This window comes from Hyperoodon ampullatus, assembly GCF_949752795.1.
Source record: "Hyperoodon ampullatus genome assembly, chromosome: 17".
Lineage (NCBI taxonomy): Eukaryota > Metazoa > Chordata > Mammalia > Artiodactyla > Ziphiidae > Hyperoodon > Hyperoodon ampullatus.
The window spans coordinates 60,459,056-60,531,144 of NC_136930.1; positions in this window are offsets into that span (position 1 = coordinate 60,459,056).

Here is a 72,089-nt window from a genome sequence, read left to right on the forward strand (position 1 = left end):
GGTTAAAAAATCTTTTTTTTTTTTTTCCATTTAGTTGAATGAAGGGAGGGACTCCTTCCTTCTGGGCCAATTTCATAGCATCATGCAACTCCAGGCTACAGTTCTCATATTGTCTTTGACCCTTGAGGAAGGGCGATGATCAATTCTAGTGGTGTGCAGGAAAGCCCCAGGGCCTGGTGGATTTCCTTCTTCTCGATGATGCATTGGCAGCTAAGATGGCAGTTGACAGATGGTCCATACCCTACTACCATGAAGCCACTCTAATTTAGCTTCTTCTTTAGGATGACATATGGTACTTCCTTGAGTGACCCAAAATATTCACATATCACCTTGGTCCTGGCCATTCAGGCTGGGTAGCAATCCCAAGATGCTGGCTCTGCTGATATCTCCATGTGGTCCACCCATAGTTTCCCTTGAGTACAGATGCAGGAATTAAGAAGTGGATTATCTGATTCTTTTTCATTCTATTTTCAATTTTATTTCTTATAGCCTATATTTTATTTGGTACTTTCTTTAGATTCAAAAGCCTATTTTGAAGTATACAAATGTGGACAAACATTGTCTTTCTTAAATTCTTCATTCTTGCTCTAGAATCCTACTTTCACTTAAGGTAAGATTGAGGCCTCTGAATGACCAGGATAAAATTATTGGGACAAAAATGAAAGAAAAGAAAGTTCGAAGTTTAATATGATAAGAATTTGGTTTTGCTATATAAAAGTACAGGAAGGCGCCCCAGAGAAAGTCCTCTATGGGCTGGAGGGAGAAGAGCAGGCTTCTCAGATGAGGAAGGACTTCCGTTTGCTCTTTTCTGGTGGTAAGATTTTGGATAGATAGAAAGTCATGAGGAGGGAGCTAAGGGGCATTCTAGGCAGGAGGATCTGTGTGAGAAAAGGTCCAGGGGTGACCTGTGTCTGGGAAGAGGCCAGCCCAATTCTAATCTGACAAAAGATCCAGGAGAGTTTTTCCAAAGAGGCCTGATAGGCTTCTGATCTCAAGTCCAAAGACACAGATGTGAGTCTTTGCCACTCACTAGCTATGAGATATTGAGCAAGTCATTTAGTCATCTGCTCAGTATCGGAGTCTTCAGAAACAAGTTATAATATATTCTGTTCTTCCCATCCCACAGAATCAAATGAGCTTCTGGCAAGAAAGAGCTCTGTGATTTCTCAAGCCCACTAGATGGGGAAGGCATCACTTTGCTGTGGGAATACCATACTGTTAAAGGTGTTGAAACTGTAGAACTTTTACGATGTCTCCATCTGGGAAATGAAATGAAGAATGAATTTTCTTTCTCAATGGCAACAAATGAAATTTGTAGCGAAGTTTCATTTCAAGTATTCTTCACCCTATGTTCATTTTTTATTTGGGAGACCAAATTCTATGTCATGCCATCAAGGTCCATCAAAGGCCCTTCCTGATCTGGGTCTGCTTTACAACTCCAGCTGTGTGTGCCATCACTTTTGCATGCATGCCTTGCAGTCTAACTTTGGCAAACTATTTTAGATTCCTAGAAAACAACATACTAGTGTGTCTTTGTGTCTGTTGTTCCCTTTGCTTCAAATTCAGTTCCATTCCTTATCTTCTTGAATAGTAAATCTTCAAGAGTCAGCTTAAGTATTATCTCTAGTGTAAAACTTTATGTTAAGGGTGAGATAGTTAAGTCCTTTCTTCACATTTAAGTACTATCCTATTCTTAATTCAGTAACACTAATGGCAGTAAGATCTACCATTTATAAGATACCTGTTATGGGCTGGACAATGAGTAAGGTACTTTATAAATGCTCTTGACAACATCTCCTGAGGCACTGCTTATATTTCTTTTGTATTTATATTAATATTTTTTACATTTTAGTATTTTAGTAATTATGGAGTTTTACAATCATGTGTACATTTAATATAGTAGTTTTTTCCTTTCCTTATAATGAATTATTAAACAACGTGTTTTAAAACCAATGATGCTTTAAAATCAAGGTACTCTAGCCTTATCCTTATTTCCCAGATTTGGAAACCGAGACACACAGAGGATACAGAGATGAACAAAGTAAAGCATGGGCTTGGGAGTGTTACTGGGTTTAAGTTCTTGGTTTGTCACTTTTAAAAATATGGGACTTGGGCAAATTACTTAACCTCTATACTCAAGTCCCATATATTTCTTTTAAGCAGTTAATCTCATTGTTTTGAAAATACTTGCTTATTTTTCTGTTACTGCAACAAAATCATGAACTTGTCAAGTGAAGGAAGTAGCCTTGCTCATCTCTATTCCCTCTGTGCTAGCCTATAGACTCATGATAGGCATTGGACAAGCATCTTTTGAATGAAAGAAGTGATTGTTTTCTGTCACTGCCTATGTCACATTATTATAGTAAAAGCTTGAATATAACAGAAAATATTCCTTAGCACTTATTCCCCTCAGGAGATATGAATAGCCAAAAAATTGGTTGCTGAGTGTTTAAACTGCTTAGACAGAGAAAAAAGATGGAGGAAAGAACTTTCTTAAGGACAAAACTACTTATTTTGTTTTGCCTGTTCCAGGAACAGAAAAGGCAGGAAACAGTGGAAGACAGAACTTTCTCATACTCTGCCCACCTTCTCCTGGGGGTGGGAGACTGCAGATCCTTCCTGGAGCACCAACATATGAAAAACAGCTGCAGTTTAAATATGGAAAAGCTAAGTTCAGTCTCGTTGGGAAGTAGTTTTGATTAACTGCAGAAAGAAACACCCAACTTAACTACTATTATTAAAACCTGCAGCAGGGAACAGAGTGGGTCCAAAGCTGCTTATTCAAAGAGGGGGAAGTATAGTTACATTTAAGCTCTGGTTCTCAGATTATTACTGATTTTTGGTTTTCATAATCCTTAGCTCTATTTTAACTTTATGATGAAAATAATGAATAAGGTGAGCAGGGAATAAAAATTAAAAATAAGTGAGTCTCAGTGAACTAAGGTTTAGCTATTTTTATTAAAGAATAACAAGGCATTTAAGGGAACTAGCAGTTGCTTTGAATTATCCACTAGTTGGAACAAACTCATATCAGAATAATGAGATGTTGGTCTATTACACAAGGCTCATAAGCTATTTGTAGCTTCTTTCCCAACATAAGATTTTTTTCATAATTCACTTTAAATAGAATTCAAACACCAAAAGTCTGCCAGCAAAATCAAGGACTTCCTGTTTTGTCTTTAAAGTAAAATACAACTACTTTAAATAAAATTGTTAATGTCTTCATCATCCTTGTTCACACACTGCAGTCCAAACTGCAAAGGCTGGAGGACACATGCCAACTAAAATCGTTTCCTGAAAAAAATTAGGAATCATTGGCAAAAGTGACTTGAAAGAGTCTACAAATAGTATTACATCTGTCATACATTTTTTCTTTTCTATATTTACAAATGAGGATGCGGTGGTTCTGTGACATTCGTGTCAAAAACATGAGGTCTACAAATTTAGAAACAGGTGAATATCTTATGTGTTCCATGATTCTTGCCACACAGTGTATATGTACAAAATTGGTTCTCTAACCCAGAGCTTTCCATAAAGTGTATCAGTTATATATGTGCTATAGATAGATATTGATGTCCTTGGGCCCTGGGGAAGAAGGCAGGACCTAAGGTGGCCTAATCAGGGTGGCTTGTTTCAAACAGCAAGCATCCTCCTCCAATGTGTATACCTGTGACAAGAATTTGTGAATAAGTTATTTTTTGTGTGTAAGGAGAAACCTGCAAAAGAGTGGGGGAAGCAGGGTATAGAAGAGACAGAAGCTGAGCAGGTGGACATTTCTCAGTGAAGTGCCAGACTCAGCTTGATTTTTCTGGGAACTCTGGAGCATAAAATAGAGCTCAGATTTTGTCCCACCTTTAAGTAAGAAAGCTGAGCTTTCCTACTCCTGCAAAAGTCAGTCATTGGCTGTAGGCTGCCCCCGAGGGACACAAGTTACCAAGCACCACTGGCTCTTGGTAAGTGAGGGCAGTATGGGTAAAACAGCACAGTAGCTCAGGGGTAATCCTCTGAATAAATGTGCAGGGTGTGAGCCCTAAGAAGCAAAGCCCATAGACGTAGGAAGATGGGAACAGAACTAGAAAAGAGATCTAAGGGTTTCAAGGTAGGGCAACTAAAGTCTCTATTATATCCTCTGGCTGTAGCCTTGAGGAGTGGGGTCTGGCGGTACTCCCTCACTGTTCCCAGTGGCAGCAAAAAATATGATGAGCAATATGTGGTCTCTAGTATTCAACTTTGTTGTATAGAGACATGCTACCCACCAGCATCAGATCACCTCGGAACTTGGATGGAAATGTAGAATCTCAGGCCTCAGGCTGTATTTACTTAGTCAGAATCTGGGTTTCAACAAGATGCCTGGGTGATTTGTATCAACAATAAAGTTAGAGAAACACTAGTGTAGAACATGCTCAAATAAGTGCTTTGCCTCTTGGCCATATTCCAGCAGCAAGCTTCAGAGTTGCCACCATAAATGAGAGATCCTGGAGCTGCTGGAGAATTTCAAGTCCCAAGTGCCCAGGGAATATGGTGCACAGATAATATGTGCTGCATGACTGGCTGAAGTGCGATGTGAATTCAGGCAGGAGCTCCGGGTGGGTGACACTCCATGAGGCAGCCACAAATATTTGCCTTCTCGTATATTGGCCCCTGTTGTGTATTTCCAGCTAGTGTGCCCATCTAGTAGCACCCATTCTCATTTTCAAAATTCATGCATGTTTTGCAAGTTCAAGATATTTCATTGTTTAAAAAAATGTGAGGGAAAAGTTTGGAGCCAAAGTTCTTTTGAAGTATCCCCCAATTTTTCAACATGGCATTTATCAAAACAACTATTAGCATCTTGAAATTTAATTTCAACTGTTATACACTTTTGAACAGTTATAAAATTGGTTTAAAATGTTTTATTTACTACTTGGGTGAATGTGTTTTTTTTGTCGGTGATGACTCAAGAAGATTATAATCAGTGAGCCTTAGATTATGACTGGTGTAGAGTCATTGTGCTAGGCAGCCTCTAAGATGGCCCCCAGTGATCCTCACTTCCTGGTATTCACACCTTTATCTACTACTCCCCTTTTGTAGAGTGTGGGCTGGACTCATTGATTCACTACTAAAAAATAGAATGTGGCAAACAGGATGAGATGTCATTTTTGAGATTACATTGCAAAAAGACTGGTTTGCATCTTTGCCATCCTCTCTTGCTTTCTTGTTTGCTTGCTCAGAGGGAAGTTGGCTGCCTTACTGTGAGCTGCTCAGTGTAGAGGCCCACCTGGGAAATAGCTTAGGGAAGCTTCTCACCAGTAGCCATAGAAGAATTGAGGCTCTCAATCCAACAACCTGGGAGGGACTATATCCTACCAACAACCACATAGGTGAGCTTATAAATGGACCTTCCCCCAGCTGATGCTTTAGATGAGACCACAGCCCTGGTTGACAGCTTGACTGCAACCTCATGAGAGGCATTAATCCAGAAATGTGCAACTTCGCCCATCCTGGATTTCTGACTATAGAAATTGTGAGATAGTAAATGTTTGTTGTTTTAAGTAGTTACATTTTGGGGTAATTTGCTATGCTGCAATAGGTTAAAAAAAACAAATAAAAAACAGAGTGCCATATCAGACATAAACCTACTATAAATATATGTTAATGAAGTGAACTCATTTTGTATTTCATAATTTAAAAATATTTTATTTGAAGATTTTGTATGACTTCAATATGTAATATTTTCCTTAATATTTTGTATATTATTTTTCTTATAATGATAAAATATGAAATTTTTTCACCAAGTTTGATGTTCCTAAATCATCTCTAGTTCACTTAATTATGAGCTTCCAAAGGTATTATAAAATATGCACTTAATCAAAATGTATGGTAATTTAGAAAGGAGACTGAGAATAGTAAAAACCATAGAGTGACCTTTCATTTGGGAGAGGAGTATGATTTTAAGAGCATGGGCTTTGGGGTCACACAGACCCTGGTTCTATTCCCAACTTTGCTGGTTTCTAGCTCAGTGACTTTGGGAAGAAACTCAACTAGTTGAGCCTTATATCCTTATCTGTAAAATGATAATAATAGTAAAACATATATCATAGGCTTGTTTTAAGGCTTCTATGAAGTGCTTAGTATGTATTTGCTGGCATGCAGAAAGTGTTCAGTAAATTTTAGTGGTTCTTGTTATTGCAATTTAAAATAATCTACTTTCCAAACACTTTAACCTTCACTTATAAATTAGTTTGATATTTTAACTGAAAACTATTCCTGTGTATTCATTAAAACATGTCTTCAAGCAATCTCTACTTGCTAAACTTTGCTGTCCTATTTCAAGATACTACAGGGACTTGAAAGGAAAAGAGCTATCTTCTTTTGTGAATACACCACAATTAGAATGTCACCATTTCATTTCATTTTCATCCATTAATCTGAATCAATAGTTTATTGTATTTTTACTAAATCTTTCTTAAATTTTTATATTTTAACCCAATATGTCTATTACAAATAAATGGAAAAGCTGTAGAGTTATGTAGAATATTGCTAAACCTGAAAAATTAATGCTGATGTTTTCTAAAATGCTATTATACATATAATTCTAGAGGTTCTAAATTCTGAACATTGGTGTTCTTTACTGCTGCCTTCCTTTTTTCCCTCCCTCCCTCCTTTCCTCCCTTCCTTCCTTCCTTCCTTTCTTCCTTCCTTCCTTTCCTCTCTTCTCATATTGAAATGATTTGAGTTCTTTAAATGATAATAGGGTAAAAATAGATAAGGACATCAAGATAAAGATAAAAAAGTTGAAGCAAGGATAGTGCTATGTACAGAAATATAGAAAAGATTTTGTAGCAAAAGAGACATGGAATCAGTTATAACGTTCATAATGTCAGCAAGATAAGTTGCTGAGGAAACATAAGTTTATACTGGCATTAAAAAATAAAATAGTTTTTTCTTGAGAGACATCGTAAGAGAAAATACTAACAATATACACCCAGGAAATAAACGCCAATTTCCTATGACTGCTTGTTATAGCACTTATTATGGATTGAATTATGTCCCCCTCCAAAATTTATATATTGAAATCCTAACCCCCAGCACCCCAGAATGTGACCTTATATGGAAACAGGGTAGTTGCAGATGTAATTAGTTAAGATGAGGTCGTAGGGGTGGGCCCTTAATCCAATATGATTAGTGTCCTTATTAAAGGGGAAAATCTGGATGTAGGCACACACACGGGGGAATGCCATTTGACATGAAGACAACCAGAGAGAGAGGCCTGGAACAGACCATTCATTCACAGTCTTCAGAAGGAACCAAGCCTGCTGGTACCTTGCTTTCAGACAATTTTTGTTGTTCAAGCTGCCCAGTTTGTAGTACTTTGTTATGACAGCCATAGCAAACTAATACAGAACGCTCTTAATTATACACTGATAACATAACATCAAAAAACAAAAATTATAAAGAGGATTACAGAAAGCAGTCCAAAATGAAATGTTTGATTGTTATCTAGTCACTTATTTATACATGATTTTAACAAGCATTTATGAAGGCCTGGTATGTTCCAAAGGTTATGACAGGCATTGGGAATTCAAAGGGTGATATATTCCCCAACATCCATTTATCGTCAGATGATTAGTCTAAGCCAATCAGAGCAATCTCATTCTGCTTGACAAGGATTAGATCAGGAACAACTGTTAAGACCCAGTGGAACTTGAGGGAAAATCTGGGGCTTCACATATTTCCTCACTTTGAAGGAGATATAGGAAGAGATCATGTTATCTTCTTCATTTTCACATGTTCTTGCCTCAAAATGTAACCTGGGAAGAACTGAACCTATATTGAGACCAAGAGAGGAGTCAGCTTGAGGGCAAAGCCAATTTGCAGAAGATAATAGATCAGAGAGATGAAAATAATCTGGGTCCTGGATGACGTTTGTTGAGCCATTAAATCAATCCACATTGGAGTCTGCGCTGATATTAAACTTCTTATGTGGGAAAATGGATATCCTTATTATTTCGACAGCTTTAGTTTGGTTTTCTGTTACTTATCGTCAAAGCATTCCAACAGACAGTTTGAGATACAGTCCCTTCTTGTGGTATTCGTTAGAGATCTTCATAAGCTTTCCATTTCTTCTCCTTGTGGCCTGTGATAGGATTGCATTTCCTTTACTAACCCTGCAGCACCTCACCTTGTAGTTTGGCATGGCCTCATGACTTTCCTTGACCAGTGAAATATGCGCAGAAGGGATGTGAGTCAGTTTTAGGGGAAACATTTTAGAACCAGAATACCATTCACTATTTTCTTTTTCCTCTGCTGCAGAGACAAGAAACATCCATCATGATGGCTGCTGTACTAGCCTAAGTCCCCAAAGAGAGAATGTAGAAGAGCAGATCTCTAGCCAATCCACTCCAGACCCATAATGAGGGTGACAAATAAGTCTTTGTTGCTTTAACCCCTAATATATTGTTGTTGTTCTTGTTCTTGTTTCTTCTTCCTGCAACAGAATCTAGCCTATCCTATAAGGGACTAATATATTTCATTTATTTGCTTATTTGGTTATCATCAGTCTCTGACACTGGATTATAAGTACTATCAGGAGAAGGACTATGTCTGTTTTGCTCCGCCTGCAACAGCATGTGCCCAGCGCGGTGCAGGAATGTAGCAGATTTTCAATAAATGTTTGCTGATGAAATAAATCAAATAGGAGCCAGAAGGATAAAAATAACTGTAATCTAACCTAATATAAGCACATTACCTGTTTCTGCTAAACCAACTCACACACTACCCCAAATTTCCCCAAATATGTTAAATAGATTTCAGTTATATAGAGTCTTAGAAATCACTATGGAGTCTTAGAGATCTACATGCATATATTTGCATTAGGAGAAAAGCCTTCATCATAAGGAAGGGTGGAGCCAGTGCTGGCTACACTGCAAATACATTGACAAAGGAAGTGAACTGGATTATACTTTAAAAACAACTAATGTAAAACAGCTTTTGAGATTTATGAATGAGAAGATGAAAGGAAATAAAGTGTAAGCTGAAGAGACTATTTTGAAGTCAATGATTGACAAAAGGAAACCTATTGAAAACAGAAGGCCTTACACTACACAAAGCAAAAATGGAATTCATTTAAAAAGAAAAAAGACCCTAAATGTCAAAATAAAAGATGGTCCAATGCAACAGGTGCGGCATTTAGAAGCAGGGGGATATGTGGCTGGATGGGGCTTCGATGTGAGTTCTGGGGAGCGACCTAGCTCCAGCTGGGTTTGGTGCGTTCTGGAAGATGGGCTGAGCTGGGATGAAGTTGGCTGGGCTAAAATGCTCTGAGGTAGATAAGGGGTACTTTTTGTCATGTTACCCATTATCAGCATCGTTGTGAGAATTAACAGTCACCGCAATTGTAAGTGGAGATAATTTAGTAAAAGGCAAAAGTACTGAATATCAGTGGGGAAATTAAGAGCAAATGGTGCCAAGGGCAGAACCACAGGCATTTGTCAAAGCAAGCTGCCAAATGCTCATCCTATTTCTCCAAGCTGAGCTTTATCTTCGGGGTCTCGTGTGACGGATCAGTAAGAGTTATTGCCACTTCGGTGAACACAATACAGGGAGGAGGTGCCTTGAAATTTTCGGTTACTGGGATGATTGGAGGAAGATACCTTAAATATATGTTTACAAAAAAGATAAGGAAAGGAAAAGAAATTCTCTGGCAATCTTGTGAGAGGGAAGAAGGATAAACTGAGGTCCTAGGGCAGATACTAGAAGATGACTCTGACAACAAGGGCTTGGGGTCCTAGAAGGCAATGAAAAGAATGCCAGGAATTACTGAATGAGAAAGGGTATTAAAGTAAGATTAAGGAAAAGGACGGGAAGTGTGGGAATGGGTCACTGAGAACCAGGGTAGAAATGGCAATACGTTGATAGCATCGTTCCCATTTATAAGTCATGAAAACTAGGATTATAGAAATTTAACAACTTGCCCGTGATGACATAGCATGTAAGTAGATTTGTTGGGCTGTGCCCCACAGTCCTGAAATCCTTGCAACTGGCCAGCAATGAGACCAAAGAAAAAACCTGGAGTCAATGACAGAGACATCGATGGTTTATTGGACAGGGAATCTTACAAGTGGGAGGCAAAGCTTCTGGAGTGACACCCACGGTGTGGCTGATCGCAGGCAGGACACGGCAGCAGTCTTCATTATTAGGGGAGGAGGAGGCTACCAGTTGTAGGGGGAATGACATCAGAAGGGCTCCCTGGTTACCATGAGGTTGAAGGAATGTGTCCCCTACAACTTTCTGGGTTAGCGACCGTCATGAGGGCTGACATTTCTCATTGATAATGGAACATAATGGAGTCCTTCCGGTCCAAGAGATAGAACTATCATTAACTGGGGGTTGGGCTGATCACACCAGTAGTTACTGATTGAATGCTAAGGTTAGGAGGGTATGCCAGTAAGGTGAAGGTGAAACAGAGCCTGGTTGGGTAGGGGATGTACGAAGAGCAAGAGAACAGCTATCTCGTGGGTCCTGCTCATACAAGACCTCTCTCTGCTTTCTTCTAGTTTTTGTCGATTTAAAATTCAGTCATCCCTCAGTATCTGCAGGGGATTTATTCTAGGACACCCACAAATACTAAAATCCACAGACGCTCAAGTCCCTTATATAAAATGGTGTCGTATTTGCAGATAACCCCAAATCCTCCTGAGTACTTTAAACCATCTCTAGATTACTTATAATACCTAATACAATGTAAGTGCTATGTAAATAGTTATAAATATAGTGTAAATGTTATGAAATTAGTTGCCAGTGTTCTTCAAATTCAAGTTTTGATTTTGGGAACATTCTGGAATTTTTTTTCAAATATTTTTGATGTCTGGTTGGTTGAATCTATGGATTGCAAAACTCAGGGATAAGGGCTGACTGTATGTATCCAGTATTTACTGATTAATTTGCATTATCAATTTCTTCTTTTATTATTAATATTACTACAACTGATAATAATAATAGTTAATATTTGTTGAGTCTTTGCTATATTAAAGATGCCTTTCTTAATCCTTTACATATGTTATTTCAGTTACTTTTTATAACAATCTTATGAAATATGTATGATCACGGTTACATGGCTGGAAAGGGGGCTATGTAAAGTTCTCAATCTGAATGTGAGACTGTGAAACTTTGTCAGCTGCCTTCAGTGTTTGGTCTTGGTCTAGCTGTGTAACTTTGGCAAGTCATTCTGACTTTCAAAATTGCAGTTTCCTCATCTGTCAAACAAAGATAGTTCAAAATTACATGGGGATTGGGAGATTGGGATTGACATATATACACTATTGATACTATGTATAAAATAGATAACTAATGAGAACCTACTGTGTAGCACAGGGAACTCAGTGCTCTGTGGTGACCTACATGGGAAGGAAATCCAAAAAAGAGGGAATATATGTATAGGTATAGCTGATTCACTTTGCTGTACAGTAGAAACTAACACAGCATTGTAAAGTAACTATACTCCAGTAAAAGTTTTTTTTTTTTTTTTTTTTTTTTTTTTTTTTTTATTATTATTTTTTTTATTAGTTTCTGCTTTATAACAAAGTGAATCAGTCATACATATACATCTGTTCCCACATCCCCTCCCTCATGCATCTCCCTCCCTCCCACCCTCCCCATCCCACCCCTCCAGGCAGTCACAAAGCACCGAGCTGATCTCCCTGTGCTCTGCGGCTGCTTCCCACTATCTATCTACCTTACGTTTGGTAGTGTATATATGTCCATGCCTCTCTTTCCCTTTGTCACAGCTTACCCTTCCCCTTCCCCATATCCTCAAGTCCATTCTCAAGTAGGTCTGTGTCTTTATTCCCGTTTTACCCCTAGGTTCTTCATGACATTTTTTTTTTTAAATTCCATATATATGTGTTAGCATACGGTATTTGTCTTTCTCTTTCTGACTTACTTCACTCTGTATGACAGACTCTAGGTCTATCCACCTCATTACAAATAGCTCAGTTTCGTTTCTTTTTATGGCTGAGTAATATTCCATTGTATATATGTGCCACATCTTCTTTATCCATTCATCCGATGATGGACACTTAGGTTGTTTCCAGCTCCGGGCTATTGTGAATAGAGCTGCAATGAACATTTTGGTACATGTCTCTTTTTGAATTATGGTTTTCTCAGGGTATATGCCTAGTAGTGGGATTGCTGGGTCATATGGTAGTTCTATTTTTAGTTTTTTAAGGAACCTCCATACTGTTCTCCATAGTGGCTGTACCAATTCACATTCCCACCAGCAGTGCAAGAGTGTTCCCTTTTCTCCACACCCTCTCCAGCATTTATTGTTTCTAGATTTCTTGATGATGGCCATTCTGACTGGTGTGAGATGATATCTCATTGTAGTTTTGATTTGCATTTCTCTAATGATTAATGATGTTGAGCATTCTTTCATGTGTTTGTTGGCAGTCTGTATATCTTCTTTGGAGAAATGCCTATTTAAGTCTTCTGCCCATTTTTGGATTGGGTTGTTTGTTTTTTTGCTATTGAGCTGCATGAGCTGTTTATAAATTTTGGAGATTAATCCTTTGTCAGTTGCTTCATTTGCAAATATTTTCTCCCATTCTGAGGGTTGTCTTTTGGTCTTGTTTATGGTTTCCTTTGCTGTGCAAAAGCTTTGAAGTTTCATTAGGTCCCATTTGTTTATCTTTGTTTTTATTTCCATTTCTCTAGGAGGTGGGTCCAAAAGGATCTTGCTGTGATTTATGTCATAGAGTGTTCTACCTATGTTTTCCTCTAAGAGTTTGATAGTTTCTGGCCTTACATTTAGGTCTTTAATCCATTTTGAGCTTATTTTTGTGTATGGTGTTAGGGAATGATCTAATCTCATACTTTTACATGTCCCTGTCCAGTTTTCCCAGCACCACTTATTGAAGAGGCTGTCCTTTCTCCACTGTACATTCCTGCCTCCTTTATCAAAGATAAGTTGGCCATATGTGCGTGGGTTTATCTCTGGGCTTTCTATCCTGATCCACTGATCTATCTTTCTGTTTTTATGCCAGTACCACACTGTCTTAATTACTGTAGCTTTGTAGTATAGTCTGAAGTCAGGCAGCCTGATTCCTCCAGCTCCGTTTTTCGTTCTCAAGATTGCTTTGGCTATTCGGGGTCTTTTGTTTTTCCAAACAAATTTTGAAATTTTTTGTTCTACTTCTGTGAAAAATGCCAGTGGTAGTTTGATAGGGATTGCATTGAATCTGTAGATTGCTTTGGGTAGTAGAGTCATTTTCACAATATTGATTCTTCCAATCCAGGAGCATGGTATATCTCTCCATCTGTTTATATCATCTTTAATTTCTTTCATCAGTGTCTTATAATTTTCTGCATACAGGTCTTGTGTCTCCTTAGGTAGGTTTATTCCTAGATATTTTATTCTTTTTGTTGCAATGGTAAATGGGAGTGTTTTCTTGATTTCATTTTCAGATTTTTCATCATTAGTGTACAGGAATGCCAGAGATTTCTGTGCATTAATTTTGTATCCTGCTACTTTACCAAATTCATTGATTAGCTCTAGTAGTTTTTCGGTAGCATCTTTAGGATTCTCTATGTATAGTATCATGTCATCTGCAAACAGTGACAGCTTTACTTCTTCTTTTCCAATTTGGATTCCTTTTATTTCCTTTTCTTCTCTGATTGCTGTGGCTAAAACTTCCAAAACTAGGTTGAATAAGAGTGGTGAGAGTGGGCAGCCTTGTCTTGTTCCTGATCTTAGTGGAAATGGTTTCAGTTTTTCACCATTGAGGACAATGTTGGCTGTGGGTTTGTCATATATGGCCTTTATTATGTTGAGGAAAGTTCCCTCTATGCCTACTTTCTGCAGGGTTTTTATCATAAATGGGTGTTGAATTTTGTCGAAAGCTTTCTCTGCATCTATTGAGATGATCATATGGTTTTTCTCCTTCAACTTGTTAATATGGTGTATCACATTGATTGATTTGCGTATATTGAAGAATCCTTGCATTCCTGGAATAAACCCCACTTGATCATGGTGTATGATCCTTTTAATGTGCTGTTGGATTCTGTTTGCTAGTATTTTGTTGAGGATTTTTGCATCTATGTTCATCAGTGATATTGGCCTGTAGTTTTCTTTCTTTGTGACATCCTTGCCTGGTTTTGGTATCAAGGTGATGGTGGCCTCGTAGAATGAGTTTGGGAGTGTTCCTTCCTCTGATATTGTTTGGAAGAGTTTGAGAAGGATGGGTGTTAGCTCTTCTCTAAATGTTTGATAGAATTCGCCTGTGAAGCCATCTGGTCCTGGGCTTTTGTTTGATGGAAGATTTTTAATCACAGTTTCAATTTCAGTGCTTGTGATTGGTCTATTCATATTTTCTATTTCTTCCTGAGTCAGTCTTGGTAGGTTGTGCATTTCTAAGAATTTGTCCATTTCTTCCAGGTTGTCCATTTTATTGGCATAGAGTTGCTTATAGTAATCTCTCATGATCTTTTGTATTTCTGCAGTGTCAGTTGTTACTTCTCCTTTTTCATTTCTAATTCTACTGATTTGAGTCTTCTCCCTTCTTTTCTTGATGAGTCTGGCTAATGGTTTGTCAATTTTGTTTATCTTCTCAAAGAACCAGCTTTTAGTTTGGTTGATCTTTGCTATCGTTTCCTTCATTTCTTTTTCATTTATTTCTGATCTGATCTTTATGATTTCTTTCCTTCTGCTAACTTTGGGGGTTTTTTGTTCTTCTTTCTCTAATTGCTTTAGGTGCAGGGTCAGGTTGTTTACTCGAAATGTTTCCTGTTTCTTAAGGTGGGATTGTATTGCTATAAACTTCCCCCTTAGAACTGCTTTTGCTGCGTCCCATAGGTTTTGGGTCGTCGTGTCTCCATTGTCATTTGTTTCTAAGTATTTCTTAATTTCCTCTTTGATTTCTTCAGTGATCACTTCATTATTGAGCAGTGTATTGTTTAGCCTCCATGTGTTTGTATTTTTTACAGATCTTTTCCTGTAATTGATGTCTAGTCTCATAGCATTGTGGTCGGAAAAGATACTTGATACAATTTCAATTTTCTTAAATTTACCAAGGCTTGATTTGTGACCCAAGATATGATCTATCCTGGAGAATGTTCCATGAGCACTTGAGAAAAATGTGTATTCTGTTGTTTTTGGGTGGAATGTCCTATAAATATCAATTAAGTCCATCTTGTTTAATGTATCATTTAAAGCTTGTGTTTCCTTATTTATTTTCATTTTGGATGATCTGTCCATTGGTGAAAGTGGGGTGTTAAAGTCCCCTACTATGATTGTGTTACTGTCGATTTCCCCTTTTATGGCTGTTAGTATTTGCCTTATGTATTGAGGTGCTCCTATGTTGGGTGCATAAATATTTACAATTCTTATATCTTCTTCTTGGATCGATCCCTTTATCGTTATGTAGTGTCCTTCTTTGTCTCTTCTAATAGTCTTTATTTTAAAGTCTATTTTGTCTGATATGAGAATTGCTACTCCAGCTTTCCTTTGATTTCCATTTGCGTGGAATATCTTTTTCCATCCCCTTACTTTCAATCTGTATGTGTCTCTAGGTCTGAAGTGGGTCTCTTGTAGACAGCATATATATGGGTCTTGTTTTTGTATCCATTCAGCCACTCTGTGTCTTTTGGTGGGAGCATTTAGTCCATTTACATTTAAGGTAATTATTGATATGTATGTTCCTATTCCCATTTCCTTAATGGCTTTGGGTTCGTTATTGTAGGTATAGTCCTTCTGTTGTGTTTCTTGCCTAGAGAAGTTCCTTTAGCATTTGTTGTAAAGCTGGTTTGGTGGTGCTGAACTCTCTCAGCTTTTGCTTGTCTGTAAAGGTTTTCATTTCTCCATCAAATCTGAATGAGATCCTTGCTGGGTAGAGTAATCTTGGTTGCAGGTTTCTCTCCTTCAGCACTTTAATTATGTCCTGCCACTCCCTTCTGGCTTGTAGAGTTTCTGCTGAGAGATCAGCTGTTAACCTGATGGGGATTCCCTTGTGTGTTATTTGTTGTTTTTCCCTTGCTGCTTTTAATATGATTTCTTTGTGTTTAATTTTTGACAGTTTGATTAATATGTGTCTTGGCGTATTTCTTCTTGGATTTATTCTGTATGGGACTCTCTGTGCCTCCTGGACTTGATTAACTATTTCCTTTCCCATATTAGGGAAGTTTTCAACTATAATCTCTTCAAATATTTTCTCAGTCCCTTTCTTTTTCTCTTCTTTTTCTGGAACCCCTATAATTCGAATGTTGGTGCGTTTAATGTTGTCCCAGAGGTCTCTGAGACTGTCCTCTGTTCTTTTCATTCTTTTTTCTTTATTTTTCTCTGCATCAGTTATTTCCACTATTTTATCTTCCACCTCACTTATCCGTTCTTCTGCCTCAGTTATTCTGCTATTGATCCCATCTAGGGTATTTTTCATTTCATTTATTGTGTTTTTAATCGATGCTTGATTCATCTTTAGTTCTTCTAGGTCCTTGTTAACTGTTTCTTGCATATTGTCTATTCTATTTCCAAGATTTTGGATCTGGGAAATAGAATCTTGGATCAGCTTTACTATCATTATTCTGAATTCTTTTTCAGGTAGACTGCCTATTACCTCTTCATTTGTTAGGTCTGGTAGGTTTTTATCTTGCTCCTTCACCTGCTGTGTGTTTTTCTGCTTTCTCATTTTGCTTATGTTACTGTGTTTGGGGTCTCCTTTTTGCAGGCTGCAGATTCGTAGTTCCCGTTGTTTTTGGTGTCTGTCCCCCGTGGCTAAGGTTGTTTCAGTAGGTTGTGTAGGCTTCCTGGTGGGGGGCACTAATGCTTGTGTTCTGGTGGTTGAAGCTCGATCTTGTCTTTCTGGTGGACAGGTCCACGTCTGGTGGTGTGTTTTGGGGTGGCTGTGGCCTTATTATGTTTTTAGGTATCCTCTCTGCTAATGGGTGGGGTTGTGTTCCTGCCTTGCTAGTTGCTTGGCATAGGGTGACCAGCACTGTAGCTTGCTGGTCGTTGACTGAAGCTGGGTGCTGGTGTTGAGATGGAGATCCCTGGGAGATTTTCGCTGCTTGATATTATGTGGAGCTGGGAGGTCTCTTGTGGACCCGTGTCCTGAAGTTGGCTCTCCCACTTCAGAGGCACAGCACTAACTCCTGGCTGCAGCACCAAGAGCCTTTCATCCACCCGGCTCAGAATAACAGTGAGAAAAAGTAGAAAGAAATAATTAGTAGAAGAAAGAAAGAGAGATTGAAAGAAAGGAAGAAGGGAAGTAAGGAAGGAAGGAAGAAAGAAAGAAAGGAGGGAGGGAGGAAGGATGGAAAGAAAGGAAAGAAAGGAGGGAGGGAGGGAGGAATGAAAGCAAAAGGAAGAGTGAATGGAAGAAGAGAGGGAGGGAGGGAGGAAGGAAAGAAAGAAAGAAAGAGGAGGGAGGGAGGGAGGAAGGAAAGAAAAAGAAAGTGGAAAGAAGAAGGGAGGGAGGGATGGAGGAAAGAAAAAGAAAGAAGGAAAGGAGGAGCGGAGGGAGGGAGGGAGGAAGGGAAGGGAGGAAAAAAAGAAAGAGCAGGTAAAGTAAAATAGAATAAAGTATGAAATATAGTAGCGTTATTAAAATTAAAAAGTAATTATTGAAAAAAAACACGGACCGAAAGAACCCTGGGACATATGGTGGAAGCAAAGCTATACAGAGAGAATCTTACACAGAAGATTACACATACACATTCACAAAAAGAGAGCAGGGGGAAAAAATCAAAAATCTTGCTCTCCAAGTCCACCTCCTCGATTTGGGATAATTCGTTGTAAAAAGAGGAAAAGGGCGAAAAGTCTGAAATCTTGCTAAGTCCACCTCCTTAATTTGAGATAATTCGTTGTAAAAAGAGGGAAAAAAAAAAAAGGGGGGGGAAAGTCTTAAATCTTGTCCTCAAGGTCCACTTCCTCAATTTGGGATGATTCGCTGTCCATTCATGCACTCCACAGACGCAGGGCACATCAAATGGACCGTGGAGCTTTAATCCGCTGCCTCGGAGGCTGCACAGAGAGATTTCCCTGTCTCTGCTCTCACAGCTCCCGGGTCTCAGCCTTGGACTTGGCCCCGCCTCTGCGCGTAGGTCGCCGGAGGGCGTCCGTTCTTCGCTCAGACAGGACGGGTTTAAAGGAGCCGCTGATTCGGGGGCTCTGGCTCACTCAGGCAGAGGGGAGGGAGGGGAATGCCCTCTCCTCGCGCACCAGGCAACAAAAGGGAAAAAAGTCTCTTGCCTCTCCGGTAGCTCCAGACCCTTTCCCCGGACTCCCTCCGGGCTAGCACTAACCCCTTCAGGCTCTCTTCCTGCCGCCAGCCCCAGTCCTCTCCCTGCGCTCCGACTGAAAGCCGATACCCGAGCCTCAGCTCCCAGCCCCGCCCGCCCTGGCGGCCGAGCAGACAAGTCTCTCGGGCTGGCGTGTGCCTGAGGGCACCGATCCTCTGTGCCAAAATCTCTCTGCTTTGCCCTCCACACCCCTGTTGCTGTGCTCTCCTCCGCTACTCCGAAGCTTTCCCCCTCCGCCACCTGCAGTCTCCGCCCTCGAAGGGGCTTGTAGTGTGTAGAAACCTTCCCTCGTTCACGGCTCCCTCCCACTGGTGCAGGTCCCGTCCATATCCTATTGTCTCTGTTTATTCTTTTTTTCTTTTGACCTACCCAGGTATGTGGGGAGTTTCTTGCCTTTTGGGGGGTCTGAGGTCTTCTGTCAGCGTTCAGTAGGTGTTCTGTTGGAGTTGTTCCACGTGTAGATGAATTTCTGATGTATCTGTGGGGAGGAAGGTGATCTCCGCGTCTTACTCTTCCGCCATCTTCCTCCGGCTCTCCAGTAAAAGTTTTTAAAAAAATACGTGGGGGATTGTTTTGAACATTAAATGAGATAGTAAATGTGAAACTTCTTTGTAAATAATAATATGATATATAAATGTTTATTGTTCCTACTATTACCATGATTATTCTATGGTTGAATTAGGAAGAGGGAAACCTTTTTGATAAATCTGTAGTCAGAGAAGGCCTCTGACTATCATGATCAATGATGCTGATTTACAATCATGAGAGACATATCAGCCAGGCCTCTATTAGAGAAGCAGAACCCTTGTGATTTATTATAGGGGTCTGACCTTATGCAATCATGGGACCTTGTTAAATAGGTTATGTAGGGTCTTCCCTGGTGGTCCAGTGGTTAAGACTCTGAGCTTCCACTGTAGGGGGCGTGGGTTCAATCCCTAGTCAGGGAACTAAGATCCCTCATACCGCAAGGCCAAAAGAAGAAAGAAAAGCTAAAATCCATTGTTGTGCAGGGAAAAACGTAAAATGAGATGGGATGGAGAGAAGGAAAAAAAACATTAAAAAAAACTGTCTTAAAAAAATAGCTTATTAATAAGTATGTCTCTTAGCTCAGTTTCAGGGGCTGCAGCCAGAAGTCACTGGGGTTGGTGATCAGGGAGAGTCTGGGAGAGCTAACTGAAGCCTGAGAAGATGAGATGCAACCCATGAGGACAGACTGGAACCTACATTGGTCACTCACTAACAATTTCAAGAGGTAGTATGAGTCGCCACAGAGCCGTACATGAACCTCGTACAGGATTTGGAGAAGCTGCAGGAGATGTAGTAGGATCTGGGAGAGCTGCAGTTCTGGCTGCTGTCCTGTCCAACAAAGTGAGCCAACAGACCAGCTAGTGAGCTGCAACAGTGCTTGATCCAACACCTTTCAAATGTAGACATAGATGCTGGGTATTTCAGCCTTCTAAATCTCAGGCAGATTTCTCTATTGCCAAACCCTGACTCTAAAACATGCAGAAAAAGGAATTCTGGGAATTGTAGTTCCGATTTAGCTAAACTGACATAATACAAAGCTCCCACAATAGACTTATAGCAAAGGTAGAAAAATCAAATGCCTACAAGGGTGAAGTCATTAAAACTAATGAATGAAACAGGCTGGATTTAGGAAAGAAAGCACATGCTCCATCTAAAGGAAGCAGACTCTTTTTGGGGGGCAGGGCTCAGTGATTGATGTTTTTCTTGTTGGAAAACCTATGTGTTTTGGGGAAATTAACCTCTTGCAAATGCATATGCTTCTTTTTCTCCTTTCGGAATTTGTGATATTTGCTTTTGAGTTTTTGTTTTTGCTAATTTTTATATATAGGATTTTTGGTCAACTTTATCAATATTTTCTTATGTCTTATGTTTTTGTGTCATGCTGAGAATAACTCCTTTACTCCAAGATAAACTTACTGAGTTTACTCTAGCTTATTGAGCACAATGTTTCCAGACTTATTTTTAAAGAAAAATTGAGAATATAGACTTTCACATGAAGTACCCAGTTGTTCAATATTGACAACTAATTCAAATCCATTTTCAAAACTAAGACAGGCAAAACTTTGTGCTTACTTCCCACACACATCCTTTTATCATCCTCCTAATGTTTATTAAGTGTTATGAGTGAGGCTTCAGCAAGTAAACAGGCACTCAGAGATAAAAAAAAAAAGTCTGATTCCTGTCCTTCAGAACCTCACAAATGAATGGACAGGTACTTCCAATAATTACAAGGTCGTAAATGTGTACAAAGCACTACAGGAGCGGAGAAAGTAAACAGGCTTCAGTGGGGGTCAGGGAAGGATTCATATATGAGTCAATGTACGAGGTTCATCTGTGGGGGAAGCAGAAGGGAAAAAGAATAAGGAAATTTCAAGCACTGAGTACAATACAGATATTTTGAAGTGTTTTATATGTTCAGGTCTTCCTTTATTCTTTTTTTTAACATCTTTATTGGAGTATAATTGCTTTACAATGATGTGTTAGTTTCTGCTTTATAACAAAGTGAATCAGTTATACAAATACATATGTTCCCATATCTCCTCCCTCTTGCGTCTCCCTCTCACCCTCCCTATCCCACCCCTCTAGGTGGTCACAAACCACCGAGCTGATCTCCATGTGCTATGCAGCTGCTTCCCACTAGCTATCTATTTTACGTTTGGTAGTGTATATATGTCCATGTCACTCTCTCACTTTGTCACAGCTTACCCTTCCCCCTCCCCATATCCTCAAGTCCATTCTCTAGTAGGTCTGTGTCTTTATTCCCGTCTTACGCCTAGGTTCTTCATGAGCTGTTTTTTTTCTTAGATTCCATATATATGTGTTAGCATACGGTATTTGTTTTTCTCTTTCTGACTTACTTCACTCTGTATGACAGACTCTAGGTCCATCCACCTCACTACAAATAACTCAATTTCGTTTCTTTTTATGGCTGAGTAATATTCCATTGTATATATGTGCCACATCTTCTTTATCCATTCATCTGTTGATGGACACTTAGGTTGCTTCCATGTCCTGGCTATTGTAAATAGAGCTGCAGTGAACATTGTGGTACATGACTCTTATTGAATTATGGTTTTCTCAGGGTATATGCCCAGCAGTGGGATTGCTGGGTTGTATGGTAGTTCTATTTGTAGTTTTTTAAGGAACCTCCCTACTGTTCTCCATAGTGGCTGTATCAATTTACATTCCCACCAGAAGTGCAAGAGTGTTCCCTTTTCTCCACACCCTCTCCAGCATTTATTGTTTCTAGATTTTTTGATGATGGCCATTCTGACTGGTGTGAGATGATATCTCATTGTAGTTTTGATTTGCATTTCTCTAATGATTAATGATGTTGAGCATTCTTTCATGTGTTTGTTGGCAACTTCCTTTATTCTTTATTGTGTCAGCTTGATATTTACTTTCAGAAACCCTCAGTGAGGTGGCAGGGAGTAAAATAGTTCGGGGCTCCGTAACATAAGTGTGATTTCAAATCCATTCGTCAGAAATCCATAACCCTACTATTCACACTACTTACTTCTTTAGCTGATGATTCTATAGTAGCAGCTGTTTTTCTCATTAACACGTAAATCTCTCTACGAGGGAGAGAGAGTACCATGAAACTTATTTAAATAATTTTCCTCCCAGGGAATCAGTTTTTGGAATCCTTTCTTTAGAATAGGTCTAGATAGAAGTAGAGGAAAGACTATGAGGATCCTGTGTGCCCATCTGTAGGGGAAGAAGACTGGGGTGGAATGAATCACGGAGTGGGGACAAGTACAGAACTTAAGGGCAGATTCTATTACATTCTTAAAGTGGTCATCATGGTGAGACTTCTTCCCAGAGATAGATTACTGACTAAGCTAGACTTGGCCAAAATTCTCTTTGCCGTTGTTCCTGGTTTGTTTCAATATGGTTGTCTGAAATCTGTGGTCAGCGTGGGTTTATTGCCTCCCATCCTTTTCAGTGTCTGAGATTTTCCATGCCCTCAATCTATTTCCAGATGGGGAGCCAAGCTAGTGGACTAAACATATGGGCTCAATGCTTAAAGCTGCTTTGCTTCCCATTAAGCCCATAGATGTTGCCAGATGAGGTATACTTCTTTCAGTACACCTTGACCAGAGAGACTCTTACCAAGTCCTGGAAAATGGCTGTAATGTGTTTTGTCATCAGAGGAATACAGAAATTGGAAAATTTGATCAAAAACATGTGTGTGTCCTGGTCTTGTCCTGCTATCACATGTGTTTTAGGAGGCTGACATAAGGCATATAGTCCACGGACCATGAAACTGTTTTTTTTTTTTTTTTTTAATTTTGAAACTTTTTTGAGTGGGTCAGGATCAGATTTTTATTTTAAATTTTTTTTTTAATTTTTAAATTTGTTGGAGTATAGGTGATTTACAATGTTGTGTTAGCTTCAGGTGTATAGCAATGTGAATCAGTTATACATCTATATATGTCCACTCTTTTTTTTTTTTTTAGATTCTTTTCCATATAGGCCATTGCAGAGTATTGAGTGGAGTTCCCTGTGCTATACAGCAGGTTCTTATTAAATAGTTATCTATTTTATATATAGATCAGATTTTTTAAAAGATATTGCTACCTGGCAATTAAAGTCATAACCATGATTACCTTTGCCCAAATGCTTGTGTTAGTTCTTGAAAGTAAAATTGTAGGAACATCTTGCTCTTCTTAATATCTCTTCTAATGTTCTGGTAACTAGCTGAATCCTAGAGTCAGAGGGATCTTGGATTTAGCGCTAGCTCTACCAAACCCCATTTATATGACCTTAGGAAAAGTGCTCTTTCATCATCTCTGTTTCTTTACCTGTAAAGTAGGAATGTTAATAGTTTCTCCCAAATAGCACTGTGGGAGGAAAAAATCAAGCAAGAATGTAAAATGCTTTGTAGAATTTCTGGTGCATAAAAAACCTCATACATCGTATTTATTATTATGTTTGACATAAAAGGTTCTCATACAGCCTTACTTCATTGTCATTTCAGTCCTATGAGACAAGCAGAGGAATTGTTGCCACTTTTAATTTTTTTAAGTAAAGAAAAAGAAGTAGAAGTTAGGGGCTTGCCAAGTATTGCATCCCAACTCAGTGGTAGAGCTAGGGCTTAAACATAGATGATCTCACTACGCCACTGCTCCAACTTGACCGAGAACGCCAAGGCTTCAACCCGAGGTATAAATTTCAAAATGTTTATCAGCAGGGAAGAGGTTCAGGGTATGGCTTTTCACTAACAGATATGAAAGTATTTCACAGTAGTAGTGAATTTAACTACAGTGAATATTTTCACTGTAGTTAAAATATCAGTGTAGCCATCTTAATACCACTTCCATCAATACTTGTACCATTTCCTGTGATTTAGAACTTCAGGGATTTTAGATTAGTTACATTGTCAGTCTCTGAGTCTCTGGTTCTGTCTAGCAAAGGGTTAATCTCAAGAAAGTCATCTTTAGTTGGAAAGTGGAGAATAAGACAAAACCAGAAGATTCTATTTTTTCGCATCAAGTTTGTCTCATAGTATAAGATTCATATCCAATACTATTATCCTGTGGGGCCCTAAGACACCAACCTATAAGTAGGTGTCCACTCATCTCGACATCTTAATGCAAAATATATTTGTGGAGGGTTATTAACAGCCTTTAAACTTCTCTGAATTATGTGTGTTTGTGTATTTGCTGCTTTCATCATTTCCAGTTTTATAGTAAATTTTATAATATTTAGCCCTTAGCTCATTTGAGATGGCTAATGAGCACCTTATGGTCAAAATAGGGCTCTGCTATTAATGGGGGTACTGGGTAGGGACTCTGGAAGGAAGCAGAAGGAGAGAAATGGAGAAGGCTACACATGTTGGTGTTAAAATGGTTCAAATTTAACCATATGTTCTATGTAATCACCAAGACAAAGGATAGGATTCCTTTTCTTTCCTCTATGCATGTACTGCAAGCAGACCTTCCTTGTCTTAGTCCCTCCTTTTGGTGATATTGTGACTTATAATAAAAAAATATATATTTGGTCTTTGACCCCATTCCAGGCACAGCACTCCTATAACACTTAGAAATTCCTAAACAGTAAGAGTGATAAAGGTGTCTTGATGTTCATAACAAACCCCTTTCCACTACACCTGAGTTTATGTAAATGAGGTGACTTTTGGAAGGCATATTAGGAAGACGGTTGGTTGCCAGGGGAACCAGCCATGTGATTAGTGGGTTGGAACTTTCAGTCCCATCCCCTTGTCCTCTGGGGAGGAGAGGGGGGCTGGAGTTGAATTAATCGGCAATGGCCAAAGATTTAATCAGTCATGCCTACAGAATGAAACCTCCATAAAAACCCAAAAGAATGAGGTTGGGTGAGCTTCTGGGTGGGTGAACACATGGGGATGGGGGGAATAGAGAAAGCATGGAAACTCTGAGCCCATACCCACATACCTTGACCTCTTCCTCTCGATGTTCATCTGTATCCTTTATAATACTCTTTATAATAAACTGGTAAACGTAAGTAAATGTTCCTCTGAGATCTATGAGCTGCTTTAGCAAATTAGTCCAACCCAAGGAGGAGGTCATGGGAACCTCTAGTTTATAGCCAGTGGGTCAGAAGCACAGGTAACACCTGGATTTGTAATTGGCAACTGAAGTGGGGGCAGTTTTATGGGACTGAGCTCCTGACTTGTGAGATCTGATGCTATCTCCAGGTAGATAGTATCAGAATGAATTAACTGTTTGGTGGGTTGAAATAAACACATATATAAGCCTTTCACATACGAGATTTTGAGGTTAAGGGTAGAAGAATATAGGTTTCAGAGCAAAGAGGAAATAGATATAGAACCCTGGATACAGCAACATCAATAATTGTTTGTTGAATAAATATATGGATCAAATTTAAAGAAACTCCTCTCAAAATTCTGATAATAAACACTTCATAAATTTTGCTATTTCAATAACCATTAAATTATCCTAAATTCAAATGAGAATGTCTTTGTTTAGTGCATTTGACAGATCATACTATTGATCTTTGTATTTGCTGTACCTCCCTGGGAGAAGACTACACATCCCATCAATTTCTACCTCATTGATGTTGAACTTGGCTATAAAATTTGTTTTGGCCAAACTACTTTTTGTTGTATGACTGGAAGTGATATGACACTCTTTTTTGCAGAACATTTAGGAACCGCTGCATAGTTCTGCTCTCACTTAGCCTAGACCAAGGGATAAACAGAGTTGCAAACAAATCATCACCAAAATGTAGGGCAAGCAAGAAATCAAATTTTGTTTTGATAAACAGTGTAACTTTAGAGTGATTTGTTATTTCATCATAACCTAGTGAACTCTGGCTAATACACTATGGAAACATAAAATAAAATAAAAATTAGAAATATCTCAAATTTTCCTGGACAGCTTTTTAAAGGAGACCTGGGCTTTCATATCATCCGCTATCCAGCCTGACATATAGATGACAAGACTGATTTATATTATGGCCCTCTGAGACTGGGAAGCTACTGAGCTAATCTCATGAGCAAATGGCTGGTCATTTGCCTTCCCTTCCCTTCCATGAGGGATCCATAACATGGTGTGGTATAATGATGACAGTCATATAAAGTAGGAATTTAGGTGATGATCTTGACTTTGCTGAGGCTTAACATTTAACAATGGGCAAATCGCTTAACCTCACTTAGCCTCGATTTCAGTCCCTGTGAGGCTATAATCATACATTTCCTACCTCAGATCTTTGCAGAGGCTTTTTCAGTTGCCTGGAATGCTCTTATTTCTGTGCATCCCCAGCTGGCTTCTCACCCTTCAGGATGTCAACTTCATCCTTTTCTGATTCTGGCCACGGTATTTAAACCAGCTCCCTGTCCCCAGCTCTGATAGCCCTGTTTGGCTCCTTTTCAGCATATATTTCAATTTGTAACTATTTATTTATCTGTTTGTTTCTTTGCATATTGTCTGTTTTTCCAAGGCTCTGTGCTCCTTGAGAATAGATGTATATTTTATCTTGTGTATCACTGTAATCTCAGCTCAGACTGCAGTGTGTGCCATACAGCAGGCACTCAAGAATTTTGAGTGTGTAAATAAATAACAGTAGCCATATTTTATAATAACTTTAAATGGAGTATAATCTATAAAAATATTGAATCACTATGTTGTATACCTGAAACTGATATAATATTGTAAATCAAGTATACTTCAATTTTTTAAAATGGTCCATACTTATACTTAACACGATCAGGCACTGGTCTAAGCATCTCACATTTATTTACCTCATGAACACATTTATTCTCAAAACACCCCTGTGAGGCAGAAACTATTATTACTCTAATTTTATTAATGGGAAATAGAAGCTCAAAGATGTTATGAAACTTTCCCAAGATCACACAGCAAGTAAGTGGCAGAATCAGGGATCAAAACTAGTGAGTTGGGTTTTGAAGTTTATGTGTGCCTTTAACATATACACACATTGTCTCACAGGGTGGGAGTGACTGAACATAAAAGAAATAGTATGTGAAAGTGGTTTGCATAAAAGGGAATGCAAGTACCATAAAATAAATACTATTTGTAGCCAACTTGATTTTGCCTCCTTTGTTGTACCTCAGTTAAAATCAGAGAAAAGGTGCTGTCTAGAGCATTTCTTTTCCAGAGGTTCTGAATCAAAAATGAAAAAGCCAAGGTTTACTTTGAATGAAGTTTTGCAATTGTATTGATGTCAACACAGAAGCTAGTTTCTGGTAGCTCTGTTCAACATTTAAAAAAGTTAATACTAGGTAACAACACAGGGTGAATTCATTTAAAATGTTTTGCATGTTCACATGTGTGTTGGATTCTAGAGATTCAAAGATGAGCAAATCACAGGCTCTAGTGTCAAGGAGTTCACAGTTGAGAAAGGAAATATACAGGGAATTATATATTTTTTTAGTCAAAGTGTGGTCCACAACTGGCAAAATCAACATGACTTGGGAACTTGGAGAAAATGCATATTTTCAGATCTCACCATCCCAGCCCAGGTGAATCAGAATCTGCATTTTACCCAGACTCCTAGGTGACCTGTATAAACATTAGAGTTTGACAAACTCTGAGTTTTAATTGGTGTCGGAAGTGGCATATTAGCATATATATAAATTATCATAAAAGCGTAGAAATTGGAACACCAGCCTGGGGTGGGGGAGTGTGGGTGTGGGTTTTTCCAGAGGAGCTACAGTGTGGCTGAGGCTTGAAGGATGAATAGTAATTATCAAGGGGGATCTAGTAGAAAAGTACTATCCTAGAAGGAAGAGCAGAGCTCGGCAGACAGGCAGCGGTTGTATACTGAGTTCTGAGAACTTCTGAATAGTTTAATACATTTGGAGATAAGGGAGTGTAGGTGTCAGGAGTTGAAGAAGAAACAAATAAGGGGCAAACTGTTAAAGCCCTTGAGTTCCGTGCTAGGCTATTTGTCATGATGGGGAGCCATATTTAAGTTGTGGATGGATAGAGAATAACAAGACCAGATTTTCTTTAAGATCACTTTGGTTGCCATGTGGTAGATGGATTGAATTGAAGCAAATAGAAAGAGGAGATATTTGTGAAATTTTCAGATGACATAAAGCTGGGTGGAATAGTTACAATAATGGATGACAAAAGCAAAATTCACAATGATTTCACCAGATTTGGAGATTGAATCCAACCAACGGGATGAAATTAAATAGGAAAAAATGACAAAGTTCAGCATTTGTGCTTTAAAACAAACAAACAAAAAACAAACAGTTGAGCAAGTATAAGAGAGAGGCAAATGGTTCTGACAGTTTGTAAAAATATCCCCTAAAACTTATGGTGGTTGATATGGACATGATTTAGTTTGACCACAAGCTAAGTCTGTGCCAACAGTGTACTAAAGAGCGGAGTCTTTGGGTTTATGTGTAGGAACAAAATGGCCCCTGGAAGTAACACCTTCTCTTGTCTAACAGCCTTCTTTCAACTATGCCTTTTCCCACCCTCTACTCCACCACTTTATCAAAAGGCAAATCTGTAAGTCTCTGATAGTCTAAGGACCAGCACATGTTACCCTTGGACTGGGTGTTAGGAAGAATGGAAATTTTCCCATGATGATTTTTTTTTTTTTTGGCTTCACCACGCAGCATGCGGGCTCTTAGTCCTCCGACCAGGGATCAACCGCCGCCCCCTGCAGTGGAAGCACAGAGACTTAACCACTGGACTGCCAGGGAAGTCCCCATAGTGACTTTTTGTGTATTGAACCTCTATACAATCTTTTGACAATACATTCTAGTGATATGCTTGCTCTTGCCTGCCTCCACTGGACAGATAACAGAGAACCCTTTGAAGAAATAGTTTCCATTTCTTTTTGTGTTCCCTGAAACAGTCCAGGCACTTAGTATCAATGAGGGAATGAATGAATGAGGAGAATTAATCAGAGCGTTAATGTGAAAGAGCTAGTACATGGGGATACGCATTCCACATAAGGTATGGGGAGCAGTTGTAACAGGTCTTAAAATACACAACCCTGTTATTGTCTTCTCTGAGAAGTGGTCCATTAGCAACACTTTAGTTCTTTCTACAACACCAAAGCGTACGTGCACACCCAGCAGAACTTTTCCTCCTGAGCTCCCTAGTAGCCTTGACTGCCTTTCCCTGGAGCCTCCCTCCCCTGTGATCTGGGAGGGATTTGTGTCCCTCCCTAGGGACTATTCCCTGGGAGAAGTCACTGGAGCAATGCCTCTGGAGTCCATTCTTCTGGCATCATCACAGCTGGGCATCAGATGTCAGAGCCCCAGGATGGATAAACATACGGTCTCTGCCTGTTCAGGTTAAAAAGCTGTGAGTGCCCTGTCTGGCAGCCAGAATAAGGGATTGTAAACCAAGAACACATGATGAAAGCTCTGGTTAAGGGATGAGCCCTGAGCTCCATCCTGAAAGTCAGTGGTGTTGGGCTCTGAAAGCCCTTCTCTGCACAGCTTTGTGTGGACAACCAAAGAGGCCTGGAATAGCTGTCTGCTCTCCAGGGTCAGAGCAGCCATTTCTATTCCACCATCCTGCTGTATAAAGAGTGCTTTATTACCAGTCAGTCTAATTGTCCTGTGTTTACTCAAGAACACAAAACGAAAGCATGGATGCTAAATACATTTATGTGACATTTTAAAAGCCATGCAAGCAAAATCAAGCAAGGGTTATACAGCCAGTGGACATGCCATGAATTCCTATTGGTACCAAAGACTGGTATGAAATTCTCTAATGTTTAAAATGATACTCAGCCTTCGCTCTATTGAGTGTTTTGACAGTAGAGTTTTCCTTGTCTTATTTGCATAGCACAGCTTTGGGGCAGGAATAAGAGTGGGCAGTTCTTTGCTTCTAGAATAAGCCAAGCCCATAGCCCCAGTTGTACCAGGAAGATGTGTTTGCTTTCCTCTCCTAGAGGGGCTCGCAATGTCTTCTAGATCTACATTCTGCGAGGATGAATGGGAATAGTCACAAAATATATTCTCTATCCTATGAAACTGGAGAAGTCAACTTGTGAATTAGTTTTTATTATTCCTTTTCCACTTGGCCTCAATTTCATTTTTTTTTTACAGCTTGCTTTTGCTCATCAGAAAAAGACACATGGCCTCAGTTACTATCATTGTTATTGGTACTGGTAGTACTAGTCATTTATTCTGTTGGATAGGTATTAGTGTAGGCAGTGTGCTATGGACATTATATAATAATAATCTAACCTAATCTCACAAAAATCCTATACTCAGAGTCAGGTTTATTAATGGTCAGATTTTCATCATCATAATAACTCAGTTTGAATCAATAAATCGTTGCTATCAGCATGTTCAATTGTAGCATAGCAACAGGAGCTCCAAATAGTGGGTTATGCTCACATTTAAGTAGAAGTGACATTTTGGTTCTGAGTCATCTGTAATTTTCTTTAAGGGACTATGTCAGACAACTTTACTTTCTACTGGTACTCAGCCTCATAGCAACTTTTCTCTTTTAGTACCGCATGAGCTAGATGCCTGAAAACTACATTTCTCAGACTCCCAGCCAATTGAGTATCGACAGGTCCAGTTTGCCTGGGACTGAACGTTTCCAGGGACATGGGACTTTCACTGCTAAAACCTGGAAAGTTGTTGGCAAACAAGGTTGAATCGTCACTTTATTTGACGGCTATATTTCTGTTAGCTTAGCGACAAACACTCACATGGGATTAGAAGACCTGAGGAAGGTAGATTCATTTCTAACACTGTTAGCAGCATTGATATGTGTGTGGACTCATGGTCTCCCGATTAGCAGTGGGAAGGTAGCCTCTTACTGTGTCATTGGGAGTGCCGGCTCCTGCGATCTCTAGTGAAGGCAGAGGCTCCCTGTAGTTGCAGATGTCTTGGCAACACAAACTTTCCTCTCTTGTTTCTTAGTTCTTCTAATATTTTGTAAACAAATCCCTGTATTATTAATCTCTCTCTGCCTAAAGCACCTACAGTGGTTTCTACTTCTCTGGTTGAACACTGACTGATAGCCCGAGACAAGAGTTAGTAGGAAAGTGAAGTGCTAATCAGAGAAACTGTAGAAAATGCCTAATGAAATAGATTTTTTCTAAAATGGCAGCGGTCAAGAAATAGGAATGATGTGACTTGGAGAACACATGAAAAACCATGTTGCTAGCAATGTACCAGCAATATAATCTAAATCTTCCTAGGTCTCCATGAAATAAGCTTTGGATACCCTTCTGAGAGTGACAGTAGAATTACAAGGGCCCTAGTCTGATTGTTAGGGCCCATTAACAATTAGAACTGTGAGGAAAAATGAAAGATGAGATTGATTCCACATCTTTGCTGCTTCCTCAGTTTAGATAAATCTTCCTCTGATGGGGTAGGTGGCCTTCTGTATTGCTCCCTGGAAATAGCCTTTTCATAGTCCTTCATCATATACAATAATATTTTGACCATATGCCTGTCTTCAAAATTGGATTGTCAACTCCTTAAGAATGTAATGTTACATCTTCATGTCTAAATAGTGCTTGACATGTGGTATGGTGTTCAGTGGTGTCCCATTTCATTCAAGTAAAATTCCAAACCCTTACCAAAAGCCCATATAATAATGAAATCTGGCCACTGCTCTAAACTCATCCACTATTTTTTCCCTTAATCACTTTTTTTTTTTTTTTTTTTTACCACTGGTCTCTTTGGTATTCTTCAACCATACCAAGCTTGCTTTTATTTCATAATCTTCGCACTTGCTTTAAAAAAAATGTTTAATCTGCCTGAAATACTTTTAAACCATTATCTACATTGCTTGCTCCTTACTTCCTTCTGAGTTATGCACAAATGATATCTTTGCAGTGAGGCCTTCCCCTGACCACACAGTATAAAAACTAATTAACTAACTAACTCAACAACAACAAAACTTGCTCTCTAGTACTCTTGTTCCCCTTGTGTTGTTTCATTCTCTCCCATAGCACTTTTCAGCATTAGACAGTATATATATATTTAACATTCTGTTATTATTTTTTATTCCTTTTAGTAGCATGTATTATGCCTCTTAAAGAGAGGTAGGCAGTAATTACATAAGTATAGCATTTGGGGTAACAATAAAAGTTAGAGACAGCTAATTTCCAACACAGAATCTAGTTACAGATAAAAAAAATTACAACTAATTTCTTCTAAGTCATTTAGCACTCAAATACAGACTCTTAGAGAGCACAATTAACTTAAATTCTAAAGAAATAGTATGTACTCTTGATTGCCACACAGCTTTCCTTGGCATGCTAATAATCCTGGTGCCTAGATTTTACAGAAATGAGGTATCATATTTATGTGTACATTCTTTCACTCATTCCATAGATATACAATGAATGACTATCATGTTGCAGGCACTGTACTTGCTGAACAAAAATAGGTGTAGTTTCTGCCCTTAAGTCTAATCTGATAGACAACCAATCAAATTATCTCACAGATAAACAAGAAATTAATGTTCTTAATGGTGCAATGATGAAGTAGGCAATGATGCAGAAGTTAGGAAAAGCATCCCTACAAGAGTGATAATCCAAGAGATGAGCCAGAGATAACAAATTGAAACCAATCTGACAGCCGTTCATTAGGATAGCAAATGCTACAAGACCAACCTATGTGGAATAATCATAAGTTTGGTATATTTTAGACATGTGAGGCAGGTTCTGCACTACACTAGTGTGGGGTGGAAATTAACACTCAGATGTATTTAAAAATATAAATATATCATAAAAAAGAACATGATGGGGGACTTCCCTGGTAGGCCAGTGGTTAAGGCTTCACCTTCCAATGCAGGGGGTGCTGGTTCCATCCCTGGTCGGGGAGCTAAGATCCCACATGCCTTGGGGCCAAAAAACCAAAACACTAAACAGAAGCAATATTGTAACAAATTCAATAAAGACTTCAGAAATGGTCCACAACAAAAAATCTTAAAAAAAAAAAGAATATGATGCTATGACAAAGAAACCACTAGAACAACAACAAAAAATCTTAATGAATTAGACTATGATGGTTGAAAAAACTTAATCAGGGTAATGTAAAATAAAATCAATGAAATTTTCAAGCATATGGAGCAAAAAAAGTAGATAAGAACTATATACAAAATATTAGAATGAATAAGAATAATTCTATGAATCAATATCCTATAAATAGGATGTACAAAAAGAAAGAATGGAAAAAATGGAAACATGGAAAAAATTATTAAATTATGGAAGAATTTCCCAAAGTTAATATAGGATACTAGGACACACTTCCATTTCCAAGCACCTACCTCAGGTCTATTAAGAGGGAACACTTAATCCCCATTTATGATACTTATTTCTAGGCAAAGAAAAATTCTTAATGTTCAAGCCTCTTTCCACCTCTTCCTCTGCCGCAGAGGACATGGAGCGATTCATACCATTGGTAACTTTGTAATGATAAAACTTGCACTGCTCAGCTCTGTTGTTTTACTTAGGAACAAAATCTCTAGATAAAGCAGCCTTTCTTCTGGCTCCTCCGGGAAGAGATGCTGACATTGTGGTACTAGGGTAGGGTAGGCAGTCCCCAGACAGTAGCAGTGACGAGGTCCTCCTGATTTCCGCTACTGTATTAGAAAGCCATTTGATTCTGATATTCAAGTGTATTCTCTAATGAAGCCATAATATTGTGGCCTCTACACAGACTTTAAAAAGTTTCTGTTAACTGAGAATCTGCGTAAGGAGATGTGTTATTAATTGGCTTCCTAAGAGACTGCAACAGTGCCTGACAAAATAAATTGATAAAAGACACACACGCCTAGGCATATTCTGATTATTTATGAGAACACCAAAAATTAAGAGAAGCTCCAAAAATTTTCCAAACTAAAATAATGAATCACTTCCAAAAGAGCATTAATTACGCTAATATTATGGTCCTTATCAACAATACTGGATGTGGAAGTCAGTGGAGCAATTTATTAAAATTTATGAGAAAAAATATTTTCAATCTTGGAATTCTATGTCCATAAACTATTAATTAATTGTGAGAGTGTAATAAAGGCATTTGTGTTTTACATAATTTGCTTTTCATGCATCCTTGTCTTGGAAGTTACTTGAGTATGGACTAAAAAAATCAAGGTTATTAAAAATAATTATTAAAATATAGCAGATCTAAGCTACAGCAAGTCTAGTTTAGGGGAACATTGAAGGGACATACGTATCAGGATGATTTTTGTCAGATCAAATAGTTTGGATAGGAGCAAGATGATGGTTTTCTGGGAAAAGGAGAAATTTTTTTTTTTTTTTTTTTTTTTTTTTTTTTTTTTTTTTGCGGTACGCGGGCCTCTCACTGCTGTGGCCTCTCCCGTTGCGCAGCACAGGCTCTGGACGCACAGGCTCAGCGGCCATGGCTCACGGGCCGAGCCGCTCCGCGGCATGTGGGACCTTCCTGGACCAGGTCACGAACTCGTGTCCCCCGCATCGGCAGGCGGACTCTCAACCACTGCACCACCAGGGAAGCCCCAAGAAAAATATTTTAGGAAAATATGTGATTCAACAAATTAGAAAGTGCATTTAAAGTTTTGGAAAAGCTGAAGATATGGTAAAGACAAACAATGGTTTTAAAAAACAATGGGAAGCTCCAGGATGAAGAAAAAGGCATTCAAAAAAGTCACTGTCCAAATACAAACATGAATTTTAAGCAACAGTTGGGTATAAGGAGAAAAAATGATATTGATGATAAATTATCTTTTAAGTGGTTCAAGAATTATAACATGGAATATGCAAGGAAGGAAATAATATCCTAACATATAATTCCCTTTAGCTATAAGTAGGACTCACATACTCTCTTTATTGATATTTTAATATTTAGGGTGAATTTCTGAATAAAGCTGAAAACTTGGTTGTAGTTGCAGGGTAAAGAGTTAATGTCAATCAAGTATAAGTGTAGCTGTCAGAAAGTAGAATAGAATTAGTGTGTGTGTGTGTGTGTGTGTGTGTTTGTGTGTGTGTCGGGGAGGGAGTAGAAGGGTGAGGGGAAGTGTGGAGGGTAGTACAAGCAATCTAACATCTTCACCTTAGGAGGCTGGCTCTGGCTGAAAACCCAAGTTTCACACCAACTAGCCTCTCTGAGCTTCAGTTTCTTCATCTACCAATTGGCCATGCTCCAGGTTTGTTGTGAGATTGTATTAAGAAAATAATTGCAAAAATCACCACATGAGTTGCTATAGAATTGTAGTTGTTATTTACCTAAAGGCAATGTGTCATTTTTATATTATGTAATTGTTATACCTCTGCTTCTGTAAAGGCATTGTTGTAAGCTCGATAGGAGATACAGAGATGAAAAAGTCCCCATGTTCAAGAATCTTTTTTTTCCTAGCAGACATATGCTCACAAACATGAGAGGGGAAAAAAATATGAGATAAATGCATAAAATCAAAATTCTGTGAAAAAGGGAGACAGATTGCATTTAGTAGAGGGCCTCAGGGAAAGTATCATGGACAAGTCAGGAACATTGGCACTATACCTTGAAAAATGAGCAGACATTTTAAAGATTTGGATTGTGGCCAGACATTCCGAGTATGGAGAACAGTGTGGCAAAGAGGATACATAGGATACTTGAAAGGGAATGGGTAGAGTTAACAATAAAGTGAAAAACAGAGGCTGCACTCATGGATGAACTTAAGTTATAGGTAAAGTTGGTGCTATTGAAGTTTCTAACATGCTTAGGGACTGATTTTAGAAAAATAAATTCACCTAGATGTGCAAGAAAGATTTTAGTAGGAAAACTAATAGTAGGGGAAAGAAATTACCAGGTAGGCTGTTGCTGTAGCATGGTCAAAGTATAGATAAATCGGACAGAAAGGATTTTCCAGAAATATTTAATTATTAATGTAGGAAAATACTGATAAATATTAAACTCTGTTGAGAGACAGAGTACAGAAAATTACCTTGAAAATCATTGAAAGTAGTCATTCTAGAGAACTAATTGGTGAACTTATAATTCTTTGGGTCATCAACCTTGGTAAGTGGTAAATCACCTTGGAACTACCAAGAATAGTATCATCAGAAAGATTGATGGGAGCATAACTAGGGCACAGAGTAACATCACTCGCTAGTTTGTATTTCTTTGTGTGTGTGTGTTTGTGTGTGCCGCATGCACGTGCACGCCTGTGAGTATCTAAAAGGAAAAGTGGCCATATTCCAGAAATACAAGGGAGGATTAAGGGCAACTGAGGGTAGAGAGTAGAGATATAATAGTTTGAGCCTATATATAAATTATTCTAATGAAGAGACCCCAAAATATGATTGTCTGGATGTCAGCAGGTATCCCTCTGAGTCAGGTAAGCATCTCTGCTCCATGGGATCACTCAGGAGCTCAGATTTCTTCACACATGCTACTATACCATCTCCTATGATGCTGGCCTCTTTTGCACGATTGAAACTGGCCTAACATTATTTGTATTGTCTAACCGAAGTGAAACAAGAAGGAGAGAAATAAGTAAACAAAATATTTCCTTTTCAGGCAGTGATGCACGAGTTGCCCGTATCACTTGTGCTCACATTCCATTCGTGAGAACGAAGTCATATGGTCATACAAAACTGTAAAAAAAGACAAGGCAATAGGCTGTCTGGCTGGGAGACATGTACATTTAGAAATCCCATTCTCTGACACTGTAGGGAAGGTGGTCAGGGCTTTGGGTTCTTCAAGTGAGAGGCTCTCTTGACACCATGTTCCAGGTTCAATGCTGTTTGAGAGAGCCAGGACCTATGGATTAAGGAGATTACAGCTGTGAGCAGGTGCTGTGCTAGAGTGTGGAATGAGGAAAGGGATAAAGAACAAGCCAGCACTGTGTTTCGACACCCAGCTTTCTCTGGTTAGCTGCTTTCTGCAGTTTCATCCTTGCTCTTTCTGTGTTTGGAGACATTGCTTGCTAACATTCCAGTGGTTAGTTGTTGAAACATTACACACCTCAGCAAGACATAGATGCCCGTTGCACATTCAAGGTCTATGCATTTGAGGAACTTGGTGGGGGGTAAACATAGGCTGGAGATGAATGGAACTAAGTTGACATACTCTAGGTAGGAACAGCAAGAATTATGACTCCCTTTTACATAGGAAATATTTGTATCTGAAAGAACAGTAACCAAAAACAATGGGGAATAGGGGAGTAATGTAATATATTGATGAAGTAAGAAATTACAAACCACAAGTCTGGGGGAAAAATGAGCCAATCCTTATTTTATGCTCTATTTATTATTTATTTACTGTTTTGCAAGTTGCAACTTTCCTAAATTGGGTAATGCATAATAATAAATAATGATTGTATTTATTATATTTATATATTTGTATATTATAATCACAAAAAATAATATATTAATTATATATATATATATATATATATATATATATATATATATATATATATATATATATATATTTGTTTTTGATCTCAGACCTACTAAATGTAGATCTCTGGTTCTGCCCATGTTTGTTCAAAAAAGAAAAAAAACTCGGGCTTCCCTGGTGGCGCAGTGGTTGAGAGTCCGCCTGCCGATGCAGGGGACACGGGTTCGTGCCCCGGTCCAGGAAGATCCCACATGCCACGGAGCGGCTGGGCCCGTGAGCCATGGCCGCTGAGCCTGCGCATCCGGAGCCTGTGCTCCGCAATGGGAGAGGCCGCAGCAGTGAGGGGCCCGCGTACCGCAAAAAAAACCCAAAACAAACAAACAAAAAGAAACCCAAAACAAAACAAAACAAAAAAACCCTCCACATATGATTCTCTGAACTTGTGAACCACAAGTATGACCACAGAACATACCCCAAGGAAGCTCCAAATGGATTAAAGAGTTAAGTATAAAGTAAAATGAAACCATGGAATAACTAGCAGAAAGTAGATTGGAGTAGTTATCAGATCCCTAGTGGGACACCATTTTAAATGATGAAGTAAAATTTTTTAAAAAATCAATTGATTCAGTCATAAAACTTTTAAACTTGGAAAGAATAAGATTAAGATAATACTATATAAAATTTATATAAACTTATGAAGGTTTTGATTCTACATTACATAACAGTCATGCAAATTGATTACAATAAAAAATAAGACCTCGATGGTTAAATTAAAAAAAATTTATGAACAATTTGCAAAAAGTATATGCAACTTAAAAATGGCATTGAAAATATTTTATCTTATTAATTTTTAGCTCATGTACTCTCACATTACTTGAAATGCACGTTATGCAACAAGTCTAACGCACAATGTAATGAATCTTGTCCTTTGACGTAGTACTGAAAAGAGACATAAAGAATGATGAATTATCATTTTAAGAAACAAAAATTGAAAACAACGTAATTATCCAATAATAAGAAGGTGATTAAGAAAGGATAAATTGACCTCATGGTTATCATGCAACCATTAAAAATAAAAAATTATAAACACTCTATATTCATATATGGCAATGCTTAATATAATTTTTATATTACATATCATTTTATATAAAAATCTTTTGTTAAAAGGTAGAATATAAATTTATGTGTGTGAACTGATTATATGAAAACACAATCAGTTATGTATATAGACTGAATTGGTAGAGGACTTGAAAAAGGAAAATTGCTGAGATGTTTGGATCGTAAGGGCTTTCCTCCTTAAGATATTTCCTTTATACTTGTTATAATGCTGTTACAAAGCTGGAAAAATAGTAAGAAAATAACGAGAGATGTTTTGTTCAGTGGTGAACATTAGGATCTCTAATCCAACCTTCTTTAAAAAAAAAACTGCAAAAAAAAAGTCTGTTGAAAAATATAATGAAGTCTTAATTCTGGAGCAGGAAGAAGGAACAAGACCAACAAAAGAAAATTGAATAAGGCTTATTATGGTAAATGTGTGTGGAGAAATAGAAGCGTTCAAAGGCGATTGAAGATTTGAGCATGAATGACTGGAGAAGAGAGATGCCATTTACCAGGAATAGGATTTCTTACGACAAGTCTTGGTAGCGAGGTAGTTGCAGTCTGTGTTGTGGTTCGATGGGACTTTTCACTTTCAGCACATAAGCAAGTAACTAGAGGTACGATTGCTGCCCAAGCTCCTCAGTATTCACAGGACAGAACAAAATGTCTCTGCTTTGAAATCTTGACTAGAACTCATATGATACATCTGCCAGCAATTACTATGGGTGTTACTGAAGTGCACACAGCCCACTGGCCCTCAGTAACATTATTCTCAAACGATAATGTTAGAAAGAAGCAAAAGTTTCAAGTGATCTGCAGTCTCCCAGACTACTTTCATAATTGACTTTTTTTCTCTTTTTTTGGCTAAATATGTTATTTCATTTTTGGCCACTGACCAAAAGGCAGGACACTGTTGCTGAATTTGTAGCTCTTCGACTTTACATAAAGCAACATCTGAGCAGTGAGTTCACTTTTGTGTTTCTGTCTTTGACACTGAGCTGCAAAATGTCATCTTTAGTGACCCAGAAAAGCAGCCAGCTTGGGAAAAGAGTGTGGTTTTGCAATGTCTGAGTGTTTTGATTTCTTCTGCTGATGCATTAGAAGAGGCAAGAGCAACCTCCCGCACAACTAAGGGAGAAAATGCTCCTCATTAGCATGGTGGCCCAAACGACCTTATTCGTACCTTAATATACTGTTTTACTCAGGAGAAAATTTTAAAAACAGGAAAACCTAAAATCTGAAATCAGGTGCTCTGCACAACATCTCAGGTATTGCTTTCCAAAGCATATCTGGAAACACTACCTACAGATTAGAAACTGTATAGGCCATAGACTGGATGTTAAATAGCATTTATCTCAGCCAGTGATGCTACCAGAACTATACTAGTTGGATGTCACAGACAGATTCATCATTTAGTTGTTCTTACAAACCCATTTCCCTTGGTTCATTGTGCTCCAGCTGGCCTGTCACAAAATGTGCAGTCCAAGCCTGCTTAGCATCATCCTCTGGCCAGCCCACTAAAATCACGGAGAAAACAAGACTACATTAAGTGGGAGAGCCTCAAATTTCAGTCTAACAATAAAGCTTATGTTTTTCCCTCAGAAGAGAGGAAGTATTTTATTATGGAAATAGCAAAAATTTTAGAGGCAGACCTCTGCAAAGCCCAATTTCCTGTGACTTTATGTAATAATTCCTACCTCATGACATTGCTTTAGTAATCAAATGAAATGAAATGAAACACCTTGCTGATACCAGAATTCAGTAAAAGTTTGTCAGCCCTGTGACTTTGGCTAAGTTACTTAAACACTCTATGCCTTAGCGTTCTCATCTACAAAATGGTTATCATGCTTTTTACCTCAGAGGCTTGAGTGAGGATTAAATGACTTAATAAATGACAAGCTCTTAGAATAGCACCTGCTAATAGTAAGTGCTCAATAAATGTAGTTGTTGTTGCTCTCATTATTATTCAGTGTCTGTGTGCTAATAAGATATTTCACATAAAGAGAATGACATGAGCTCAGAAGGATCTAAGGTATTATGCACATATTTTGTTCAGAGGGTGGTGGGTAAACAGAGGAATGAAGCTGATGTGGGAGCTGCAAAATAGTGCAAGATTAATAAAGAGCACCAACAAAAGTACTAATGAGAAGTACTAATAAAGCAATTAAGTTTCAACTGTGAAGGATGGCGAAGACTTACCAAGTACTTGGGCTTTTTTATTTGAGAAGATGGAAAGCCAGAAAATGTGACATCAGCAGGTCATAGGACCGTGTCTGTAGTTTTGAACGATGATTAGAACAGGATGATAAATAAAGGGAGGGTGATGAGAAGCAGGGAATACAGGAAGTTACTGCAGAAGGTGGGGTACTATAAACAAGACAGCAGTGACAGAAAAGAGGAAATAGCTGCAGGAAACAATGCAGGGGTAAAAACAATTGGATTTGTTGGCTAATTGCATGTGGGTGTTAAAGGAACGGAAATAGCTAAAGCTGTTTGGAGGTTTCTAATTTGTGAAAATGGTTAGATGATGAAACCAAGATGGAGAGTGTGAGCACATGTTGGGACATGATGAGTTTGTCTTTATGGATCATTCAATGATTGGAACCATTGGTGTGAAACACTACCTAGAAATCTTGCTTAGGAAGGAAGAGAAAAATGTAGAGCACGGAAATTTGAAGAGTGCTTACATTTCATGAGAGGACAGAAAATAGATGTCAAAGAACAAGCACTGAGGAAGCAGAGTAGGAAGTGGGCAGGAGAGTGTAGCAGCATGGAAATCCAGAGAGATGTACATTTCACAAGAAACAAAAGGTGAACATTTAGAGTTTTAGGAATACTTAATCATTATTAAGAAAAAGGTAGTCTATTTAAAATGTTTATTTAATGCTAAAAATGTCTCTCCCCTTTCATTTTTTAATGTTCTTTCTCTGTATTCCTCAAACACCACAAAGACTTTATAAACTCCCTTTGCTTCCTTAGTTCTCTTCTAAGCCCTGCAGTTCTTGGATGGTAGGCAGATGATCTAAATATTATCAAAGGGAAGACTAAAATAAGATGTGGGTGATATATGTGTATCTGGGTCTAGTGATCCCTGCCCACAATGATTCAGAACAGATCTCTGCTGTTCTGCATTGCATATTTGGACAAAAACTGAAAAATGCAGCCCTGTGTCTAGAAATGTTTTTCCATGTTTTAAAATACTTGAATCAATTAATTTTTTCTATTTGAAGATTGGAGTCATATAAATGTAACCCTTAGGATAAGCTCCAGTTGGGCAAAAGAAACAAGTCTCGCATGGTCAGTTCAGTGTACGAAAGGACTGGTACTGTTTTATGCCCAGGGTTGATAGTTTAATAATTTATCTTTTATTCAACTGGCTTAAAAATCTGCCTGTTTTTTTAGTTACTTCAAATTATATAATAAGTCCATTATAATGTAATATACTCTGTACCCCAGATGTCCCTACCCTTTCCAGTTTTTGAACATAAAGTCATATTGACATCAATAGTCCAAAGTTTCTTAACTTGGCTTGTGCCTCTAAGCTTCCTGCTTTTGCCTATAGGCATTTACTTATTCTTTAGCATGTAGTCAACAGGCAGGATCTACTTAATCTTCCTCTTTTATTCTGATTTGATGTGGGCTGCTTGTGTCATTGCCGCTGTTTCTGGTGCCCATGTGGGGATAACAATGCCCATGTCTGAAGTGCTATCTCCCATTTATGACAGCACCTGTTCTTGGAATGCCAGGGTGGTCCCAGGTTCTAAGCAGAGATGAGAAATGTATCTTTTTTTTCCACTCTGTACCAATGTTGTCAACTTGGCCCCAGATGAACATTATTTGTGACCAGGGTCTCCAACAAAATATCTCCTCCATTTGTTGGTCAACACCCTTCTAAATAGTAGGGAAGAAGGATAGTAGAACAAGGGATTAGAAATGGCAGAGAAAATATTCCATACTTTTCCTCTTTATTATCCTTATTTCTCCTACTTTTCTCTCAGTGTTCTATTGACCCATACTCAAATCCTTCCTCTTTCCTTGGCTTTAAAACAAAAGGTTTGTATATTTCAGTGGACTCAAAAAAGATCCTTGGGGTGGGCCTCTCTACACTAGAAGTGTCTGTGTCCAAGCAATTTATTTAAATGCCCTATTATACTTGCATACATATAAATAATTTTATTATAAGATATAGATATAGATATATGTCAATTTCCATTGAGACACCAAAGGCCAAGAGCAATTCAATAGGTACCAAGAGCCATCCCATAAAACTGAGGGCTTGACTGCCTGTTCATGACATACTAAGGTATTGGGAAAGAAGTTCTCCTTGGTCTTACCCACTCACTATCCAGTTCTAGGCTGACTATGAAGAAGCAAGCAAAAAGGATTATTTTTAAGTGTTACTTCTATCCTTTATTTCTTGTCCCTCCATATCCCTCAGAGGAGAGAGTGTTCTTTTGCCTTGACTTAAGCCAATGAAAAAAAAATCTAAGGAGATTTCTTGGAGTGATTCACACAACTTCTTGGAGTTTGATGAACTTAAGTGTTATGAATCAGGCTTGTATAGTCTAAACGTCCTAAGTTATGACTAGATTGCCCTAAGGGCAGCATGGGGAGAAAGCTATATTTCCACCATGGAGGGGAGCTAGCCTGGAGTCACTGTCCAATTCGACTGCCTGGAGGACCCTGGTGACGCCAGCAGAGGGGAGGAATGCTAGAACCCCAGGACTGTGAGACAAGTTGTAGCATTCAACTGAGGGGAAGCACTGACCATATCATGGGGCCTGCACATAGAGGATCTTAAAGAGCCCACACAAACACCCAATGAAACAAAGAGCCAATAATTGCAACTGGCATTAAAGGGCACCAATGCCAGAGGTTCAACCCATAAAACAGCGCTCCTCCTCCGTGAGCCTGGCTAGGTGGGAAATAGCAGCTACTGACATGGGGAAGTGGTAGTCAAGAAGTATGTAGAAATTAACCATATACCTGTGTCCCTACCCACTCCAGATTTCCAGGCTTGTGGTAAGACTAATTGGAGGGATAGGAGAAGTTAAAGTTGAATATCAGTTAAAAACGTTGAAAATATTCATTAGGAATATTTTTTTTTAGTTATGAAGGAACTGAAAACATTCATGTGACCTGCCTGAGATTTCAACCAGAGCCAGAGAAAAACAATTTGCATAATATTTCACAAGGGGAGTGTGGTAGACGGAACAACGGCCTCCCCCAAATGCCCATGTTTTAATCCCTGGCACCTATAAATATGTTGCATTACACAGTAAAGGTGAATTAAAGTAGCAGATAGAATTAAGGTTGCTAATCAACTGACATTAAAATAGAGAGATTATCCTGGATTATCCAGTGGACCCTGTGTAATCACAAGGCTCCTTAAATGTGGAAGAGGGTGGCAGAAGAGTCAGTGTTGGAGTGATGTGATGTGAGAAAGACTCAACAGACCATTGCTGGCTTTGAAGATGGAAGAGAAACATGGGCCAAGGAATACAGGCAACTTCTAAAAGTTGTGAAGAGGAAGATAATGGATTATCCCATAAAGCCTCCAGAATGAATTATAGTGATGTAAAAATGACTACTCTGGAATCTACTAGAGAACAAATGCACTGGTTTTCTGCACACAAAACTTTTATATAGAGCTGTGCTAATAGCCATACTAGCAAAATGTATTTACTATTGAGCACTTGAAATGTGGCTAATCTGAAATGAGATGTGCTGTAAGTATAAAACACACACTGGATTTCAAAGACTTGGTACAAAAAATCAGAATGCAAAGTATCTATTTTTTTTCGAAGTATCTATTTTTAAATTGATTACATTGTTTAGTTTATATTAATATTTTAAATATGTTGGGTTAAGTAAAATATATTGTTAGAATTAATTTTACCTCTTTCTTTTTTTTTTTTTTTTTTTTTTTCGGTACGCGGGCCTCTCACTGTTGTGGCCTCTCCCTTTGCGGAGCACAGGCTCCGGATGCACAGGCTCAGTGGCCATGGCTCACGGGCCCAGCCGCTCCACGGCATGTGGGATCTTCCCAGACCGGGGCACGAACCCGTGTCCCCTGCATCAGCAGGCGGACTCTCAACCACTGTGCCACCAGGGAAGCCCCCTCTTTCTTTTTTTGCTTTTAAAATGTAGTTACCTGAAAATTAAAATTACATTTGTGGCTCACATTATATCTCTGTTGAACGATATTGATAAGGAGAAAACCCTTCTGGAAAGTTTACAGTTATACTTTACGTTTGTATAATCTGTTGCACTTTATAAAATTCTCTAATAAACACTTAATTCTCATAACTGTCATGTGTGATGAGTAAGGTACAGCTTATCACTCCTAGTTTTTAAAATGTGAAAACTGAGGGTCAAGTAATGTAAAAGACCTGCCCCCCAAAATCACATAAGTAGCAAGTGACAGAGCTAAGACAAAATCTTGAAACATCTTTCAAACCAAGACTTTTTTCCGCCTATCCCATTCTGTGGGTGGTGGAGATTCCAGTGCCTAATCTAGAGTTCTCATTTTCTCCAGGGGAGACTTACTTGAAGGAAAGAGTCCAGAAAACTTGAGCTGACGAGAAAGGAGGGTCTTTTATATATATATATATATATATATATATATATATATATATATATATATATATATATATATATCTCAGCCTAAGTTTTTAGATGAGCATTCACAAAACTGAACTTTGTAACCCACTGTTTCTCATAACTTATTAACGCTTCTTTATAAAAAGCATTCTGCAGTCATGTGGGTTTGAGAAGCAATGGATTTAAAGCTGATTTCTTTTAACCACAGGGTATTTAGATGCATTATTAATCTCTCAGAGGGAGTAGACTACAATTTCCAAAACTCATTTTCATAGACTGTGGTGTTCTGGAAAAGGCAATTTAGAAAACCTGCTCTACAACAAAAGGAAGATTCAAGGACAGGTCTGACTTTTAGCTCCTCGCCATGTGTGAGCCAATCTCCAGTGTAGAAGGAGGATCTAAAGGAAGAAGTGGCAGTTTGTTCCCCAGCTGAGATGCATTTGCTAGCTTTGGCCACTGTCCAGGACAAAGATGGATGTTTAAAAGTGATTTTTAAACTATAGAAAATTAGAATCAGTTCAGTAATTTGTTTAGCATCTTAATAAGATTTAAATACAGAGCCAGATATCTGTTCCTTTAAACCACAAGAACACGTTTGAGTGCTTGGAAGTGTTCCCTGACTTTCTAAATGAAATTGTAGTAAAATGGGAAAAGGACATGTAATGACCAAAAGTTCAGGGAGAGAGTTTGAAATTTGAGACTGTTAGATTTGCCAGTATTAATGACTATCAGTTGGTAATAAGAAATATGAATTTCGTTTTCCAAAGCAACCTTTCACCAATTAAGTGATTAAAAATATGCCAAAAACATGTATTAATTTACTTGTGTATTTCCTTCAGACTAACCAGAACCAGATACAGAGAACAGAAATATCAGTAGGAAGAACAGGACAAGAATCTGTTTATTCAACATTTGTGCTGGCTTTTATTTTAGATGCTGGGGATTCAGTGGTAACAAAATAAGACTATACCTCCAGTGGAGCTTACAGTATTGCATTTAAGAAATAAATATTGTGTGTTTCCAAGTAATTTGTTTATTCATCAAACATTAAGAGAATGAATGAACACCTCTTTTGTCTCAAACGCTGTACTAGGTATTGTGGACATGAAGAGAAAAAAAGACAAAACTCCTGTCACGGAGGAATCCACAAAATAGTGCAGGAAGCAGACAAGAAAACAGTTAATTACCAAAGGATGTTTCCTCTTACCTAAACCTATTCCAGCCACATTTTTCTGCAACTCAGTAATCTGGCACTCCATTCAACCATCTGCCCAAGCTAACTAGCTTGGGATCCTTGACCACTTTCTTTTTCTTATAACCCACATCCAAACCATCAGCAGATCCCATTGTGCTTCTGTCAAAATAGATTTTTTAAAAAGCCAACCACTTCTCACTGTGTCCAATACTATCAACATGGTCTAAACCCTCATTATCTTTTGTAGTAATTTCCTAACTGGTCTATCAGCTTCCAATATTTTCCCCTTAGCATCTGTTCTAAATAGGGTATCCAGAGTGGTCACAGGATATTATTTCTCTGTTCCGAATCTTCCTTCAGTCTGCCTCAAAGCGTTTGTAACAACCTGCTATGTTTTATATGCTCATCTGTTTATTTGTGTATTGTCTGTCTCCCTCCTCTTGAATTTTAAGAGGAGTGAGTCTGTTTTTAATATGCAAATCACCATTTCATTTATTCTCTACAGTAAATTAGATAGCATGATAAATATTTATACAGCGTAAGCAACAGTGGTGTCACAGACGACGGTTTGGTCAGTTTGCCTTGGGTTCATATGGTGGGAAGGTCAGGGAAGGTTTTGCAAAGGAATTGAAGCTTGTTTAACACGTCATCATCTGACTTCTACGTCTACCCGCTCTGCACAAGATCAACAGTAACCTCCTATTTGATAAAATATTTCATCATCACTTACCCTAAATAGCTTCTTCCTTAAAACATCTTTCTTAGTTTGTTGTTCATGTATTTCATAAAAATATCTTGAGGGCCCACTATATCCAGGCCATGAAGAATGCAATCATTCATGAGATAAATATGGAGGCTGTTAGAGTGCAGTGAGGTGAGGGCCATGAGGAGGCAAGTAAAGAAGGCTGTGCATCTTTGAGTCTTCTATTTTATTTCTCCCCTCTTTCTCATCTGCATTCTACTTTCTGCTTAAAGTTCTGTGTTTCCCCAGTATACTTGCAAGCCCCCATTATCAGTAAAGTCAATTATTATGTGGATAGATTTTGAGTTTTAAATGTAACCACACCATACATCCCTACTTGACTCGGTCCATTTTAGCTGCCCTACCTGAAGACCGAAAACCTGTAAGTTCTATTCTCTGATTCTTAGAGGTGAAGCTGGGACAATTTTGCTTCACTAACCAACTGTGAAGTATGATGACCACATTGACAACAATGCTTATGGTTGCAAACAAATACTAGAAGTGTAAGGCAGGTAATGTAAATGAGTGAAGCAAGCTGGCTATGATAAGAGTAAGAAGTATGTAGTAGGGACTACAGTGACCTGGAGAACCTCTGCTCAATGACCACAGATCCAGGAGCTATTGTTGCCACATGAGCAATATACATAGGTCCAGGGGTGAAGAGAAAACCTCATTTCTCCCTCCTCCAAATGGAGGGACCTTCTGGCCTCTCTCCCTGCTCTCATGCACTGCTGCCTAGAGATAAGTGACTGATCAAGCTAGTTAAATCTGGAGGAGGACCTGGACTTCAAAGCTCAGTCTCTTTCTCGCTTTTTCTCTTTGGCATTTGCCTATGTGAGAAGGTGCAGGCTTTAGTCTGCTCCCACATGTGGTAAGTATTAAAGAGTCAGGTCCACATGGGAAGGCCTGCAGTAGTCCAGTGCGACCTGTGGCTAGGTGAGTAAGCCTGACTTTTTCTGGGGTTTGGCATTAAGAAGCTCATTGTTTCTGGTCACCTAACTCACATCTTTCATCTTAGACTTTGTGAGCATTAATGAGATATTTTGACCTTTGCCTTGCCTGCCTTAATCTTTTCTTCTCTCATTTTTCAATTTATTCATAAACTCAAGTGAGAAGAACAAGAGGTGAAATTTATTGGGTCCCCACAAATCACAAGGCTGTTGTTGTTTGACTGTATAATTTTTAAAGAGAAACCAAAAGTTCAGATTTTTTTTTTTTTTGGTATGAAAAACTCCTAATTCTGAAATGTTGGCAAAGAACTCATATCTTTTTAAAATTTTGGGTGCCAATGAAATAGTATATCTAAGGGTCAATTTTCACCAGATGCTGCCAGCTTGCATTTATACTGTAAACCCTGTGGTTTGGGGTCAGTACAAGTATCTAGGTTTCTGTCCTGGTCCCTTCTGATAAATCCAGTTCTCATGTGGAGTGTGGAGTTTAGATATGTGAACTACCCAGCCATCCCTCTCTAGCACCTTCAGACCTTATTCTCCTCATCCTCCTTCTCTTCCCAGCTACAAACTCTAGCTCTTCTTCAATTCAGCCACAACACCCAGCAGCCTCCAGAGTTATTTCTCCTTGGAGATGGCTATAGTCTTGCCTCATCTACCCGATCTGACCTCTTGGATAAATGATCATATATTATGAACCCTTAATCATAAAGATTTATATAATTTGCCATCACCACTCCTTTCCTGTAGGAAGGGAAAGTCCAGTTAACCCATAGTCCTCTCCATTCCCAGATTACTTCTCTCTCCCAATCTACCTCTTATTGAGATCCCAAAATGCATGGTATTAACATGTACCCTGTAAAATTTGGGTAAATTCTATTTGTTGTTTTCTCTGTCTTTCCTACTTGGTATGTGGCCACTGATAGGAATTTTTTTTCCTCTTTCTTTTATCAAAGAGGAATCACTGATAAAAGGTATTCTAGGTTCCTTGTTCCCATTTCTCTTGGCACATTCTTTATTCTTCTTGCTTTCTTTCAAGTCACTGGCACCACCGACAGTCTCTTTCCTTGGATCCTCATTCAGCCAATCTGATAGCATTCCTCAGGAAGGGCAGTCTGAATTAATTTAGTTTAATTGTGGATTATTTTACAAAGCTTAGTCGAATCAATAAGACAACATCTCAGCCTCCCCTGGGACCACACATTTAGTCTTCGACCCAGATTCTTTGACTTTTTTCCAGCCATCTGTTTTACTTGGGCAAAGAGAGTCAGTTTAATGTCTACATGTTTTATCTTTCATCTATATTTTTGGCACCTTTAGTTCATTCAGCTTTAACCCCAGAAGGGAAATATTTACCATCCCACAGCAGCTGTTCAGTCCTCGAGGAGGAAGAGGAGAGTCTTGTTTCTCTTCCTATTGGCCTGTTCTCCCTTATTCTGGCCATAGCTATTCCATCGTCCTTGCATTCTAGCTTGCCTGACACCTGGATGCACTGATTTGTACCTTGGAATGAGAATAAGAGCTTCTGAGTTCAACTCTTGTCAATTCATTTCTCAATGTATAAGAGTTCTGAATCCCAGTACATGGCCCAAGGCTCAGAGTCCAGAGGCTGGGATTCCACCTTTGACTCCACCAGTCATCATATAAACTATATCAAGTTGGACCTCACTTTCCCCATCTGTAAAATGAGAGAACTGATCTGTAACAGAGATCCTGAATTCAAATGTCTTTAGATATACACAGGTAAAGGAAAGCAGAAACTGCTAAGCAGAGAAACTGTCTGCTCTAAGGCAGCTGGACATGACAGGGGTTTAAAACTGAGAAGGCATGTCCTGCCTAAAGACATTTGCTGGCTCAGCTAAATCTATCTGAAAGCTCCTTGGCTGAAGACTAACTTTGGCTGACAATTTGTGTATACGATACCTTGAGTCCCAACATTCTGTAAACCCTAAGACTCCCATGTTATAAGTGCTTTCTCCTGAATGATTTTCCCTTAAATAATATTTAAAATAGAATATTTGATATAATGTGATGGGAGATCGGATATAATTTTATAAATCATACTAGCCAGCCCTTTGCTCACAGATGGAGATAACGCCTTAGCATGGAGCTGATTTATTAGTATGGAGCAATCACTAGAATAGGACCAGATATATAAACACATTGCAGAAAGGGTATAACAAAACTTTTGTGGCCTGAGAAAAGACACATTCTCAAAACACTCTTTGCTTATACAGAGTGGAATTTGGAGAAGGCTGGATAAAATGTGCAGCAATGACAGTGACTTCAAGGAAGATGAATATCAGCATCTCCTATACCTTAATCTTCCCCATTATTACATGCTCCCTAATGTTGGAATGGATTTAGCTGGCCTGGCTAAAAAGACCAAAAGAAGTCTAAGAAGTCTTATCCATACACTTTGTCTCAAACATGGGCCCAAAGATTTTGGAGGAGGACCATATAACACAGTATGCGGAGGTTGTAGCCATATTGACATGGAGGTATGCTTGGTGGACAGTGGCTAAGGAGGTACGTATGAATAAAGATTAGTACTCGTAAAAGCCAAACCTCAAGAATTATATGGTTAGTACAGGGATCTACACCAATGATATTATCACAAATATCTGTAGGATTGTGCTGAACAGTCTTCAATAGCAACACATAATGGCAGCAAGCAGCGGTAGCAGTAGTGGACTGGTCTCACTCTCCAGTTCTCTCACTGCCTTGCATTTGGAAGGACAGCTAATCAATCACCATTTAAAACACATAAGTCCCGATATTCTTGGAAAATTCAGAGTGGAGAATGTCCCAGAGAGGGGAAAAAGATTTTGTGATAGTTTGGGAGTGTTGATTCATAAGCAAAAATTTTAAAACTGAAATATGATGTGCCAATTATCTATTGCCACAATATTATTGTGTAACAGTCATGGTATTTCAGTAGCATTCAGTAGTAAGCACTCTCACAGATTTATGAACTCAATAGAGTTCCACTGATCTAGGCTGAACTCAGCTATACCACCTTGCTTCTCACTGAAAATTTCTGGGTCGCACCTCCTAGAGAAATGGAAATAAAAACCAAAATAAACAAATGGGACCTAATGAAACTTAAAAGCTTTTGCACGGCAAAGGAAACCACAAACAAGATGAAAAGACAACCCTCAGAATGGAAGAAAATATTTGCAAATGAAGCAACTGACAGAAGATTAATCTCCAAAATATACAAGCAGCTCATGCAGCTCAATATCAAAAAAACAAACAACCCAATCCAAAAATGGGCAGAAGGCCTACATAGACATTTCTCCAAAGAAGACATACAGATGGCCAACAAACACATGAAAGGATGCTCAACATCACTAATCATTAGAGAAATGCAAATCAAAACTATAATGAGGTATCACCTCACACCAGTCAGAATGGCCATCATCAAAAAATCTAGAAACAATAAATGCTGGAGAGGTTGTGGAGAAAAGGGAACCCTCTTGCACTGTTGGTGGGAATGTAAATTGATACAGCCACTATGGAGAACAGTATGGAGCTTCCTTAAAAAACTAAAAATAAAACTACCACGACCGAGCAATCCCACTACTGGGCATATACCCAGAGAAAAACATAATTCAAAAAGAGTCATGTGCCACAATGTTCATTGCAGCACTATTTACAATAGCCAGGACATGGAAGCAACCTAAGTGTCCATCAACAGATGAATGGATAAAGAAGATGTGGCACATATACACAATGGAATATTACTCAGCCATATAAAGAAAGAAAATTGAGTTATTTGTAGTGAGGTGGATGGAACTAGAGTCTGTCATACAGAGTGAAGTAAGTCAGAAAGAGAAAAACAAATACTGTATGTTAACACATATATGTGGAGTCTAAAAAAAAAAAAGAAAAAGAAGTTTCTGAAGAACCTAGGCGCAGGACCGGAATAAAGTCGCAGACGTAGAGAATGGACTTGAGGATACGGGGAGGGGGAAGGGTAAGCTGGGACGAAGTGAGAGAGTGCCATGGACATATATACACTACCAAATGTAAAATAGATAGGTAGTGGGAAGCAACCGCATAGCACAGGGAGATCAGCTTGGTGCTTTGTGTCCAACTAGAAGGGTGGGATAGGGAGGGTGGGAGGGAGACGCAAGAGGGAGGAGATATAGGGATATATGTATATGTATAGCTGATTCACTTTGTTATACAGCAGAAACTAACACACCATTGTAAAGCAATTATACTCCAATAAAGATGTTAAAAAATATAAATAAAATAAAATGTTCAATGAAAAAAAAATTTCTGGGTCAGCTGCAGCAGCTTTCTTCTACATGTCTCCCATCCTTCTTGGACTGTCAGGATAGCTGAGGCATGTTCTTCCAGTGGTGTGGTAGAGGTGCCAGAGAGAATATTTAAATGCACAAGTACATCTTAAGCCCTTGCTTGTGTCATGTTTTCTAACATCCCATTAGCCAAAGAAGTTACATGGCTGAGCTCAAAGTGAAGGGGCATGAAAGTATATCTTTCCAATAGAGGAATGAAAAGTTATATGGCAAAGGCATGAAGAATCAAGCCCAATAATTGAATCTACAACAGATGTGAACATATTTTGTATCCTGAATTGAGGAAAAGGGTTTATCAGATAATTAAAGATTTGGATGAGCTTCTAGGATTTATATGTTGCTTGTAAAATAAAACACATTGCTTTTTGCTATAGTGATATGAGGTTGACAAATGTATAAAAGATCCTATGTGAGATGTGCGTTTATGTGCATATACACACACACATGCTTATATCAACTGTAAGTTGAATTCTGTGGCAGATACTCTAACTGATCATCAAAGATCCATGCTTTTCCTTTTTTTAAAAATAGATTTATTTATTTGCTTTTTGCTGTGTTGGGTCTTTGTTGCTGTGTGTGGGCTTTCTCTAGTTGCGGCGAGTGGGGGCTGCTCTTCGTTGTGGCACATGGGCTTCTCATTGCGGTGGCTTCGCCTGTTGCAGAGCACGGGCTCTAAGCGCACGGGCTTCAGTAGTTGTGGCACACGGGCTCAGTAGTTGTGGCTGGCGGGCTCTAGAGCGCTGGCTCAGTAGTTGTGCCGCATGGGCTTAGGTGCTCTGCCACATGTGGGATCTTCCCGGACTAGGGCTCGAACCCATGTCCCCTGCATTGGCAGGTGGATTCTTAACCACAGCACCAACAGGGAAGCCCCATGCTTTTCTTTTAATTTAGAATTGTTGCTAAGAGGTGAACGCACACCCAGGAACTAGATTTTTTCTAGTCTTCCTTACTTCTAGGTGGTGCCAAGTGACTAGTTCTTGTCAATGAAAGGGAATAGAAGAGGGATAATCAAAAGCACAAGTACATTTGCTCAGGCCAGGTTAATTGAGAAGTGGAGGTCCCTTTTCCCCATCTTCCCAGTGAATGCAGAAGATTCTGAGCCCCTATCTGACAATTTAGTCTCCAGATGAAACAACTGTAGGTCTTTGAATCTTGTGGAAGACTACCTGCCCACCAGGAACACTGACATACCATTAACAAGATGAAAAAAAGAGCCTCCACTTGTATTTGTGTTATACCACTAAACTGGGGCAAGAATTTCTTACACCAACTAAAAAAGTCATATGGAGAAGATGTGGAAGAGCCTATTCTCACTGTAAAGAATTTATAGAGAAGAATAAAATAATCAAAGAAAACATTTACTGTGCATCCACCATGTGCATGGCTCACAGCTAATATATTAAATAGTTAAATGTTTCAGACCTGTGGTATGGTCTAATGAGTTACAAGAGTGTAGTAGAAAGAGAAGCTGATTCTTCCATCATCTGCTACACTGAGCTGTGCAAACGGTAGATGAATGAGGAGTAGTAAAAATCTTCTCTTTTGACGTGGTGAGACATACATGAAACCTGTAGAGTCTTGTTATACAAGTCAGTAACAGAATAAGTTTAGGACCCTTTACAACAGAACAGAATACAATAGACTAGAATGTGTGAATGAATTTAAACAAAGAAGGTGCCCAATTATCTCAGAGGCAGTTCAAATGTAACATATATCAATATTATAAAAGTTAAGTAGTTAGGAGGGTTGGGCCACCAGAATCCTGAGACATTGTCTTAGGAAACTCACACTTATTTGAGATACCTCAACCCTAGACAACAGATAGACGTGACCATATTGAAGGGGGAAGGTTGTGGGTTGTTGTGCTGTTGAGGAAAGTGTTAGGAGTGGAGCAGATATTTGCAAAAGAGGAGTGGTAGTGTGAAAAATTGGTATAAGTGGTGGTGTTGATAGATATGCTAGGAAGGAGCTGTGCTAAAACTACATGTATAGCAAGATAAGAGCTAAAGTATTCTTTTTGTACTTATCTTTCTTTCCCACGCTTTCCTGACTTGTCCAAAAGTACGCTTCAAGGAGAATTTGCATTTTTATAGGAGGAATGCAAAAAGAAAATGAGTAATCTTTTCTTATTTTTCTTACCCAAAATAGACAAAGGCAAGCACTAAGTGAAGTGGGTGGACCCTACAAATATATGAATGATGTGTGTGTGTGTATGTGTGTGTGTGTGTGTGTGTGTGTGTATATAAACGTGTACACGGGCAGGATCAGGGAAGGTCTCTCTCAGGCTGAGAGTTTGGATGCAAACCGGAGAGTACTCGGTGTGTTACTTCATATAAATATTTTTCCAAGAACACAATGTAAGAAGTATCTGTTTATTCTGTTGGTAGCAACTTCAAGCTGAGACTGCCAGAGAGAGAGCTGGGGATTATCTTCTGTTTTCAGCCAAATAAACAGCTCTTCCAGGCATTCTGATGTTAACCATTGCTTGTATGCTCTTTCTCTCTAGAAGAAAACCAGACAATTTGTAAATTAATGAAATGTGTTCCCACTAAAGCCAACCCGGAGGTTTGCTTGTCCTGAGTTCCCAGGAACCTTGTCCTGAGTTCCCAGGGCTCGGGTGGTTTTATCATTTTGCTTTACGAATAAGAAATCAGCCAACTTCATAGAGAGGGATGACATCATTCTAAAAACAATGTAATGGAGGGCGTTCTCATTTCTTCTGGTCATGCCTTTGGCTTTGGAAACTCTTTTGGACCCTTCAACAGAATGAGGTTAACTGTGTCAGCGAGGTCCTCTTGTCTAGTAGAAGTTTGAATTTTAAAGCAAATAGCCCAATCCATTTTGTAAGAATTCGGAGAGGTTTCCTTGGAAGATAAAGCAAGTTCACTGAATGCTAAAATACAATATGTGATATCCCTTGCTAGGAGAATTTTCCCTTACGCATAATTGGCATAGACAACATAGTCCCTTAACACATATGTAACTTAGATAGATATAATAGGGAGTAGCAGTAACCAGCTCCACTATTTTTCTTCATTCCTTCTATTAGTTTCCTATGGTCATTATAGCTTACTGACACTAACTTAGTGGCTTAAAACACATACATTTATTATTTTACATTCTGAAGGTCAGAAGTCCTAAATGGGCCTCAGTCCTATTTACAAAAGCAGTCTGGATTTGGCCTGTGGGCCATGGTTTGCTAATCTGAGATACTGATAAACTGGTGACCATGTCATAGTCATCCTTGTGTTCCTTGAGCAAAAAATAATGTGTACACATTGCAGACTCAATAAATGTTATTTTGTTTAAACGGTTTAAGATCTCTCCTCTAGAATATACCTGTAGTTTGGTACAGCATCTCTGGGCGGGCAGTTTCGCAATTGCTCTTAAAATTGGAACAAGCAATTGACTTCTAGGAACTTGTGGTCCAGCTGTATTCTGTTGATTCTTCTAAGAAATACGAACAAAAGTTTTCATTGCACTATTGTTGTAATAGCACAAAGTTAGAGATCACCTTCATTTCTTTCAGAAAAAGATTACTTAAAACATTTCTTACTGCTTTAATCAAGATGTTAAGACAGTGTATGTATTACATCTTTTGGGGGGGTTAAAAAGGATATGTGTATATATTTCTATGAACGTTAAAATTATTGTAAAGCTGTCCAATAAATGGTTAACACTTATTATCTTTGGGTTTTGACTGGTGATCAGGAGTAAGGTATACTTTTACTTTCCATTTTATATATTTTTTTACTTTCTCTCCTATGTCCAAGTATCATTTACAATGTAAAAAAAAAAAAGGTAAATTTCCTTATGGCAGATTTTCGTACCACAAACTTATCTCTACTGGTTCATATGACCTTAAAATATTTGTATTCTCAGTTTCAATAAGTCTATAACTAGACTACTCTTAACTGTTAAAGACAATATGAAAATGCATACTAATATATTCATTACAAATTATGACTATTAAAAATTGATAAAAACTTTAATGTCTGGGAATAGCAGAATGGTAAATAACTATAAACCCACCCAATTAGAACATTATAATATTTAAAATTACACAGTGAAAAGCTTATAATATGGGAAATACTTGATGAAAAAAATACACAAAATTATATATACAGTATCATAACAACCATATTAAGGTAAGATATACCCAGAAAAAGGACTACAGAAATATATAACAATATATTTAACGTTTTTTTGAGACATAAAAGCAGAGATGCCTTTATTCAGAAATGTATAATGTTGTGATACATTTCTTCTTACCCCTTTCACTTTGCTCCTCGTTTCTCTAATGAATCGTCTATCTCTAGCATGAGTTACACAAATTGCCAGGTGCAGGTCAATGGCTATATTTATGATAAGTGAGAGAGAAAACACTTATTGCATTTTATCTTATTAATCCATGGTCATAAAGAAACAGGGCATTTTAGGTTGAAAGAAAAGGGTGTCATTGTGTTATTCTAATGAGTAGCATGTTTAAAAAAAAAAAGAAAATCTCACAGTCATTTCCTACAACACCCACTCTTTCATCGAGTTTGTAAAACTGGGCATGTTTCACTCTCTTCCTCCAAAGTGCATTTAAGACTTCCCAACTGCAAGGGAAGTAGTAACTTGTTTTTCAAGTATGAGATTCAAGAGGTAGATATCCTAGACCATTTGTAGCCCAAACCTGGGTCACTGTTTGTTTTTGTAAATAAAGTTTTATTGGGTCAGTGTCTGCTTATTTGTTTACATATTGTCCATGGCTTATTTTGTGCTATAATGGCAGAGGTTAGTAGCTATAAGATAGATTGCATGGAAAACAAAACCAAAAATATTTACCACTTGCCCTTTACAGAAAGGGCTTTTCCAACCCCTGTTCTAGAGATTTGGGCACAGAGGAGGTGGTAAATATTGTAGATTTATTAAAAATTAAATTCAATAATATATTGGAACAGAGTGACCTTGAATTCTTCTTTGCTATATATGATACTTCCCCTCTCTTTTGTTTTGTTAGGTTTCAGCCAGGTATTTTAAAATATTTAAAGTTCAAATCAAAGTCAATCTTATATAGTAGTAATGAGAGATGCAAATGGAATCCACTGCTAAAGGCAATTTTTTTAATGGAAAAATAATGACTCACAAAATGAAGATGGTCATAGATTTTAATTAACTCATTAATTAACAAGATTTTACAACCAGTTCAGAGATGAATGCAAAGGACAAATATATAAACATCAGGAATACTGAAAAAAATTACAAATAGATGCAAAACTGGTAAAATTGTTCACTATACATGGGCGATAATCAGTTGCATTCCACTGGACATAATTTCCATTTTGATGGATAAGAATCTTTTGCCTTATTATCATTTCTCTAAAATTTATAGGATTATGAAATAGCTTGAAGGCAATGAAAGATTGAGATAATCGGAAAGCTGATTCAGACAGTATACTTAGTGATCTTTTCAATTCATTTCAAAGTTTTCCACAGTTTTTCCCCTTTAACATAAAACTGAATATAAAATGCAACACTCAGCCTGATTACATAAATGCGATGTCTTTCTTCAGGTATATATGTTAAAAGTAGATAAAGCTTCTGACTGTCACACACTTGAGTAGTGGGGACTTAGCTTGAGCCTGCCTTGTGAACCCTACTAAGGATCAGAGGTGAATAGGTAGGAGGCAGTCTTACCAAAAATCTTACATTTGTGAACAAGTGAGAGCTTTCTTGGGAATTAACTCATCCTAAGGAAAGACTAAGCTAAGCACAACTTTGTAACAGATAGGTAGGCACTGAAGAGGAGAGGTGATTCTGATTACGGGGGAAATGTCTGTTTCTCTAATTTATCTCCTGGACACTCTCCCCACTTCAATTTTTCACATCAGGGTTCTGGTAAATTGGTAGCTGGGGAGGTAAAAAAAATAAAGGGAAGAAAATGTCATTAAATATAGGAGAATAATTTGAATAGGCCATCAGATGCTAATATCCATAATGAGAGCATCCACTAAGTTGTCTAATATTCCATAGGGGGGAAATTGTATGTTGAAAATGTGGAAGAATGTGGAATATGATAGTATGCAAAATCAAGCAACCCAAATTGTAAAACACATGCTATGGTTTAGGTTGGTCTATGCTAATATGAAAATTGCAAATTTACATATTTCTCAAATTCATTCACTTCTTTCCATTTTCACTGTAATTATCCTAGAACAAACCACTATCTTCTCCCACTGGGACTATGAAGAAAGCCTCCTCAGAGTAAAAGGAACAAATCATAAACTTAAAATTGCTGAAAACCTTTACTGGCTTCCCATGGACTTTCAAATAAAGTCTTCACATGCCCTAGAAGACTGCACTCCATCTTGTCCATACTAACCTCTCTATTCTTAGTTCATCCACTTTCTCTCTTCCTTAATCCACTGTCTGTCTCTCCATCTCTCAGTAAATGGAATCTACCTGCCTTTCTCCTCTCTCTGGATAGCTAGTTTCTCTGTTTAAAAATGAGTAGGAGAGAGTCAACAAAAAGAAGGGGAAATAATGTACTAAAGTAAATCCCTACACCCAAGCTAGATGACATGGTCCCATGAAACTCTACCTTTCCTCTGCAGTTCGGTATTCTATTTCTTAAATATTTTTAATAATTCATTTTGCAATTTCTGTTTCTCTCTCTAGACTTTAAGTGTGTAAATGCAGGAATGCATAGAATTTAATAGGAAAGAATCAAGTGTAATATACATTGATTAAAATCAAAAGAAGATGGATTGGAAGAATCAACATTGTGAAAATGACTATACTACCCAAAGCAATTTACAGATTCAATGCAATCCCTATCAAACTACCAATGGCATTTTTCACAGAACTAGAACAAAAAATTTCACAATTTGTATGGAAACACAAAAGACCCTGAATAGCCAAAGCAATCTTGAGAACAAAAAATGGAGCTGGAGGAATCAGGCTCCCTGACTTCAGACTATACTACAAAGCTACAGTAATCAAGAAAGTATGGTACTGGCACAAAAACAGAAATATAGATCAATGGAACAGGATAGAAAGCCCAGAGGTAAACCCACGCACATATGTTCACCTTATCTTTGATAAAGGAGGCAAGAATATACAGTGGAGAAAAGACAGCCTCTTCAATAAGTGGTGCTGGGAAAACTGGACAGCTACATGTAAAAGTATGAAATTGGAACACTCCCTAACACCATATACAAAAATAAACTCAAAATGGATTAAAGACCTAAATGCAAGGCCAGACACTATCAAACTCTTAGAGGAAAACACAGGCAGAACACTCTATGACATAAATCACAGCAAGATCCTTTTTAACCCACCTCCTAGAGACATGGAAATAAAAACAAAAATAAACACATGGGACCTAATGAAACTTAAAAGGTTTTGCACAGCAAAGGAAACCATAAACAAGACCAAAGGACAACCCTCAGAATGGGAGAAAATATTTGCAAATGAAGCAACTGACAAAGGATTAATCTCCAAAATTTACAAGCAGCTCATGCAGCTCAATAGCAAAAAAACAAACAACCCAATCCAAAAATGGGCAGATGACCTAAGTGAACATTTTTCCAAAGAGGATATACAGATTGCCAATGGACACATGAGAGAATGCTCAACATCATTAATCATTAGAGAAATGCAAATCAAAACTACAATGAGATATCATCTCACACCAGTCAGAATGGCCATCATCAAAAAATCTAGAAACAATAAATGCTGGAGAGGGTGTGGAGCAAAGGGAATACTCTTGCACTTCTGATGGGAATGTAAATTGATACAGCCACTATGGAGAACAGTTCGGAGGTTCCTTAAAAAACTACAAATAGAACTACCATACAACCCAGCAATCCCACTACTGGGCATATACCCTGAGAAAACCATAATTCAATAAGAGTCATGTACCAAAATGTTCATTGCAGCTCTATTTACAATAGCCAGGACATGGAAGCAACCTAAGTGTCCATTGACAGATGAATGGATAAAGAAGATGTGGCACATATATACAATGGAATATTACTCAGCCATAAAAAGAAACGAAACTGAGTTATTTGTAGTGAGGTGGATGGACCTAGAGTCTGTCATACAGAGTGAAGTAAGTCAGAAAGAGAAAAACAAATACCATATGCTAACATATATATGGTATCTAAGAAAAGAAAAAAAGATCATGAAGAACCTAGGGGTAAGACAGGAATAAAGACACAGACCTACTAGAGAATGGACTTGAGGATACGGGGAGGGGGAAGGGTAAGCTGTGACAAAGTGAGAGAGTGGCATGGACATATATATACTACCAAGCGTAAAATAGATAGCTAGTGGGAAGCAGCCGCATAGCACATGGAGATCAGCTCGGTGGTTTGTGACCACCTAGAGAGGTGGGATAGGGAAGGTGGGAGGGAGGGAGAAGCAAGAGGGAAGAGATATGGGAACGTATGTATATGTATAACTGATTCACTTTGTTATAAGGCAGAAACTAACACACCATTGTGCAGCAATTATACTTCAGTAAAGATGTTTAAAAAATTAAAAGAAGAATGTGAGCACTATCTTTTGGAGGTACCCTCCACTGTCATATATATAATTATACTCATATCCAATCATTCTCTGTGTGACAATGTTCTGCTTACTTTTACTTAGGTTAGGTGTAGTTTCCCTGCATTAAAGCTCTTTGAATCACAAAGAGTGGTGGCTGGTCTATAATGACAGATTCTATTTCTTCATTTTTTCAATACTGATGCACAGAAAGTTTAGATCTTCTGGGATCTGAGTGATGCTGAATCCTTTCTAGTTTCCTGGACTTTGCCGTGGAAGCAAATGTAGTCTCCGGAACGAAAGCCTTCAATACTTATAAGTGGGTATAGAATCTGAGACTTTGAGAGGAGACTTACTGGCCGGGTCAGGAGATGTCCTTTTATAAATTCTAGGCAGTGTTGCTGCCTTCTGTAGAGCTGTGAATGCCATGAGACAGCCTAGAGATTCCTCTGGACTTGGAATTAGGCAATCCTGCTTCAGAAGAGCTTGAGACCAGGGAGTGAGTGACCTTTGGATGGCCCTAGTTCAGGGACCAAAGATTCACAGGCGTGATTTCTGCCAGTAGCAGGAAATCTGTTGGGACACTCTTGGGACAGCTGTGCCCTACACTCACCCATTTCTGAATTAAAAGAAATATTATGTCATCCAATCCTAAAATTGCAAACTGGCAGCATATGGGCAAGGATTGGGCTTCCAGATGTATTTTGTTCATCTTGTACAGTATTTTAAGAATTGCTCAGTCTCATATGGAAGAACGCAGAGGGCTACTCTTTCTTGGAAAATTAGATGAGGCCACGTTGTCACAGGCAGCAGTGGGACAGTGGTGGAGTGTAGCTGCCTCCCTCATGCAGGGGCCTCAGTCCCCGTTGGAATACATGGAACCCACCCAGTTCTTTTATAGGCAATTATTTTGTGACCCATTTTCTAATCCAAGCATCTCATTTCACAATGAAAAAAAGAAAACCCATCTCTTTCTGGGGATAGTTTTGGGGAAGGAGAAGTGGAGTGAGATGGACTGGCGACAGTAACACAGTGCAGATTTGGGGCTGGAGTCCCAGCCCATTTCTCTCTCTACCATAGCATAGCATACTATGGGTATCTCCGTTAGGACTCTGATGTATTAGCAGGTAGAATACGGGATGCTCCCACTCAAAGTTATCTCACCAGAGAGGTACCTTTCCTAAAGTCCCACTGCTTATGAATGGATAAGAGTGACTGGTGTTGGAATTATTTCTACATCCCACATAGTACCTAACAGTGCAAATAAATAGTACTTAGGGATGGAGTTGAATTCGATTGAATAGTGTAAAAAAATCATAATTAGGAATTGAATTAAGTTAGACTGAATACCCTGTGTAAAGTTTGTCTTATCAGGAAATTGTCCTCCTACTTCTTTTCATTTGGTTACATTGGATCCAGCCAAACACATTAACCAGATGAGCAGGGTTATACATTGTTTTCACAGGAAATCCTCCCTTCCTCCTTCAGTTTACCTAAAAGGATGAGAAGTGGGGAGGGGGGTTTGCCAGTGTATACATACACATGCCGATGTATATATTTATACACCACACATATCCATACACACATATGTCTCTAAAACACTATGTGCTCACTGCAGCATCTGGCTTTCTGTGAAGTCTTGACCTCTGCTCCCTCACAGCTGTGTTGGCTCAGAGTTTAGAGTAACGCTTACAAGACTCCCTGAAGAACATATGTTTCTAAGCAGTCCCCTAGTTCTCTATCCTTTTTTTGGCAGAGGGAGTCATAAAAGGTTACTCCCTAGGACCTTGTACTGGTAGCCCTGCTTCCCGGAAGAATTTCTTATGGTTCAAAAATCATCCCCAAAAGACTGAGTGTGAAAAAGCATGCTCTGTAATCTCCCTCCTTCACCTTCCCTCCCCAGCTTGTGCACAGAAGAGTTGGTAATGTTTTACTTTATAGCTGCTTATGCTCTTCTGATTGACTGCTTTGTCGGGAAAAAGGAATTGGCAACTTTGGACAAGAGTGAGTTTCTTAGCCTCATTATTTCAAAGTAGCAGATAAAAGACTTCAGTGGCAATCCAAGACACTGGTTCATCTTCAGCACCTTGGCTGCCACTTCTGCAAGTGCTGTCTTTATAGACCTGGGTCTAGCTTGGTGGGTCTTGGGAGGTCCACCTTCATTGAAAATGGTCTGCCAGTGTTACTAGACATACCTTCTCTGCACCTCATGTGGGAATCAAACTCCATGAAAGAACAGATGCTCCAGTTCCTGCTCTGCTTTTGTTTGGGGGGAAAATCATGTATTTGATGTTATAAATGGCTACATGGTAATATAATTTTAACAAATTAAAAATATATTTAAGACAGTGTGCTTACGAAGGCACAACTGGGCCTCCCAGGTTTTATAAGCTAGGTGATGTCTTAACATTACTTGAGACATTTGGATTCCACCAGCTGAGAGCTATGTAATGATTGCAGGGGAAGGGAAGGAAACTCATCAGTCCTATATTCACAGCTTGTTGGATTTCGCACATTTAATCCACCTCTTTTCTCCACTCTCCAACATCTTCTCTAGTCTTTCCTAGCCCAGTAAAACACTCGGAGTGTTCCTTAATTTCTCTTTCTCTTAGAAACTACATTCATTAAAAAAAAAAAAATCCAGTTGGCTTTATCTGCAAAATATAAACAGACTCCAGTAACTTCTTATCAATGCTTTCACTTCTGTCTGCCTTTTATCACAGCTCTGGAGAAAGAATGAAAAAGAAATGAGGCATCACATTTAGCGTGGACTTTTTGCAGTCAGCATCCTAACTGATCTTGCTTCCAAGTCACCCTCAAAACCTACTCTTCAAACAGTAGCTAGAGGAATCTTTTTAAAAGAGAAGGCAGATCATGCTGTTCTCTATTCACAATCCTCCAGTGACTTTTTTATGTCATTCAGTGCAAAAACCCAAGTCCAAGTTATGGCTTCCAATCCTGCAGGAGACTGAGTCCCCATTTCTTCTTTCACCTCACCTCCTGGGTGTCAGAATGACTGCCTTCCTCTTTGACTAAATTTAGGTCACTATTAAAATACCACCTCGTCAGAGAGACCTTCTGTGACACACTGATGTACACCCTGCCCCAGCTCTCCATTCCCCGAGCCTGCCTTTTTTTCCCCATAGCATATGACCATCTGTCAGATTACATATTCATTTGCCTACTTGTTAATCTTTTTTATGCTCTCACCAGAAAACATCTTTTATGAGAAGAGGGACTCTTTCATTCACTGCTTTACACCCAGTTTTTCATACACTGACAGGTTCATAGTAAGTAGTGAGTTAATATGTATGGAATGGATGAATGAGTTGGATTGACTGGGTTGGGGGAGGGAGACTCACAGAGCCAATGGCAGAGCTGCCAGGAGAATATGCAGGATGCTTCTTAGCCCAGGTCTGGAGAATAAGGAAGGTGTCTAAAGGGCTGAAATTTAGACCTGGAGGGGTCAAAGCTGGTAAAGTAGGACCAAATTAGGTTACCAATCTACGGACCGTAAGATAGTAGCCAGAAAGAGTATAGAGTAAAATTGGCCTGATGCTGAGTTGATTTTCACTGAGCAGTTACTATAAACGTGTATTAGTTTCTTAGGTCTGCCATAGCAAATTACCACAAGCTTGGTGGTTTAAAACAACAATAAACAATGTATTCTTTCATTTCTGGAGGATAGAAGTCTAAAATCATAGTATTGATAGGGCAGTGCTCCTTGTGAAGGCTCCAGGGAAGAATCCTTTACCTTTTCCAGCTTCTATAGGTGTGGCTTCACCTATAGCAGCAGAATTCCAATTTCCATCTTTGTCTTTGCATGGCCTTCTTCCCTTGGTCTCCATGTGTTTTCTCCTCTTCTTATAAGGATACCAGTCATTGGATTTAGAGTCCATTCTATTCTAGTATGACCTCATTTTGACTTAATTACATCTGCACGGACTCTGTTTCCAAATAAGGTCACATTCTGAGGTTGTAGATGGATGTGAGCTTTGGTGGGGACACTATTCAAGTGATTATAACGCTCAAACCCTTTATATGGCTTATATCCTCACAACAACTCTTTGATGATGAAATAAAATTCATATTTTAAGGCAAGACAAGAAAGATTTAAACATAATTTTTTTCTCAGCCCATTTAGGCTTCCTCCCTCCCCTCTAGTGTGCATCGTGCATCTGTATTATGCATTAACCAGAACTCCCCAGTGGCAGAAATACCTGCTCAACTATAAAGATCAATTTTTCTTCTTCTGACTCCAGCCACATAACTCCTTTCCCAGTCCTGTAAGGGGTCACAATGACCCACCACTTGCCTTGTATGTGCAGACATCTTCGGTGAACTTTATGTAAAACGCCAATATATCATTTTCCTTAAAGATAGCGAACGGTGAAGGACAGACTGAGTTAGCTGACCTGGGGAGATACTGGCTGCGCCTGATGAAACTTCTTAGCTTAAATACTTATTTATGACCTTATTAATGTTACTATATTACTTGTATTCTGCTTATTTTATAAGATTATTATTTTTTGCATTACCAAATGTGTGACTGAGACTATGATAAAAATAATGATAATCAAGCAACTTGAAATGATTGACCAAATACATAATTTTATAAGATCAGTGATTGAATAGTGTAACTCTAGATATGGGAAGAAGCAACTAGAGGGATCCATGTCCTGGACCATAACAGACTAGTAAGACAGGCGGTACAGAGGTTTTGGCTACTGTTAACAGGACCTAGTCCAGTAATAGCTCATCGAGTGGCCTATCAATGAAATCCTCGCCTGACCTGGGAATGAGTATTCCTAATGCCATCGGACAAACTGGTCATGAAACACCTTCCAGAACTTGGTCAACGTTAAGACCGAAAGGGAGGGAGTTCTAAAATAAAGAGTATTGCCCATGATCCAGTTCTACAAAGTCATTAGTCACTGCCGTCGCTGAGCTACAATACACCCTGAAAGAAATTCAGAGCAAAGATTGGGTTGAGGCACTTTGTACTCTAGGAAAATTGACAAAACTGGCCCTCAGATATTTTCAGGAGGAAATTTTGTGAACCCAGTTTCCTCTATCTTCCCATACTTCGAAAAGCTCTAAAACCACTAAGATATCTATTCCTCTCGAATAGAGAAAGTTGCCCTCTACCAAGATGTGTGTTGATCGCATGTACCCCTTCTCCAAAGTCATATATTGTATATATACTGGCTTCCCCCCTTACCTGTAGAGCTTTCTGAAAGACCGCCTCCTGGGTTATAATCCTCAGCTTGGCTTAAATAAAATTTTCCATTTCTTTCTTAGATTGACTATTGATTAAATTTTGGGGGACCTTGAGATAGATAGTATTATGGACAACATTTTACAGACACAGAAACTAGGACCCAGAGAACTTCGGTAAATTGCCTAAGGCCATATAGCTAGAAAATGGATTCAGATCTAAATATATCTGACTCCACAACCCATCTAGTTTGATCCTTTGACTATACCATGTTGACTCCAGTCCTTACCACAATAATATGTTCAGAATATATTTGATGGTTAGGAAAGTTCTTATTTTAATAACCATGTATTTAAAACCATGGAACTGTGCCACTTTACAAATACAACCAACACTTGTAACCGCTCATAGCACTTTTACAAGTCACTGGACAAAAGTCCAAATGTCACAAAGATGGGAGAGACCCAATCCGAGCGTTCTCTAGGCCTGAGATCACTGTACAGGGAAGTTCTCACTAGGGGTCTGGGAGAGAGGAGGAAAATTCAGGCAAGTCTGAGGAACCACTGCAAAGACGATCTTCACCTTGGACAGAGTGTGAAACCGAAGGCAATTGTCAAATGAGCGAGGACCACCTCGGGATCTGCTTCAGGCTAGATCGTGCTCAAAAGGAAACACAAAGCATCACAGCACAGCAACTGGCTCATATCTGCTCAGACTGACGTATTCACTGTGTATGGGTTTACTTGTAGTAAGAAGACAAAAAAATATATACCATATCATGTTTTTTTTCCCTGACCTTTATAAATAATGTGCACTGCAACTACAAGGAAAATTTTTCATGATTTCCCCTGTGAAATACTCTGCAACTATCTAGCCTGGAAATATATTTACTTCTGTGATCTAAATTCTCTCCCTGGTTTGCATTAGCTTTTACCAAACCTCTGGCCTAGAATTTATCATTGGTCGAAAGCCAGCTGGTCAACAAGAACATTTAAGAGTTTGTCTTTGTTTTGTTTCCCCTTTCTAGGAATTTAAACACAAATGAGACATTTCAATGTTCTGAGATGACATCTGTTTCTTTCTGCAGCTTCTCTCTCCTCCACTCTTAGCTCTTCTCCCCCTACCTTGCTTCCCTCTCCTCCTCCTCCTCTTGTTTCCTTTCTCTTTCCTCATCCTTCTTTTTCTCTCTTGTGCCTCTTCCTCTCATCCCTGCCACTACCATCTCTCTTTATCTCTCTCCCCTCTCTCTCCAGCCTTTCTTAATCATTTTGATGTTTGTCAGATCCCTGTGGCCTTATTAAGCCAGGCAATTAGTTTTTTAGGTCTAATGTCTTGAAAAATAATTTCCGCCAACTCACTAGCTTCCAGTGTGCATCGGTGCCAAGAACATCCAGAGTGTTTACTCTGCTGAGAAAATTAATTGTGACTTTCAGGCACAAACCCTCTCAACTTCCCTCCCAACTCCTCTGGACTTTTGGATAATCCACACCCATCCTTTCTCTCCTCGCTGGTATTTCAGAGATGTTCATCTCTTTCTTGCTTCCTCAGTTACCCCCTCTATAATGTTTTTTGTTTTCCTTCTCTGCCTAGAAACGTTCTAAATATCTCTTACCTTAAAAATCTCTCCCTACCTTTCCTTTCCTTCACTACCATAATTCTTGAGTTAGTAGACTTGACTCTCTGTCCTCTCTTTCTCACTCTCTTTTACCTTTATATACTAAATACTAATTTCTGCTACCCCTTCTTCAAAACTCACCACTCTTCAAAAATTGCTTTTGCAAGGGTAATCAAGTACCTGCTGTCAATAAATCTGGTCGTCTTTTTTCCTCTCAAAGTAATACCACTTGAATTTTCTGCAGTTGAATGCTTTTATTGACCAATCATGCCAACTTTCTTAAAGGTATTTCATCTCTTAGCTTGTACAACAGACTTCCTCCTGGTTCTCTGAAATGTGTGTACTTCATAATTCCTCCTCAGGTTCCTATAGCACTTCATTTAATTCTTTTTTAACATCTTTATTGGAGTATAATTGCTTTACAATGCTGTGTTAGTTTCTGCAGTATAACAAAGTGAATCAACTACACATATACATATATCCCCTCCCTTTTGCGTCTCCCTCCCACCCTCTCTAACCCACCCCTCTAGGTGATCACAAAGCACTGAGCTGATTTCCCTATGCTATGCGGCTGCCTAAGCTCTATTTCTGATGATGCCATCCTTGATTGCTTCTCCTCTCCTCTCCTCTCTCCTCCCACTGGTTTGTTTCAAGTGCTTCCAGACCTTCAGTTATCATCTAGATTCATGTTCCCTAAGTACAAATCTGCACCAGAGGCACCTGGAGGGTTTACGAATCTGGGGACTTCGGGAAACATAATTTTCATAGACATAACCTGCCACAGTGGCAATAGATTTGGGTTGTGGTAGGGGAGTCGCAAAATGGAGGAAGGTATGCACTTTTCAGATGTACCTGTGAATTTCTAGACATACCCGATGAGAGGTGGATAGGGATAGCAGGGAATTTCTAGGTGGCTGTATGTGCTTTGAGGAATGGGGCAAGAAATTTAGGATATTGTTTACAATATGATTTCATATGGACCTACAGTTTGGTATGGCTTAGGTAGAATCAGGTCACATTGCTACTTTTATAGATATGTAAATCGAGTGCTCTTGGAGGATTTCAGTGTCAGGGCAGCTCAAAAGCATCTTGGCTGCAACCACAGTGGACAGCTCATGAACTCCTATGAGGAGGGTTGCTGATTTTCCAGCTGGAGCTGCTACTTCTAGGAAGGTTTGTGACAATGTCAAATATTGGATTGCAGAGCTTTATTTCTCAAGACCAGTTGGGGCTTGTCTACCATTGCAAAGAAGAGAATGTGGAGTGGAACTCAAGCCTTCATAGGAAGTCCATTGGAGATGAGTCTGTGCCCCGGTGAATTCACCTGTGATGGCCCTGAACAAATCTCTGCTTCTGATCTTGTCTTCTTGTCAGTTATTTGTTTTTGTTAAGGTAGTGATTGTTCCTTTGATTCCTAGTTTTTGTTTTATTTTAACTAGACTTTGCTCACTGACACTGTGCTTCTAACATTAACCCCATTCAGACTTGGCATCTTCTACAGTTACCTAAGTAACTGCACTTTATTTTGCTTGTGCCTCAATAAATGGAGATATTCTGCTGAAAAATGTTATTTCAACACAAGACCCAGGATTTTTCACTGGTCCTAATTAACACCTAGGATATAACACTCCTTATGATCTTATAACTATATTTGAAATTTCTCTAGTTCCTGTGGTTCTCAAACTTTAGGGTACATTACAATGTGTATGGAAAAACACATATTCTTGGGCTCCAACCCTAAAGTTTCTAATTCAGTGGACCTGGAATGGGAAGTGAAAATCTATATCTCTAATAATTTTCTAGGTGAAGTTGACGCTGCTGGTTTTGACATTACACTAAGGATAACTGCTTTAGTTTATAAGGTCCCTTGGAAAATGTTAGAAATCATTGTTATCTCAGGTAATAAAGGTTATACAGAGAAAACTTTAAAACATTTTTTTTCTTTCCTTTCTACTTTTTCTTCTCTTTTCTTTATGATTATTTTTTCTTTTCCTTTCCCTCTCTCTCTTTCTCCCTTCCTCCCTTCCTTCCACTAAATCCCCACAGAACATTTTCCTTCTGTCCAGCCAGGTACAGAGGAACCAGTATCCGTTCATTCCTGGCCTTTAGACCCATCAACAGAAGGTTCCTAGAACTCACATAAATGATGGGTCCAAGTGAAACTTTTGAGGTTTTAGATCCAAGATTAATTAGTTTGATTTTCAAAGTCAAAGGTACTGCATAGTCTTTAGGAGGGTTTTTGCTGTTGAGAGCAAATTTACCCTGAGCTTTCGAAACAACTTAATTCAAGGCTGGGAATCTGAACATGCTAAAATTCAAAACAGGATCCCCCAAGTTAAAACACATGCAATGTCAATGAACCATTTCTTGAAAAGTTACCCTTTGGCCTCTATCTGTTCAGTATAGTAAAGCATTGATTAATCATATGAAACCCACCAAACTGAGCCATTAATTGCTCAGATTCTTTTTTGCCACAGCATCTAAAGAAGGTCAATCTGAACAAACAAACTAATTTCAGAGATTTATTTAAAAAAATAAAAATATGGACCTTCGGGCCAGTTCACACTAAACTCAAGCTCTTACATCTTCATATATAATTTTGGGCAACAGAATTCAGAGTTACTAATACTCAGAAACACTGAGCTAAAGTTTCAAGCTTTGAAGAAAAAAATTACCTGGATTTGACTCGTTATTAAAACAACTAAACAAAAATAAGTGAGAAGTGCTGGTGTAGGGGCAACACGGAGCTATGAATAGCATCCTTGGGACTGGACCAGTATAACTTCCCAGGGTCAAGTCCTCCTGCCATGGCCTTGGATATATTGTTGAATCATCTTTTCTGGCTTTGGATTTCATATCATTTATGACAGTATTATGAATGTCAAAAAGTATTGTTCTTGATAACCCTTTGTAAAGTGTAAAACACTGTGGAAATTGTGGTAGACGTTTATGAAATGGCTCCCAGAAATCTCCCTACTGGTATTTATGCCCTTGTCTAATTGTCTTCTCTTGTGTGTTATCTAGACATAGTGACTTGTTTCTAATAAATAGAATATAACAAAAGTGATAGAATATCACATTTGAATTAAGTTGTAAAAGACTGTGACCTCTCTCTCTCTTTTTCTGCTTTTCTCTCTTTTTCTTGTTTACTTGCTCTGATGAAGCAAGTTGCCATGTTGTGAGTTACCCTATGAAGAACCCCATGCGGCAAGAGCTGGAAAGCTTCCTCCAGCCAGCAGCCAGCAAGGTACTGAGGCCATCTGTCAAACAACCCATGAGATATTGAATCCTCCCAATAACCACATGAGGGAGCTTCAAGGTTGACCTTTCCATAGTTGAGCCTTTTTTTTTCAATTAAAAAAATTTTTTTAAACATCTTTATTGGAGTATAATTGCTTTACAATGGTGTGCTAGGTACAACAAAGTGAATCAGCTTTACATACACACATATCCCCATATCTCCCCACTCCTGCATCTCCCCCCTACCCTCCCTATCCCATCCCTCTAGGTGGTCACAAAGCACCGAGCTGATGTCCCTGTGCTATGCAACTGCTTCCCACTAGCTGTCTGTTTTACATTTGGTAGTGTATATATGTCCATGCCACTTTCTCACTTCGTCCCAGCTTACCCTTCCTCCTCTCCGTGTCCTCAAGTCCATTCTCTACATCTACGTCTTTATTCCTGTCCTGCCCCTAGGTTCTTCAGAACCATTTGTTTTTTTTTTAGATTCCATATGTATGTGTTAGCATACGATATTTGTTTTTCTCTTTCTGACTTACTTCACTCTGTATGACAGACTCTAAGTCCATCCACTTCACTACAAATAACTCAATTTCATTTCTTTTTATGGCTAAATAATATTCCATTGTGTATATGTGCCACATCTTCTTTATCCATTCATCTGTCAATGGACACTTAGGTTGCTTCCGTGTCCTAGCTATTGTAAATAGAGCTGCAATGAACATTGTAGTACATGACTCTTTTTGAATTATGGTTTTCTCAGGGCGTTTGCCCGGTAGTGGGATTGCTGGGTCGTATGGTAATTCTATTTTTAGTTTTCTAAGGAACCTCCATACTGTTCTCCATAGTGGCTGTATCAATTTACATTCCCACCAACAGTGCAAGAGGGTTCCCTTTTCTCCACATCCTCTCCATCATTTATTGTTTGTAGATTTTTTGATGATGGCCATTCTGACTGGTGTGAGGTGATACCTCATTGTAGTTTTGATTTGCGCTTCTCTAATGCTTAGTGATGTTAAGCATTGTTTCACATGTTTGTTGGCAATCTGTATATCTTCTTTGGAGAAATGTCTATTTAGGTCTTCTGCCCATTTTTGGATTGGGTTGTTTGTTTTTTGTTATTGAGCTACATGAGATGCTTGTAAATTTTGGAGATTAATCCTTTGTCAGTTGCTTCATTTGCAAATATTTTCTCTTATTCTGAGGGTTGCTTTTCATCTTGTTTATGGTTTCTTTTGCTGTGCAAAAGCCTTTAGGTTTCATTAGGTCCCATTTATTTATTTTTGTTTTTATTTCCATTTCTCTAGGAGGTGGGTCAAAAAGGATCTTGCTGTGATTTATGTCATAGAGTGTTCTGCCTATGTTTTCCTCTAAGAGTTTGATAGTGTCTGACCTTACATTTAGGTCTTTAATCTGTTTTGAGCTTATTTTTGTGCATGGTGTTAGGGAGTGGTCTAATTTAATTCTTTTACATGTAGCTGTCCAATTTTCCCAGCACC